This window comes from Pristiophorus japonicus, unplaced genomic scaffold (assembly GCF_044704955.1).
Source record: "Pristiophorus japonicus isolate sPriJap1 unplaced genomic scaffold, sPriJap1.hap1 HAP1_SCAFFOLD_43, whole genome shotgun sequence".
NCBI lineage: Eukaryota > Metazoa > Chordata > Chondrichthyes > Pristiophoridae > Pristiophorus > Pristiophorus japonicus.
In genome coordinates this window covers 3123314-3195402 of record NW_027254201.1, presented here as the reverse complement: position 1 = coordinate 3195402, position 72089 = coordinate 3123314, and positions in this window count along the sequence as shown.

The window sequence follows — 72089 nt, the reverse complement described above, 5'->3', positions numbered from 1 at the left end:
TGATTTGTAGAATGATGTGCAGAATGATGTATCGCATGATCTGTCGAATTATGTGTAGAATGATGTTTATAATGATGCTTGGAATGATGTGTAGAATGATGTATAGAATGATGTGTCGAATGAATGATGTGTAAAATGACGTGTAGAACGATGTGTATAATGATGTGTAGAATGATGGGAATAATAATTGATGAGTAGAATGATGTATAGATTGATGTGTAGAATGATGTGCAGAATGAATGATGTGTAGAATGATGATGTGTAGAAAGATGTGTAGAATGATGTGCAGAATGATGTGTAGAATAATGTGTAGAATTAATGACGTGTAAAACGATGATTAGAATGATGTGTAGAATGATGTGTAGAATGAATGATGTGAAGAATGGTGTGTAGGATAATGTGAAGAATGATGTGTAGAATGATTTGAAGAATGAAAGATGTGTAGAATGATGTGTAGAATGATGTGTACAATGCATGATGTGAAGAATGATATGAAGAATGATGTGTTGGATAAAGTGTAGACGGACGTGTAAAATGATGTGTAAATTGATGTGTCGAATACATGATGTGTAGAATGAAGTATAGAATGATGTGTATAATGATGTGTAGAATTAATGATGTGTGGAATGATTGATGTGTAGAATGATGTGTAGAATGAATGATTTGCAGAATGACATGTAGAATGATGTATCGAATGTTTGGTGTTTAGAATGATGTGTAGAATGAGGTTTTAATTGATGTGTAGAATGAATGATGTGTGGAATGAAGTGTAGAATGATGTGTATAATGATGTGTAGAATGATGGATATAATGAATGATGTGTAGAATGATGATGTGTAAAATTATTTGTAGAATGATGTATCGAATTACGTGTAGAATGATCTGCATTATGATGTGAAATTGATGTGTAGAATGAATGATCTGTATAATGATGTGTAGATCGATGGGTATAATGTATGAAGTGTAGAATGATGACGTGTAGAATGATGTGTAAAATGATGTATCGAATGATGTGTAGAATGAATGATGTGTAGAATGAATGTTGTGTAGAATGATGTGTCGAATGATCTGTTGAATTAAGTGTAGAATGATGTGTAGAATAACGTGTAAATTGATGTGTAGAATGAATGATGTGCAGAATGAAGTGAAGAATGATGTGTATAATGATGTGTAGAATTAATGACGTGTTGAATGATTGATATGTAGAATGATGTGTAGAATGATGTGCAGAATGATGTAACGAAGGATGTGTCGAATATGTGTATAATAATGTGCAGAATGATGTATAGAATGATGTGTAGAATGAATGATGTGCAGAATGACGTGTAGATTGATGTGTAGAATGATGTGTAGAATGAATGATGTGTAGAATGAATGATGTGTAGAATGATGTGCAGAATGTTGTGTCGAATGATGAGTACAAGCAATGATCTGTACAATGATGTGTAGATTGATGTGCAGAATGATGTGTGGAATAATGTGTAGATTGATGTGTAGAATGATGTGCAGAATGATGATGTGTAGAATGATGTGCAGAGTGATTTGTAGAATAATGTATAGAATGAAGTGTAGCATGATTTACAGAATTATGACGTGTAGAATGATGTGTAGAATGATGTGCAGAATGAATGATGTGCAGAATGACGTGAAGAATGATGTGTAGAATGACGTGCAGAAAGATGTGTAGAAGGCAGTGTAGAATGATGCGTCGAATGATCTTTAGAATGTTGTGTAGAATGAGGTGTGGAATCAATGATGTGCAGAATAAGGTGTGGAATGATGAGGAGATTGATGTGTAGAATTAATGATCTGTAGAACGAAGTTTAGAATGATGTGTAGAATGATGTGTAAAATGAATGATATGAATGATTTGTAGAATGATGTGTCGAATGATGTGTAGAATGATGTGTAGAATGAATGATGTGTAGAATGATGTGCTGAATCATGTGCAGAATAATGTGTCAAATGATGTTAAGAACCAATGATGTGTGGAATGAATGACATGCAGAATGACGTGAAGAATGATGTGTAGAATGACGTGCAGAAAGATGTGTAGTAGGCAGTGTAGAAAGATGCGTCGAATGATCTTTCGAATGATGTGTAGAATGAGGTGTGGAATCAATGATGTGCAAAGTGATGTGTAGAATGATGTGTAGAATGATGTGCAGAATGATGTGCAGAATGATGTGCAGAATGATGTGTGGATTGATGTGTCGAAATTATGACGTGTAGAATGTGGTTTAGAATGATGTGCAGAATGATGTGTAGAATGATGTGTGGAATGAATGATGTGTAGAATGCTGTGTAGAATGATGTGTAGAATGATGTGTAGAATGATGTGTAGAATGATGATTTGTAGAATGATGTGTAGAATGATGTGTAGAATGATGTGTAGAATGAATGATGTGTAGAATGCTGTGTGGAATGAATGATGCGCAGAATGAAATGTAGAATGTTGTGTAGAATGAATGATGTGTAGAATGATGTGTAGAATGACGTGACGAATGATTTGTGGAATCAATGATGTGTAGAATGACGTGTAGATTTATATATAGACTGATGTTTTCAATGAGTTGTAGAATGATGTGTGGAATGATGTGTAGAATGATGTGTAGAATGATGTGTTGAATGAATGATGTGTAGATTGATGTGTAGAATGATGTGTAGAATGACGTGTAGAATAATGTGCACAATGATGAGTAGACTGAGGATGTGAAGAATGATGTGTAGAATGATGTATCGAATGACCTGTAGAATGATGTGTAGAATGATGTGTCGAATAAAGTGTAGAATGATGTGCCGAATTATGTGTAGAATGATGTGCAGAATGATGTGCGGAATGATTGATATTTAGAATGTTGTGTAGAATGATGTTTAGAATGATGAGTGGAATGAATGATGTGTAGAATGATGTGAAATTGATGTGTAGAAGGAATAACGTGCAGAATGTTGTGTAAAATGACGTGTAAAATGATGTGTGGAATGATGGGTAGAATGAATTATGTGTAGAATGATGTGTAGAAGGATGTGCAGAATGATGCGTCGAATGATGTGTAGAATGATGTGCAGAATGATGTGCGGAATGATTGATATTTAGAATGTTGTGTAGAATGATGTTTAGAATGATGAGTGGAATGAATGATGTGTAGAATGATGTGTAGAAGGATGAGTAGAATGATGCGTAGAATGATGTGGAGAATGAATGATGTGTTGAATGATGTGCCGAATGATGTGTAGAATGATATGTCGAAAGATGTGCAGAATGAAGGATGTGTAGAATGATGTCTGGAATGATACTTAGAATGATGTGGAGAATGATGTGGAGAATGATGTGTAGAATTATGCGTAGAATGATGTGTAGAATGACGTGCAAATCCATGTGTAGTATGAATGATGTGTGGAATGAAGTACAGAATGATGAGTGGAATGATGTGTAGAATGATTGTGTAGAATCAATGATGTGTAGAATGATGCGTAGAATGATGAGTCGAATGATGTTTAGAATGATGTGGAGAATGATGTGGAGAATGATGTGTAGAATGATGTGTCGAATTAATAATGTGCAGAATGACGTGTAGAATGATGTGTAGCATGATGTGCAGATTGATGTGTAGTATGAATGATCTGTGGAATGAAGTGTTGAATGAAGTGTAAAATGATGATTGGAATGATGTGTCGAATGATGTGTAGAATGATGCGTAGAGTGATGAGTAGAATCAAAGATTTGTAGAATGATGCGTAGAATGATGTGTAGAATGATGAGTCGAATGATGTTTAGAATGATGTGTCGAATGAATGTTGTGCAGAATGATGTGTAGAAAGATGTGTAGAATGATGTGTAGAATGAATGATGTATCGAATGATGTGTAGAATGATGTGTGAAATGAATGATGTGTAGAATGATGTGTGCAAATATGTGCACAATGATGTGTAGAATGTTGTGTAGAATGATGTTTGGAATGAAATGGAGAATGAATTATGCGTAGAACGATCTGTAGAATGACGTGTAGAATGAAAAATGTGTAGAATGATGTGCAGAATGAATGATGTGTCTAATGATGTGTAGAATGATGAGTAGAATGATGTGTCGAATGATGTGAAGAATGATGTGTAGAATGACGTGTAGAATCAATGATGTGTAGAATGATGCGTAGAATGATGTGTAGAATGATGAGTCGAATGATGTTTAGAATGATGTATAGAATGAATGTTGTGCAGAATGATGTGTTGAAAAATGTGTAGAATGATGTGTAGAATGAATGATGTATCGAATGATTTGTGTAGAATTGTTATTGAAATGAATGATGTGCAGAATGATGTGTAGAAAGATGTGCACAATGATGTATAGAATGATGTGTAGAATGATGTTTGGAATGAAACGGAGAATGAATGATGTGTAAAACGATCTGTAGAATGACGTGTAGAATGAAAGATGTGCAGAATGATGTGTAGAATGAATGATGTGTCGAATGATGTGTAGAATGATGTGTAGAATGATGTGTTGAATGATGCGTAGAATGAATGATGTGTAGAATGATGGGTAAAATGATGTGTAGAATAAAGTGGAAAATGATGTTAAGAATCAATGATGTGTCGAATGATATGTAGATTTATGTGTAGAATAATGTGTAGAATGATGTGTAGAATGAATGATGTGTCGAAAGATGTGTAGAATGATGTTTGAAATGAATGAGGTGCAGAATGACGTGTAGAAAGATGTGCACAATGATGTTTAGAAAGATGTGTGAAATGAATGATGTGGAGAATGATGGGTAGAATGATGAGTAGAAAGATGTGCACAATGATGTGTAGAATGATTTGTAGAATGAAGTGTGGAATGGAATGCAGAATGAAAGATGTGTAGAATGATGTGGAGAAGGAATGATGTGTCGAATGATGTGTCGAATGATGTGTAGAATGATGTTGAGAATGATGTGTAGAATGATGTGTAGAATTAATGATATGTAGAATGATGTGTAGAATGATGTGTTGAATGACGTGTCGATTGATGTGTAGAATGATTGATGTGTGGAATGAAGTGCAGAATGAAGTGCAGAATGATGATTGGAATGATGTGTAGAATGATGGGTAGAATGATGTGTAGAATCAATGATGTGTAGAATGATGCGTAGAATGATGAGTCAAATGATGTTTAGAATGATGTGGAGGATGATGTGGCGAATTAACGATGTGTAGAATGACGTGTAGAATGATGTGTAGAATGATGTGCAGATTGATGTGTAGAAGGAATGACGTGCAGAATGACGTGTAGAATGATGTGTAGATTGATGTGTAGAATGAATGATGTGTAGAATGATGTGTTGAATGATGTGCAGAATTACGTGTAGAATGAATGATATTTAGAAAGTTGTATCGATGAAGTTTAGAATGATGAGTGGAATGAATGATATGTCGAATGAAGTGAAGATTGATGTGTAGAAGGAATGACGTGCAGAATGATGTGTGGAATGATGTGTAGAATGATGAGTGCAATGAATGATGTGTAGAATGACGTGTAGAATGATGTGTCGAATGATGTGCAGATTGATGTATCGAATGAATGATATGTGGAATGAAGTGCAGAATGAAGTGTAGAATGATGATTGTAATGATGTGTCGAATGATGTTTAGAATGATGAGTCGAATGATGTTTAGAATGATGCGCAGAATGAATGTTGTGCAGAATGATGTGTTGAAAGATGTGTAGAATGATGTGTGAAATGAATGATGTGTAGAATGATGTTTACAAAGATGTGCACAATGATGTGTAGAATGATGTTTGGAATGAAATGGAGAATGAATGATGTATAGAACGATCTGAAGAATGACGTGTAGAATGAAAGATGTGTGGAATGATGTGTAGAATGAATGATGTGTCGAATGACGTGTCGAATGATGTGTAGAAATATGTGTCGAATGATGTGTAGAATGACGTGTAGAATGAATGATGTGTGGAATGACGTGTAGAATGATGTGTATAATGATGTGAATATTGATGTCTAGAATGAATGATGTGCAGACTTAAGTGCAGAATGAAGTGTAGAATGATGTGTAGAAATGACGTGCCGAATGATTTGTAGAATGAATGATATGTAGAATGATGTGTACAATGGTGTGTAGAATGAGGTGTAGAATGAATGATGTGGAGAATGAGGTGAAGAATGATGTGTAGAATGATGTGTAGAATAATGCATAGAATGATGATGTGCAGATTGATGTGTAGAATGATGTGTAGAATTAATTGGAGAATGATGTGAAGAATGATGTGTCGAATGATGTGCAGGATGAATGAGATGTAGTATGATGTATAGAATGATGTGTAGAATGATGTGCAGAATGATGTGTAGAATGAATGATGTGTAGAATGCTGTGTAGAATGATGTGTATATATGATGTATAGAACGATGATTTCTAGAATGATGTCTAGAATGACGTGTAGAATGACGTGTAGAAAGAATGATGTGTAGAATGATGTGTAGAATGATGTGTAGAATGATGTGTAGAATGAAGTGTAGAATGAATGAAGTGTAGAATGCTGTGTAGAATGAATGACGTGCAGAATGATGTGTAGAATGATGTGTTGAGTGATTTGTAGAAGGATATGTCGGATGATGTGTAGAATGATGTGTAGAATGATGTGTAGAATTATGTGACGAATGATGTGTGGAATCAATGATGTGTAGAATGACGTGTAGATTTATATATAGAATGATGTTTAGAATGAGTTGTAGAATGGTGTGTAGAATGATGTGTAGAATGATGTGTAGAATGATGTGTAGAATGATGTTTTGAATGAATGATGTTTAGATTGACTTGTGAAACGATGTGCAGAATGAAGTGTAGAATGACGTGCAGAATGATGAGTAGACTGAGAAGTGAAGAATGATGTGTAGAATGATGTATTGAATGATGTGTAGAATGATGTGTCGAATGAAGTGTAGAATGATGTGTAGAATGATGTGTAGATTGAATGATGTGCAGAATGACGTGTAAAATGACGTGTAAAATGATGTGGAGAATGAGGAGTCGAATGAATGTTGTGTAGAATGTTGTGTCGAAGGATGTGTAGAATGATGAGTCGAATGATGTGTAGAATGATGTGCAGAATGATGTGCAGAATGATGTGCAGAATGATGTGTCGAATAATGTATCGAAAAACGTGCAGAATGAATGATGTGCAGAATGACGTATGGAATGATGTGTAGAATGATGTGTAGATTCATGTGAAGAATGATGTGTAAAATGATGTGCAAAATGAATGATGTGTAAAATGATGTGTAGAATGATGTGTAGATGAAGTGTAGAATGATGTGTAGATTCATGTGAAGAATGATGTGTAAAATGATGTGCAGAATGAATGATGTGGAGAATAATGTGTTGAATGATGTGAAGAATTATGTGTAGAATGATTGATGTTTATAATGCTGTGTAGAATGATGTTTAGAATGATGAGTGGAATGAATGATGTGTAGAATGATGTGAAGATTGATGTGTAGAAGGAAGAGGTGCAGAATGATGTGTAGAATGATGTGTAGAATGATGAGTGTCATGAATGATGTGTAGAATGATGTGTTGAAAGATGTGTGGAAGGATGAGTAGAATGATGCGTAGAATGAAGTGTAGAATGAATGATGTGTGGAATGCTGTGTAGAATCAATGATGTGCAGAATGAATGATGTGTCGAAGGATGTGTAGAATGATGTGTGAAATGAATGAGGTGTAGAATGACGTATCGAAAGATGTGCACAATGATGTGTAGAAAGACGTGTAGAATGATGTGCAGAATGATGTGCAGTATCAATGATGTGCAGAATGATGTGTAGAATGATGTGTGAAATGAATGATGTGCAGAATGATGGGTAGAATGATGTGTAGAAAGATGTGCACAGTGATGTGTAGAATGACGTGCAGAATGAAGTGTGGAATGAAATGTAGAATGAAAGATGTGTAGAATGATGTGGAGAATGAATGATGTGTCGAATGACGTGTAGGATGATGTGTAGAATGATGTTGAGAATGATGTGTAGAATGATGTGTAGAATTAATGTCGTGTAGAATGATGTGTAGAATGATGTGTAGATTCATGTGAAGAATGATGTGTAAAATGATGTTCAGAATGAATGATGTGTAGAATGATGTGTAGAATGATGTGTAGATGAAGTTTAGAATGATGTGTATATTCATGTGAAGAATGATGTGTAAAATGATGTAAGAATGATGATGTGTAGATTGATGTGTAGAAGGAATGACATGCAGAATGATGTGTAGAATGATGTGAAGAATCATGTGTAGAATGAATGATGTGGAGAATAATGTGTTGAATGATGTGAAGAATTATGTGTAGAATGATTGATGTTTAGAATGTTGTGTAGAATGATGTTTAGAATGATGAGTGGAATGAATGATGTGTAGAATGATGTGAAGATTGATGTGTAGAAGGAAGACTTGCAGAATGATGTGTAGAATGATGTGTAGAATGATGAGTGTCATGAATGATGTGTAGAATGATGTGTTGAAAGATGTGTGGAAGGATGAGTAGAATGATGTGTCGAAGGATGTGTAGAATGATGTGTGAAATGAATGAGGTGTAGAATGAAGTATCGAAAGATGTGCACAATGATGTGTAGAAAAACGTGTAGAATGATGTGCAGAATGATGTGCAGTATCAATGATGTGCACAATGATGTGTAGAATGACGTGTAGAATGAAGTGTGGAATGAAATGTAGAATGAAAGATGTGTAGAATGATGTGGAGAATGAATGATGTGTCGAATGATGTGTAGGATGATGTGTAGAATGATGTTGAGAATGATGTGTAGAATGATGTGTAGAATTAATGATGTGTAGAATGATGTGTAGAATGATGTGTAGAATGATGTGTCGATTGATGCGTGGAATGATTGAAGTGTGGAATGAAGTGCAGAATGAAGTGCAGAATGATGAGTGGAATGATATGTAGAATGATGGGTAGAATGATGTGTAGAATCAATGATGTGTAGAATGATGTGTAGAATGATATTTGGAATGAAATGGAGAATGAATGATGTGTCGAACGATCTGCAGAATGACGTGTAGAATGAAAGATGCGTAGAATGATGTGCAGAATTAATGATGTGTAGAATGATGTTTAGAATGATGTGTAGAATGAATGTTGTGCAGAATGACGTGTAAAAAGATGTGTAGAATGATGTGTAGAATGAATGATGTATCGAATGATGTGCAGAATGATATTTGAAATGAATGATGTGTAGAATGATGTGCAGGAAGATGTGCACAATGATGTGTATAATGATGTTTAGAATGATGTTTGGAATGAAACGCAGAATGAATGATGTGTAGAACGATCTGTAGAATGACGTGTAGAATAAAGATGTGTAGAATGATTTGTCGAATGAAGTGTCGAATGATGTGTAGAATGATGCGTAGAATGAATAATGTGTAGAATGATGTGTAGAATGATGTGTAGATGATGTGTAGAAGGATATGCAGATTGATGTGTAGAAGGAACGACTTGCAGAATGTTGTGTAGAATGATGTGTAGATTGATGTGCAGATTGATGTATCGAATGAATGATGTGTGGAATGAAGTGCAGAATGAAGTGTAGAATGATGATGGGAATAATGTGTCGAATGATGTGTAGAATGATGTGTAGAATGATGTGCAGAATCAAAGATTTGTAGAATGATGCGTAGAATGAATGTTGTGCAGAATGATGTGTAGAAATATGTGTAGAATGATGTGTAGAATCAATGATGTGTGGAATGATGTGCACAATGATGTGTAGAATGAATGATGTGTAGAATGCTGTGTAGAATGATGTGTAGAATGATGTGTAGAATGATGATTTCTAGAATGATGTGTAGAATGACGTGTATAATGATGTGTAGAACGAATGATGTGTGGAATGATGTTTAGAATGATGTGTAGAATGATGTGACGAATGATGTGTGGCATCAATGATGTGTAGAATGACGTGTAAATTTATATATCGAATAATGTGTAGAATGAGTTGTAGAATGATGTGTAGAATGATGTGTAGAATGATGTGTAGAATGATGTGTTGAATGAATGACGTGTATATACATTTGTGAAATGATGTGCAGAATGACGTGTAGAATGATGTGCAGAATGATGAGTAGACTGAGAAGTGAAGATTGATGTGTAGAATGATGTATCGAATGATGTGTAGAATGATGTGTCGAATGATGTGTAGAATGATGTGTAGAATGATGTGTAGATTGAATGATGTGCAGAATGACGTGTAAAATGACTTGTAAAATGATGTGGAGAATGAGGAGTAGAATGAATTATGTGTAGAATGTTGTGTAGAAGGATGTGTAGAATGAATCATGTGTAGAATAATGTGTTGAATGATGTTTAGAATGTTGTGTAGAATGATGTTTAAAATGATGAGTGGAATGAATGATGTGTAGAATGATGTGAAGATTGATGTGTAGAAGGAAGACGTGCAGAATGATGTGTAGAATGATGTGTAGAATGATGAGTGTCATGAATGATGTGTAGAATGAAGTGTAGAAAGATGTGTAGAAGGTTGAGTAGAATGATGCGCAGAATGATGTGTAGAATGAATGATGTGTAGAATGATGTGTACAATAATGTGTAGACTGATGTGTCGAATGAATGATGCGTGGAATGACGTGAACAATGACGAGTTGAATGATGTGTAGAATGATGTTAAGAATCAGTGATGTGTATAATGACGTGTCGAATGATGTTGAGAATGAATGACATGTAAAAAGACGTATAGATTGATGTGTAGAATGATGTGGAGAATGATGTGCAGATTGATTTGCAGAATAATGTGCAGAATGAATGATGTGTAGAATGATGTGCAGAATGATGTGTAGAATGATGTGTCGAAAGATGTGCAGAATGAAGGATGTGTGGAATGATGCGTAGAATGGTGACTCGAATGATGCGTAGAATGATGTGGAGAATGATGTGGAGAATAACGTGTCGCATTATGTGCAGAATGATGTGTAGAATGATGTGCAGATTCATGTGTAGTATGAATTATGTGTGGATTGAAGTGCAGAATGATGAGTGGAATGATGTGTGGAATGATGTGCAGAATGATGTGTAGAATCAATGATGTGTAGAATGATGCGTAGAATGATGCGTCGAATGATGTTTAGAATGATGTGGAGAATGATGTGGAGAATGATGTGTCGAATGATGTGTCGAATTAATGATGTGTAGAATGACGTGCAGAATGATTTGTAGAATGATGTGCAGATTGAAGTGTGGTATGAATGATGTGTGGAATGAAGTGCAGGATGATGCGTAGAATGATGTGTACAATGATGAGTCGAATGATGTTTAGAATGATGTGTAGAATGAATGTTGTGCAGAATGATGTGTAGAAAGATGTGTGGAATGATGTGTAGAATCAATGATGTATCGAATGATGTGTAGAATGATGTGTGAAATGAATGATGTGTAGAATGATGTGTAGCAAGATCTGCACAATGATGTTTAGAATGATGTGTAGAATGAATGTTGTGCAAAATGATGTGTAGAAAGATGTGTAGAATGATGTGTAGAATGAATGATGTATCTAATGATGTGTAGATTGATGTTGTAAATGAATGACGTTTAGAATGATGTGTCGAATGATGTTTGGAATGAAATGGAGAAAGAATGATGTATAGAACGATCAGTAGAATGAGGTGTGGAATGAAAGATGTGTAGAATGATGTGTAGAGTGAATGATGTGTCGAATGATGTGTCGAATGACGTGTAGAAATATGTGTAGAATGATGTGTAGAATGAAGTGTAGAATGAATGATGTGTAGAATGACGTGTAGAAAAATGTGTAGAATGATGTGAAGATTGATGTCTAGAATGAATGATGTGTAGACTTAAGTGCAGAATGAAGTGTAGAATGATGTGTAGAATGGTGTGTAGAATGATGTGTAGAATGAATGATGTGGAGAATGAGGTGTAGAATGATGTGTAGAATAATGTGTAGAATGATGCGTAGAATGATGATGTGCAGATTGATGTGTAGAATGATGTGTAGAATTATGTGGAGAATGATGTGTAGAATGATGTGCAGAATGAATGAGATGTAGAATGATGTAAAGAATGATGTGTAGAATGATGTGCAGAATGATGTGTATAGTGATGTGCAGAATGATGTGTAGAATGATGCGTAGAATGATGTGTGGAATGATTTGTAGAATGATGTGTAGAATGATGATTTGTAGAATGATGTGTAGAATGAAGTGTATAATGATGTGTAGAACGAATTATGTGTCGAATGATGTGTAGAATGATGTGTAGAATTAATGTGTAGAATGAAGTGTAGAATGAATGATGTGTAGAATGATGTGTAGAATGAATGATGTGCGGAATGATGTGTAGAATGATGTGCAGAGTGATTTGTAGAGGATATGTAGAATGATGTGTAGAATGTTGTGTAGAATGATGTGTAGAATGATGTGACGAATGATGTGTGGAATCAATGCTGTGTAGAATGACGTGTAGATTTTTATATAGAATGATGTGTAAAATGATGTCTGGAATGATGTGTAGAGTAACTTGTAGAAGGATATGTAGAATGATGTGTAGAATGATGTGTAGAATGATGTGTAGGATGATGTGTAGAAGGAACGACGTGTCGAATGATGTGTAGAATGATGTGTAGAATGAATGATGTGCAGAATGATGTATAGAATGATGTGCAGAGTTACTTGTAGAAGGATATGTAGAATGATGTGTAGAATGATGTGTAGAATGATGTGTCGAATGATGTGACGAATGATGTGTGGAATCAATGATGTGTAGAAATACGTGTAGATTTATATATAGAATGATGTGTAGAATGAGTTGTAGAAGATGTGTAGAATGATGTGTAGAATGATCTGTAGACTGAGGATGTGAAGAATCATGTGTAGAATGATGTACCGAATGATGTGTAGAATGATGTGTGGAATTATGTGTCGAATGAAGTGCAGAATGATGTGTAGAATGATGTGTAGATTGAATGATGTGCTGAATGACGTGTAAAATGACGTGTAAAATGATGTGTAGAATGAGGAGTAGAAATAATTATGTGCAGAATGATGTGATGAAGGATGTGTAGAATGATGCGTCGAATGATGTGTAGAATGATGTGCAGAATGATGTGCTGAATGATGAATAGAATGATGTGTAGAATGAATGATGTGTAGAATGATATGCAGAATGATGTGTAGAATAATGTGTAGAATGACGTGAAGAATGAAAGATGTGTAGAATGATGTGGAGAATGAATGATGTGTCGAATGATTTGTAGAATGCTGTGTAGAATGATGTTGAGAATGATGTGTTGTATAATGTGTAGAATTAATGATGTGTAGAATGATGTGTCGAATGATTGATGTGTGGAATGAAGTGCAGAATGAAATGCAGAATGATGAGTGGAATGATGTGTAGAATGATGTGTAAAAAGATGTAAGAATCAATAATGTGTGGAATGATGCGTAGAATGATGAGTTAAATGATGGTTAGAATGATGTGGATGATGATGTGGAGAATGATGTGCAGAATGATCTGTCGAATTAATGATGTGTAGAATGAAGTGTATAATGATGTGTAGAATGATGAGCAGATTGATGTGTAGAATTAATGATGTGTGGAATGAAGTGCAGAATGAAGTGTAGAATGAGGAGTAGAATGATGTGTCGAATGATGTGTAGAATGATGCGTAGAATGATGTGTAGAATGATGAGCCGAATGATGTTTAGAATGATGTCCAGAATGAATGTTGTGCAGAAAGATGTGTAGAAAGATGCGCAGAATGATGTGTAGAATGAATGGTGTATCGAATGATGTGTAGAATGATGTGTGAAATGAATGATGTGTAGAATGATGTGGAGAAAGATGTTTGGAATGAAATGGAGAATGTATGATGTATAGAACGATCTCTAGAATGATGTGTTGAATGAAAGATGTGTGGAATGATGTGTAGAATGAATGATGTGTCGAATGATGTGTAGAATGATGTGTAGAAATATGTGTAGAATGTTGTGTAGAATGTCGTGTATAATTAATGATGTGTAGAATGACGAGTGGAATGATGTGTAGAATGATGTGAAGATTGATGTGTAGAATGATTGATGTGTGGAATGGAGCAGAATGAAGTGCAGAATGATGAGTGGAATGATGTGTAGAATTTTGTGTAGAAGGATGTGTCGAATTAATGATGTGTAGAATGACGTGTAGAATGATGTGTAGAATGATGAGTCGAATGATGTTTAGAATGATGTGGTGAATGATGTGTAGAATGATGTGTAGAATGATGTGCAGATTGATGTGTAGAATGAATGATGTGCGGAAAGAAGTGCAGAATGAAGTGTAGAATCAATGATGTGTAGAATGATGCGTAGAATGATGTGGAGAATGAGGAGTCGAAAAATGTTTAGAATGATTTGGTGAATGATGTGTAGAATGATGTATGGAATGATGTGGAGATTGATGTTTCGAATCAATGATGTGTAGAATGATGTGTAGAATGATGTGTCGGATGATGTTTAGAATGATGTGCAATATGATGTGCAGAATGAATCTTGTGTAGAATGATGTGTAGAATGATGTGCAGAATGAATTATGTTTCGAATGATGTGTAGAATGATGTGTGAAATGAGTATTTTTCAGAACGATGTGTATTATGATGTGTAGAAAGATGTGCATAATGATGTGCAGAATGATGTGTAGAATGAAGTGTGGAATGAAATGGAGAATGAATGATGTGTCGAACGATCTGTAGAATGACGTGAAGAATGAAAGATGTGTAGAATGATGTGGAGAATGAAAGATGTGTTGAATGATTTGTAGAATTAAGTGTAGAATGATGTTGAGAATGATGTGTACAATGATGTGTAGAATCAAAGTTGTGTAGAATGATGCATACATAGCATGATGATTCGGATGATGTTTAGAATGATGTGTCGGATGATGTGGAGAATGATGTGTAGAATGATATGTCGAATTAATGACGTGTAGAATGACGTGTAGATTGATGTGCAGATTGAATGATGTGTGGAATGAAGTGTAGAATGATGTGTAGAATCAATGATGTGTAGAATGATGTGTAGAAAGATGGGTAGAATGATGAGTCGAATGATGTTTCGAATGATGTGTTGAATGAATGTTGTGCAGAAAGATGCGTAGAATGATGTGCAGAGTGATGTGTGGAATGCATGATGTAACGAATGATGTGTAGAATGATGTGTGAAATGAATGATGTGTAGAATGATGTGGAGAAAGTTGTGCACAATGATGTGTAGAATGATGTGTAGAATGATGTTTGGAATGAAATGAAGAAGGTATATGTATAGAACGATCTCTAGAATGATGTGTAGAATGAATGATGTGTCGAATGACATGTAGAATGATGTGTAGAAATATGTGTGGAATGATGTGCAGAATGCTGTGGTGCAAAATGATGTGTTGAATCATGTGTGGAATGATTTGTAGAATGATGTGCACAACGAATGAGATGTAGAATGATGTATAGAATGATGTTTAGAATGATGCGTAGAATGATGTGTAGAATGTTGTGTAGAATGATGTGTAGATTGATGTGTAGAATGAAGTGTAGAATGAATGACGTGTAGAATGCTGTGTAGAATGAATGATGCGTAGAATGATGTGTAGAATGATGTGCAGAATGATGTGTAGAATGATGAGAAGAATGAATGATGTATAGAATGATGTGTAGACGGATTTGTAGAAGGCTATGTAGAATGATGTGTAGAATGATGTGTAGAATGATATGACGAATGATGTGTGGAATCAATGATGTGTAGAATGATGTGTAGAATGATGTGTAGAATGATGATGTGTAGAATGGTGTGTAGAATGAAGTGTAAAATGATGTGTTGAATGAATGAGGTGTAGGTTGATGTGTAGAATGATGTGTAGTATGATGTGCAGAATGACGACTAGACTGAGGATGTGAAGAATGATGTGTAGAATGATGTATCGAATGATGTGTAGAATGATGTGTAGAATGATGTGTCGAATGAAGTATAGAATGATGTGAAGAATGATGTGTAGATTGAATGATGTGCAGAATGACGTGTAGAATGATGTGTAAAATGATGTGTAGAATGATGAGTAGAATGAATTATGTGTCGAATGATGCGTAGAATGATGTGTGAAATGAATGATGTGTAGAATGATGTGGAGAAAGATGTGCACAATGATGTGTAGAATAAAGTGTAGAATGATGTTTGGAATGAAATGGAGAAGGTATGATGTATAGAACGATCTCTAGAATGAAGTGTCGAATGAATGATGTGTCGAATGATGTGTAGAATTAGGTGTATCAATATGTTTAGAATGATGTGCAGAATGCTGTGGTGCATAATGATATGTAGAATCATGTGTGGAATGATTTTTAGAATGATGTGCAGAATGAATGAGATGTAGAATGATGTACAGAATGATGTGTAGAATGATGCGTAGAATGATGTGTAGAATGATGTGCAGAATGATGATTTTAGAATGATGTGTAGAATGATGTGTAGAATGATGTGTAGACCGAATGATGTGTCCAATGTTGTGCAGAATGATGTGTAGATTGATGTCTAGTATGAAGTGCAGAATGTATGACGTGTAGAATGCTGTGTAGAATGAATGATGTGTAGAATGAAGTGTAAAATGATGTGCAGAATGATGTATAGAATGAACAGAAGAATGAATGATGTGTAGAATGAGTGTAGAGTGATTTGTAGAAGCATATGTAGAATGATGTGTAGAATGTTGTGACGAATGATGTGTGGAATCAATGATGTGTAGAATGACGTGTGGATTTATATATAAAATGATGTGCAGAATGAGGTGTAGAATGATGTGTAGAATGATGTGTAGAATGATGATGTGTAAAATGACGTGTAGAATGAAGTGTAGAATGATGTGTAGAGTTAATGATGTGTAGGTTGATGTATAGAATGATGTGTAGAATGATGTGTAGTATGATGTACAGAATGATGAGTAGACTGAGGATGTGTAGAATGACGTGTGGATTTATATATAGAATGATGTGTAGAATGCTGTATCGAATGCTGTGTAGAATGATGTGTAGCATGATGTGTCGAATGAAGTGTAGAATGATGTGTAGAATGATGTGTAGATTGAATGATGTGCAGAATGACGTGTAGAATGATGTGTAAAATGATGTGTAGAAAGACGAGTAGAATGATGTGTAGAATGATGTGCAGAATGATGTGTAGAATGATGTGTAGAATGATGTGTAGATTGAATGATGTGTAGAAAGACGAGTAGAATGATGTGTCGAATGAATGATGTGTAGCCTTAAGTGCAGAATGAAGTGTAGAATGATATGTAGAATGATGTGCCGAATGATGTGTAGAATGAATGATATGTAGAATAAGGTGTAGAATGATGTGTAGAAGGATGTGTAGAATGATGTGTAGAATGAATGTGTAAAATGATGTGTGGAATGATGAGTAGAATGAATTACGTGTCGAATGATGTGGAGAAGGATGTGTAGAATGAAATGTGGAATGATGTGTAGAATGATGCGTCGAATGACATGTAGAATGTTGTGCAGAATGATGTGCAGAATGATGTGTAGAATGATGTGTAGAATGTATGATGTGTGGAATGATGTGCAGAATGATGTGTCGAAAAACATGCAGAATGAATGATGTGTAGAATGATGTGTAGAATGATGTGTAGATTGATGTGTAGAATGAATGATGTGTAGAATGATGTGCAGAATGATGTGTCGAAAAACATGCAGAATGAATGATGTGTAGAATGATGTGTAGAATGATGTGTAGAATGATGTATAGATTCATGTGTAGAATGATGTGTAGAATGTTGTGTAAAATGAATGATGTGTAGAATGATGTGTTGAATGACGTGCAGAATTATCTGTAGAATGATTGATATTTAGAATGTTGTGTAGAATGATGTTTAGAATGATGAGTGGAATGAATGATGTGTAGAATGATGTGAATATTGATGTGCAGAAGGAATGACGTGCAGAATGATGTGTAGAATTAAATGTAGAATGATGAGTGCAATGAATGATGTTTGGAATGATGTGTAGAAAGATGTGTAGAAGGATGAGTAGAATGATGCGTAGAATGATGTGTAGAATTAATCATGTGTCGAATGTTGTGTAGAATGATGTGTAGAATAATGTGTAGACTGATGTGTCGAATGAATGATGTGTGGAATGATGTGAACAATGATGAGTTGAATGATGTGTAGAATGATGTTAAGAATCAATGAGTGTAGAATGATGTGTAGAGTGATGTGTATAATGATGTGTAGAATGATGTTGAGAATGCATGACGTGTAAAATGACGTGTAGATTGATGTGTAGAATTATGTGGAGAATGATGTGACGAATGACGTGTAGAATGATGTTTCGAAAGATGTGCAGAATGAAGGATGTGTAGAATGATGTGTCGAATGATTTGTAGAATGATGTGTAGAATGATGTGTATAATGAAAGATGTGTAGAATGATGCGCAGAATTATGTGTGGAATGATGTGTAGAATGATGTGTAGAACGAATGATGTGTAGAAAGATGTGCAGAAGGATGTGCAGAATGATGTGTAGAATGATGTGTAGAATGAATGATGTGTAGAAAGATGTGTAGAATGATTTGTAGAATGATGTGTAGAGTTATGTGTGGAATGAAGCGTAGAGAGATGATGCGTAGAATGATGTGTCGAATGATGTGTAGAATGATGAGTCGATTGATGTTTAGAAAGATGTGTAGAATGAATGTTGCGTGGAATGATGTGTAGAAAGATGTGTAGAATGAGGTGTAGAATGAATTATGTTTCGAATGATGTGTAGCATGATGTGTGAAATGAATGAAGTGTCGAATGGTGTAGAATGATGTGTCGAATGACGTGTAGAATTAAAGATGTGTCGAATGATGTGCAGAATGAATGATGTGTCGAATGGTGTAGAATGATGTGTAGTATGAAGTGTAGAATGATGTGTAGAATGACGTGTAGAATTAATGATGTGCAGAATGACGTGTAGAATGATGTGCAGAATGATATGTAGATTGATATGTAGAATGAATGATGTGTGGAATGAAGTGTAGAATGAAGTGCAGAATGATGTGTAGAATGATGTGTAGAATGATGTGTAGAAAGAATGATATGTAGAACGATGTGTAAAATGTTGTGTAGAATGATGTGTAGAATGAATGATGTGGTGAATGTGGTGTAGAATGATGTGGAGAATGATGTTTAGAATGAGGCGTAGAAGGATGATGTGTAGAATGATGTGTAGAATGATGTGTAGAATGATGCGTAGAATGATGATGTATCGAATGATGTGTCGAATGGTGTGCTGAATGATGTGTAGAATGATGCGTAGAATGATGTGTAGAATGACGTGTCGAATGATGTGTAGAAAGAATGATATGTAGAACGATGTGTAAAATGGTGTGTAGAATGAATGATGTGTTGTATGTGGTGTAGAATGATGTGTAGAATGATGTGTAGAATGAGGCATAGAAGGATGATGTGTAGAATGATGTGTAGAATGATGGGTAGAATGAATGATGTCTGGAATGAAGTGTAGGATGAAGTGCAGAATGATGTGTAGAATGATGTGTAGAATGATGTGTAGAAAGAATGATATGTAGAACGATGTGTAAAATGTTGTGTAGAATGATGTGTAGAATGAATGATGTGGTGAATGTGGTGTAGAATGATGTGTGGAATGATGTGTAGAATGAGGCGTAGAAAGATGATGTGCAGAATGATGTGTAGAATTTTGTGTAGAATGATGTGTAGAATGATGCGTGGAATGATGTGTAGAATGACGTGTCGAATGATGTGTAGAAAGATTGATATGTAGAACGATGTGTAAAATGGTGTGTAGAATGATGTGTAGAATGAATGATGTGGTCAATGTAGTGTAGAATGATGCGTAGCATGAAGATGTGCAGAATGATGTGTAGAATGATGAGTCGAATGATGTTTAGAAAGATGTGTAGAATGAATGTTGTGTGGAATGATGTTTTGAAAGATGTGTAGAATGATGTGTAGAATGAATTATGTATCGAATGATGTGTAGAATGATGTGTGAACTGAATGATGTGTGGAATGATGTGTACAAAGATGTGCACAATGATGTGCAGAATGACGTGCATAATGACGTGTGGAATGACGTGCAGAATGAAAGATGTGTATAATGAAGTGTAGAATGAATGATGTGTCGAATGGTGTGTAGAATGATGTGTAGAATGAAGAGTAGAATTAATGATGTGTAGAATGAAGTACAGAATGATGCGTAGCATGATGATGTGCACAATGATGTGCGGAATGATGTGTAGAATGATGAGTCAAATGATGTTTAGAAAGATGTGTAGAATGAATGTTGTGTGGAATGATGTGTTGAAAGATGTGCAGATTGATGTGTAGAATGAATGATCCATAGAATGAAGTGTAGAATGAAGTGCAGAATGATGTGTAGAATGATGTTTAGAATGATGTGTAGAATGAATGTTGTGCAGAACGACGTGTAGAATGATGTGTAGAATGATGTGTCGAATGATGTGCAGAATGCATGATGTGCAGAATGATGTGTAGAATGAAGTGCAGCATGATGTGGAGAATGATGTGTAGAATGATGTGTCGAATGAATGATGTGTAGAGTGATGTTTCGAAAGAAGTGGAGGATGATGTGTTGAATCAATGATGTGTCGAATGATGTGTAGAATGATGTGTAGAATGATATGTAGAATGATGTGTAGAATGATGAGTGGAATGAAATGGTGAAATAATGATGTGTGGATGATGTGTAGAATGATGTGTAGAAAGACCTGTAGAATTAATGATGTGTAGAATGACGTGTAGATTTAATGATGTGTAGAATGACCTGTAGAATGATGTGTAGAATGATGTGTAGATTGATGTGCAGAATGAATGATGTGTGGAATGAAGTGTAGAATGATGTATAGAATGATGTGAAGAATGAATGATATGCAGAATGATGTGTAGAATAGTGTGTAGATTGATGTGTAGAACGAATGATGGGGAGAATGATGTGTAGAATGATGTGTAGAATGATGTGTCGAATTATGCTTAGAATGATGATGTGCAGAATGATGCGCAGAATGATGATGTGTCGAATGATGTGCAGAATGATGTGTAGAATGATGTGTAGAATGAATGATGTGTGGAATGATGTGTTGAATGATGTGTAGAATGATGTGTAGAATGATGCGTAGAATGATGATGTGTAGAATGATGTGTCGAATGGTGTGTTGAATGATGTGTAGAATGATGTGTCGAATGATGTGTAGAATAACGTGAAGAATGATGCATAGAATGATGATGTGTAGAATGATTTGTAGAATGATGTGTAGAATGATGCGTAGAATGATGATGTGTAGAATGATGTGTCGAATGGTGTGTTGAATGATGTGTAGAATGATGCATAGAATGATGATGTCTAGAATGATGTGTAGAATGATGTGTAGAATGATGCGTAGAATGATGATGTATAGAATGATGTGTCGAATGGTGTGTTGAATGATATGTAGAATGATGTGTCGAATGATGTGTAGAATAACGTGTAGAATAAATGATGTGTAGAATGATGCATAAATGATGTGTAGATTGATGTGGAGAGTGATGAAAAGAATGATGTGCAGAATTAATGATGTGCAGAATGACGTGTAGAATGATGTGTAGAATGATGTGTCGAATGATGTATAGAATGATGTGTAGAATGAATGATATGTAGAATGATGTGCAGAATAGTGTGTTGAATGATGTGTGGAATGAATGATGTGGTGAATGATGTGTAGAATGAATGATGTGGTGAATGATGAGTCGAATGATGTTTCGAAAGATGTGTAGAAGGAATGTTGTGTGGAATGATGTGCAGTAAGATGTGTAGAATGATGTGTAGAATGAATGATGTATCGAATGATGTGTAGAATGATGTGTGAAATGAATGATGTGTAGAATGATGTGTAGTAAGATGTGCACAATGATGTGCAGAATAATGTGTGGAATAATGTGTGGAATGACGTGTAGAATGAAAGTTGTGTCGAATGATGTGTTGAAAGAATGATGTGTCGAATGGTGTGTAGAATGATGTGTGGGATGATGTGTAGAATGATGTGTAGAATGATGTGTAGAATGACGTGTGGATTTAATGATGTGTAGAATGACGTGTAGCATGATGTGTAGAATGATGTGCAGATTGATGTGTAGAATGAATGATGTGTGGAACGAAGTGTAGAATGATGTGCAGAATGATGTGTAGAATGATGTGTCGAATGATGTGCAGAAAAAATGATATGTAGAATGATGTGTAGAATGTTGTGTAGAATGATAAGTAGAATGAATGATGTGGTGAATGATGGGTAGAACGACGTGAAGAATGATATTTAGAATGATGTGTAGAAAGATGTGCAGAATGCATGATGTGCAGACTGATGTGTCGAATGATGTGTCGCATGAAGTGCAGAATAATGCGTGGAATGATGTGTCGAATGAATGATGTGTAGAATGATGTGTAGAATGATGGAGAGAATGATGTGAAGAATGATGTGTCGAATGAATGATGTGTAGAATGATGTGTAGAATGATGTATAGAATGATGTGCAGAATTAATGATGGCTAGAATGATGTGTAGCATGATTTGTTGAATGATGTGTAGAATGATGTTTAGAATGATGTGGAGGATGATGAGTCGAGTCAATGATGTGTGGAATGATGTGTAGAATGATGTGTAGAATGATGTGTAGAATGATGTGTAGAATGATGTGTAGAATGAAGAGTGGAATTAATGATGTGTAGAATGAAGTACAGAATGATGCGTAGCATGATGATGTGCAGAATGATGTGTGGAATGATGTGTAGAATGATGAGTCAAATGATGTTTAGAAAGATGTGTAGAATGAATGTTGTGTGGAATGATGTGTTGAAAGATGTGCAGATTGATGTGTAGAATGAATGATCGATAGAATGAAGTGTAGAATGAAGTGCAGAATGATGTGTAGAATGATGTTTAAAATGATGTGTAGAATGAATGTTGTGCAGAACGACGTGTAGAATGATGTGTAGAATGATGTGCAGAATGCATGATGTGCAGAATGATGTGTAGAATGAAGTGCAGCATGATGTGTAGAATGATGTGTCGAATGAATGATGTGTAGAGTGATGTTTCGAAAGAAGTGGAGGATGATGTGTTGAATCAATGATGTGTCGAATGATGTGTAGAATGATGTGTAGAATGATATGTAGAATGATTTGTAGAATGATGAGTGGAATGAAATGGTGAAAGAATGATGTGTGGATGATGTGTAGAATGATGTGTAGAAAGACGTGTAGAATTAATGATGTGTAGAATGACGTGTAGAGTTAATGATGTGTAGAATGACCTGTAGAATGATGTGTAGAATGATGTGTAGATTGATGTGCAGAATGAATGATGTGTGGAATGAAGTGTAGAATGATGTATAGAATGATGTGAAGAATTAATGATATGCAGAATGATGTGTAGAATAGTGTGTAGAATGATGTGTAGAACGAATGATGGGGAGAATGATGTGTAGAATGATGTGTAGAATGATGTGTCGAATTATGCGTAGAATGATGATGTTCAGAATGATGCGCAGAATGATGATGTGTCGAATGATGTGTAGAATGATGTGTAGAATGATGGGTAGAATGAATGATGTGTGGAATGATGCGTAGAATGATGATGTGTTGAATGATGTGTCGAATGGTGTGTTGAATGATGTGTAGAATGATGTGTCGAATGATGTGTAGAATAACGTGAAGAATGATGCATAGAATGATGATGTGTAGAATGATTTGTAGAATGATGTGTAGAATGATGCGTAGAATGATGATGTGTAGAATGATGTGTCGAATGGTGTGTTGAATGATTTGTAGAATGATGCATAGAATGATGATGTGTAGAATGATGTGTCGAATGGTGTGTTGAATGATGTGTAGAATGATGTGTCGAATGATGTGTAGAATAACGTGTAGAATAAATGATGTGCAGAATGATGTGTAGAATGATGCATAAATGATGTGTAGATTGATGTGGAGAATGATGTATAGAATGATGTGCAGAATTAATGATGTGCAGAATGACGTGTAGAATGATGTGTAGAATGATGTGTCGAATGATGTATAGAATGATGTGTAGAATGAATGATATGTAGAATGATGTGCAGAATAGTGTGTTGAATGATGTGTGGAATGAATGATGTGGTGAATGATGTGTAGAATGATGTGCAGAGTGATTAGTCGAATGATGTTTCGAAAGATGTGTAGAAGGAATGTTGTGTGGAATGATGTGCAGAAAGATGTGTAGAATGATGTGTAGAATGAATGATGTATCGAATGATGTGTAGAATGATGTGTGAAATGAATGATGTGCAGAATGATGTGTAGTAAGATGTGCACAATGATGTGCAGAATAATGTGTGGAATAACGTGTGGAATGACGTGTAGAATGAAATATGTGTCGAATGATGTGTTGAAAGAATGATGTGTCGAATGGTGTGTAGAATGATGTGTGGGATGATGTGTAGAATGATGTGTAGAATGATGTGTAGAATGATGTGCAGATTGATGTGTAGAATGAATGATGTGCAGATTGATGTGTAGAATGAATGATGTGTGGAACGAAGTGTAGAATGATGTGCAGAATGATGTGTAGAATGATGTGTCGAATGATGTGCAGAAAAGATTATATGTAGAATGATGTGTAGAATGTTGTGTAAAATGATATGTAGAATGAATGATGTGGTGAATGATGGGTAGAACGACGTGAAGAATGATATTTAGAATGATGTGTAGAAAGATGTGCAGAATGCATGATGTGCAGACTGATGTGTCGAATGATGTGTCGCATGTAGTGCAGAATAATGCGTGGAATGATGTGTCGAATGAATGATGTGTAGAATGATGTGTAGAATGATGGAGAGAATGATGTGAAGAATGATGTGTCGAATGAATGATGTGTAGAATGATGTATAGAATGATGTGCAGAATGAATGATGGCTAGAATGATGTGTAGCATGATTTGTTGAATGATGTGTAGAATGATGTTTAGAATGATGTGGAGGATGATGAGTCGAGTCAATGATGTGTGGAATGATGTGTAGAATGATGTGTAGAATGATGTGTAGAATGATGTGTAGAATGATGAGTGGAATGAAGTGTAGAATGCCGTGTAGAATTAATGATGTGTAGAATGACGTGTAGAATTAATGATGTGTAGAATGACGTGTAGAATGAAGGGCAGAATGATGTGTAGATTGATGTGCAGAATAAATGATGTGTGGAATGAAGTGTAGAATGAAATGTAGAATGATGTGTAGAATGATGTATAGAATGATGTGTAGAATGAATGACATGCAGAATGATGTGTGGAATAGTTTGTCGAATGATGTGTAGAATTAATTATGTGGAGAATGATGTGTAGAATGATGTGTAGAATGATGTGTAGAATGATGCGTCGAATGATGATGAGCAGAATGATGTGTAGAATGATGTGTCGAATTATGTGCAGAACGATGAGTAGAATGATGTGCAGAATAATGTGTAGAAGATGCGTAGAATGATGATGTGTAGAATGATGTTTAGAATTATGTGGAGGATGATGAGTCGAATCAATGATGTGTGGAATGATGTGTAGAATGATATGTAGAATGATGTGTAGAATGATGTGTAGAATGATGAGTGGAATGAAGTGTAGAATGACGTGTAGAATAAATGATGTGTAGAATGACGTGTAGAATTAATGATGTGCAGAATAATGAGTGGAATGAATGATGTGTAGAATGACGTGTAGAATGATGTGTAGAAGGATATGTATAATGATGTGAAGACTGATGTGTCGAAGGATGTGTAGAATGATGTTTAGAAGGATTGATGCGTAGAATGATGTGTAGAATAATGTGCAGAATGATGTGCAGAAAGTTGTGTGCAATTATGTGTAGAATGAATGATGTTTGGAATGATGTGTAGAATGATGTGTCGAATGATATGTAGATTGAATGATGTGTAGAATGACGTGTAGAATGATGTGCAGAATGATGTGCAGGATTATGGCTAGATTGATTGATGTTTAGAATGTTGTGTAGAATGATGTTTAAAATGATGTGTAGAATGATGTGTAGAATGATGAGTGGAATGAATGATGTGTAGAATGATATGTAGAATAATGTGCAGAAGGATGTGTAGAATGATGTGAAGACTGATGTGTAGAATAATATGTAGAATGATTTGCAGAAAGATGTGTAGAATGAATGATGTGGAGAATGAGTTGTAGAATAATGTGTGGAATGATGTGTAGAATGAGGTGTAGAATGATGTTAAGAATCAATGATGTGCAGAATGATTTGTAGAAAGATGTGTGGAATGATGCGGATAATGATGTGTAGAATGATGTTTAGAATGATGTGTAGAATGATGGGTAGAATAATGTGCAGAATGAAGTGTAGAATAAATGATGTGTAGAATGATGTGTAGAATGATGTGCAGAATGAATGATGTGTAGAATTATGTGCAGAATGATGTGTAGAAGCATGTTTCGAAAGATGTGTGGAATGAATGATTTGTAGAATGAAGTGTAGAATGATGTATAGAATGATGTGTACAAACATGTGTAGAATGATGTGTAGAATAATGTGCAAAACGAATGATGTGTAGAATGATGTGCAGAATTATGTCTTGAATGATTGTTGTTTAGCATGTTGTGCAGAATGATGTTTAGAATGATGTGTACAATGATGTGTAGAATGATGAGTAGAATGAATGATATGCAGAATGATGTGCAGAAAGATGTGTAGAAGGATGTGTGGAATGAATGATTTGTCGAAAGATATGTAGAATGTGTTGATTGATGTACAGATTGAATTATGTGTAGAATGAAGTTTAGAATAATGTGTAGAATGACTTGAAGATTGATGTGTCGATTGATGTGTAGAATGATGTGTGGAATAATGTGTTGAATGAATGCTGTGTAGAATGATGCATAGAATGATGTGTAGAATAATGTGCAGAGTGATATGCACAACGTTGTATGGAATGATGTGTAGAATGAATGATGTGTGGAATGATGTGTAGAATGATGTGTCGAATGATATGTAGATTGAATGATGTGTAGAATGACGTGTAGAATGATGTGCACAATGATGTGCAGATTTATGGGTAGATTGATTGATGTTTGGAATGTTGTGTAGAATGATGTTTAAAATGATGTGTACAACCATGTGTAGAATGATGTGTAAAATGATGTGCAGAATGAATGAGGTGTAGAATGATGCGCAGAATTATGTATTGAATGATTGTTGTTTAGCATGTTGTGCAGAATGATGTTTAGAATGATGTGTAGAATGATGTGTAGAATGATGAGTAGAATGAATGATATGTAGAATGATGTGCAGAAAGATGTGTAGAAGGATGTGTGGAATGAATGATTTGTCGAATGATACGTAGAATGTGTAGATTGATGTGCAGATTGAATTATGTGTAGAATTAAGCTTAGAATGATGTGTAGAATGACGTGTAGATTGATGTGACGAATGATGTGCAGAATGATGTTTAGAATGATGTGCAGAATGATGTGTAGAATGATGTGCAGAAGGACGTGTATAATGGTGTGAAGACTGATGTGTAGAATGATGTGTTGAGTGATGTGTAGAATGATGTGTAGAATGAATGATGTGAAGAAAGGTGTGTGGAATGACGTGTAGATTGATGTGTCGAATGATGTGCAGAATGCTGTTTAGAATGATGTGTAGAATGATGTACAGAATGATGAGTAGAATGAATGATGTGTTGAATGACGTGTAGAATGATGTGTCGAATGATGTTTATAATGATGAGTAGAATGATGTGAAGAATGAAGTGTAGAATGATGTGCAGAATGATGTGTAGAATGATGTGTAGAATGATGTGTAAAATGATGTGTGGAATGTTATGCAGAAAGATTTGTAGAATGATATGTAGAATGATGTGTAGAATGACGTGCAGAATGATGTGTAGAATCATATGTGGAATGATCTGAAGAATGATGTGTAGAATGATGTATAGAATGATGTGTAGAATGATGAGTGGAATCAATGATGTGTAGAATGATGTGAAGAATGATGTGCAGAATGATGTGTAGAATGATGTGTAGAATGATAAGTGGAATCAATTATGTGTAGAATGATGTGAAGAATGATGTGTAGAATGATGAGTAGAATGATGTGTATCATGATGTATAGAGTTATGTGTGTTATGATTGATGTTTAGAATTTTGTGTAGAATGATGTTTAGAATGAAGTGTAGAATGATGTGTAGAATGATGAGTAGAATGAATGTTGTGTAGAATGTTGTGTAGAATGATGTGTAGAAGGATGTGTAGAATTATGTGTAGAATGATGTGTAGTATGATGTGAAGAATGATGTGTAGAATGTAAGATGTGTAGAATGATGTGTTGAATGATGTGTCGAATTATGTGTAGATTGATGTTTCAAATGATGTGTAGAATTAGGTGTAGATTGATTGATGTTTAGAATGTTGTGTAGAATTATGTTTAGAATGATGTGTAGAATGATGTGCAGAATTATGAGTAGAATGAATGATGCGTTGAATGACGTGTAGAATGATGTGTAAAATGATGTTTATAATGATGAGTAGAATGATGTGAAGAATGACGTGTAGAATGATGTGCAGAATGATGTGTAGAATGATATTTAAAATGATGTGTGGAATGTTATGCAGAAATATTTGTAGAATGATATGTAGAATGATGTGTAGAATGATGTGCAGAATGATGTGTAGAATAATATGTGGAATGATCTGAAGAATGATGTGTAGAATGATGTATAGAATAATGTGTAGAATGATGAGTGGAATCAATGATGTGTAGAATGATGTGCAGAATGATGTGTAGAATGATGTGTAGAATGATGAGTGAAATCAATGATGTGTAGAATGATGTGAAGAATGATGTGTAGAATGATGAGTACAATGATGTGTATCATGATGTATAGAGTTATGTGTGTTATGATTGATGTTTAGAATTTTGTGTAGAATGATGTTTGGAATGATGTGTAGAATGATGTGTAGAATGATGAGTAGAATGAATGTTGTGTAGAATGATGTGTAGAATGATGTGTAGAAGGATGTGTAGAATTATGTGTAGAATGATGTGTAGTATGTTGTGAAGAATGATGTGTAGAATGTAAGATGTGTAGAATGATGTGTTGAATGATGTGTAGAATTATGTGAAGAATGATGTGTAGAGTGATGCGTAGAATGATGAGCAGAATGTATGATGTGTAGAATGGTGTGTAGAATGATGTGTCGAAGGATGTGTAGAATGATGTGTCGAATGATGTGTAGAATTATGTGTAGATTGATTGATGTTTAGAATGTTGTGTAGAATTATGTTTAAAATGATGTGTAGAATGATGTGTAGAATGATGAGTGGAATGAATGATGTGTAGAATGAGATGTAGAATAACGTGTAGAAGGATGTGTAGAATGATGTGAAGACTGATGTGTAGAATAATATGTAGAATGATGTGCAGAATGATGTGTAGAATGAATGATGTGGTGAATGATGTGTAGCATACTGTGTGGAATGATGTGTAGAATGATGTGTAGAATTATGTGTAGAATGATTGATGTTTAGAATGATGTTTAGAATCATGTGTATAATGATGTGTGGAATGAATGATTTGTCGAATGATGAGTAGAATAATGTGCAGAATGATGTGTAGAATGTTGTGCAGAATGCAAGATGTGTTGAATGATGTGTAGAATGATAATTAGAAAGATATGTAGAAGGATGTGTAGAATGATGCATAGAATGATGTGTGGAATGATGTGTAGAATGTTGTGTAGAATGATGTGTAGATTGATCTGTAGAATGAATGATGTGTAGAATGAAGATTAGAATGATGTGTAGAATGATGTGTAGAATGAATGATGTGCAGAATGATGTAGAGAATGATATGTAAAATGATGTGAATAATGATGTGTAGAATGATGTGTAGAAGAAATGATGTGTAGAATGATGAGTAGGAAAATGTGTAGAATGATGCGTAAAATGATGTGCAGAATGAATGATGTGTTGAATGATGTGCAGAATGAATGATGTGTAGAATGATGTACAGAATTATGTGTAGAATGATTGATATTTAGAATGTTGTGTAGAATGATGATTAGAATGATGTGTAGAATGATGTGCAGAATGATGAGTGGAATTAATGATGTGTAGAATGACGTGTAGAATGATGTGTAGAAGGATGTGCATAATGATGTGAAGACTGCTGTGTAGAAGGATGTGTAGAATGATGTTTAGAAGGAATGATGTGTAGAATGATGTGTAGAATGATGTGTGTAATGATGTGTAGAATAATGTGTGCAATGAATGCTGTGTAGAATGATGTGTAGAATGATGTGTAGAATAATGTGCAGAATGATGTGCAGAAAGTTGTGTGGAATGATGTGTAAAATGAATGATGTGTGGAATGATGTGTAGAATGATGTGTCGAATGATACGTAGATTGAATGATGTGTAGAATGATGTGAAGAATGATATGTAGAATGATGTAAAGACTGATGTGTAGAATAATATGTAGAATGATGTGCAGAATGATGTGTAGAATGAATGATGTGGAGAATGATGTGTAGAATAATGTGTGGAATGATGTGCAGTATGAGGTGTAGAATGATGTTAAGAATCAATGATGTGCAGAATGATGTGTAGAATGATGTGTAGAAAGATGAGTTGAATGAATAATGTTTGGAATGACTTGCAGATTGATGTGTAGAATGATGCGGAGAATGATGTGTCGAATGACGTTTAGAATGATGTGTAGAATGATGGATAGAATGATGTGTAGAATGAAGTGTAGAATGAATGATGTGTAGAATGACGTGTAGAATGATGTGTAGAATGATGTGTAGATTGAAGTGCAGAATGAATGATGTCGAGAATTATGTGCAGCATGATGTGTAGAAGCATGTGTCGAAAGATGTGTCGAATGAATGACTTGTAGAATGATGTGTAGAATGATATATAGAATGATGTGTACAACCATGTGTAGAATGAAGTGCAGAATAATGTGCAGAACGAATGATGTGTAGAATGATGTGCAGCATTATGTCTTGAATGATAGTAGTTTAGCATGTTGTGCAGAATGATGTGTAGAATGATGTGTAGAATGATGAGTAGAATGAATGATATGTAGAATAATGTGCAGAAAGATGTGTAGAAGGATGCGTGGAATGATGTATACAATGATGTGTAGAATGAAGTGTAGAATGTTGTGTAGAATGATGTGTAGAATGATGTGTGGAATGAATGATGTGTAGAATGATAGGTAGAATGTGTAGATTGATGTGTAGATTGAATGATGTGTAGAATGAAGTTTTGAATGATGTGTAGAATGATGTGCATAATGATGAGTAGAATGAATGATGTGTCGACAGAATGATGTGAAGAAAGATGTGTCGAATTATGTGTAGAATGAGGTGTACAATGATGTGTACAATCATGTTAAGAATCAATGATGTGTATAATGATGAGTAGAATGAATGATGTGTAGAATGACGTGTGGATTGATGTGTCGAATGATGCGGAGAATGATGTGCGGAATGAATGATGTGTAGAATGACGTGTAGATTGATGTGTAGAATGATGTGGAGAATGATGTGCAGAATAATATCTAGAATGATATGTAGAATTACGTGTAGAATGATGTGTGGATTGATGTGTGGAATGATGTGTAGAATTACGTGTAGAATGATGTGTAGAATGATGAGTAGAACGAATGATGTATGGAATGATGTGTAGAATGACATGTAGAAGGAGGTGTAGAGTGATGTGTAGAATGATGTGTTGAATGACATGTAGAATGATGTGTAGAATGATGGTTATAATGATGAGTAGAATGATGTGTAGAATGACGTGTACAATGATGTGTAGAAAGATGTGTAGTTGACGTGTAGAATGATGTGTCGAATGATGTGTAGAATGACGTGTAGAATGATGTGTAAAATGATGTGTGGAATGATATGCAGAAAGATTTGTAGAATATGATATGTGGAATGATGTGACGAATAATGTGTAGAATCATATGTAGAATGATGTGAAGAATGATGTGTAGAATGATGTGTAGAATGATGTGTAGAATGATGTGTAAAATTATGTGTAGAATGATGTGTAGAATGATGTGTAGAATGATGTATAGATTGGTGTGCAGACTGACGTGCAGAATGATGTGTAGAATGCAGTGCAGAATGATATGTAGAATTAATGATGTGTCGAATGATGTGTAGAATGAATGATGTGTAGAATGCTGTGTCGAAATATGTGTAGAATGTTGTGTAGAATGATGAGTGGAATGAATGATGTGTAGAATGATGTATAGAAGGATGAGTAGAATGATGTGTAGCATGATGTATAGAGTTATGTGTAGTACGATTGATGTTCAGAATGTTGTGTAGAATGATGTTTAGAATGATGTGTAGAATTATGTGTAGAATGATGAGTGGAATGAATGATGTGTAGAATGATGTGTAGAAAGATGTGTAGAAGGATGTGTAGAATTATGTGCAAAATGATGTGTAGAATTATGAGTAGAATGATTGATGTTTAGAATGATGCTTAGATTGATGTGTAGAATGATGTGTAGAATGATGACTAGAATGAATGATGTGTAGAATGATGTTTAGAATGATGTGTTGAATTATGTGTAGAATGATGAGTAGAATGAATGATGTGTCGAATGTTGTGTAGAAAGATGTGCAGATTGATCTGTAGAATGAATGATGTGTAGAATGAAGTTTAGAATGATATGTAGAATGATGTGTAGAATGAATGATGTGCAGAATGAAGTGGCGAATGATGTGTATAATGATGTGTAGAATGATGTGTAGAATGATGTGCAGAATGAATGATGTGTAGAATGATGTGTAGAATAATGTGTAGAATGATGTGTAGAATGATGTGCAGAATGAATGATGTGTAGAATGATGTTGCGAATGGTGTGTAGATTGATGTGTAGAATGAATGATGTTGGAATGATGTTTAGAACGTTGTGTAGAATGATGTTTTGAATGATGTGTAGAATGATGTGCAGAATGATGAGTGGAATGAATGATGCGTGGAATGATGTGTAGAATGCTGTGTAGAAGGATGTATATAATGATGTGAAGACTGATGTGTGGAATGATGTGTAGAATAATGTGTAGAATAATGTGTAGAATGATGTGCAGAATGATGTGCAGAATGAAGGATGAGTCGAATGATGTGCAGAAAGTTGTGTGGAATAATGTGTAGAATGAATGATGTGTGGAATGATGTGTAGAATGATGTGTAGAATGAATGATGTGTAGATTGATGTGTAGAATGATGTGTAGAATGATGAGTAGAATGAATGATATGTAGAATGATGTGCAGAAAGATGTATAGAAGGATGCGTAGAATGATGTATACAATGATGTGTAGAATGATGTGTAGAATGTTGTGTAGAATGATGTGTAGAATGATGTGTGGAATGAATGATGTGCAGTATGATAGGTAGAATGCATAGATTGATGTGTAGATTGAATGATGTGTAGAATGAAGTTTTGAATGATGTGTAGAATGATGTGCATAATGATGAGTAGAATGAATGATGTGTAGAAAGAATGATGTGAAGAAAGATGTGTAGAATTATGTGTAGAATGATGAGTGGAATGAATGATGTGTAGAATGATGTGTAGAAAGATGTGTAGAAGGATGTGTAGAATTATGTGTAGAATGATGTATAGAATTATGAGTAGAATGATTGATGTTTAGAATGATGCTTAGAATGAAATGTGTAGAATGATGTGTGGAATGATGACTAGAATGAATGATGTGTAGAATGATGTTTAGAATGATGTGTTGAATTATGTGTAGAATGATGAGTAGAATGAATGATGTGTAGAATGGTGTGTAGAATTATGTGCAGATTGATCTGTAGAATGAATGATGTGTAGAATGTCGTTTAGAATGATGTGTAGAATGATGTGTAGAATGAATGATGTGCAGAATGAAGTGGCGAATGATGTGTATAATGATGTGTATAATGATTGGCAGAATGATGTGTAGAATGAAGATGTGTAGAATGATGTGTAGAATAATGTGTAGAATGATGTGTAGAATGATGTGCAGAACGAATGATGTGTAGAATGATGTTGCGAATGGTGTGTAGATTGATGTGTAGAATGAATGATGTTGGAATGATGATTAGAATGTTGTTTAGAATGATGTTTAGAAAGATGTGTAGAATGATGAGCAGAATGATGAGTGGAATGAATGATGCGTGGAATGATGTGTAGAATGCTGTGTAGAAAGATGTATATAATGATGTGAAGACTGATGTGTAGAATGATGTTTGAATGAATGATGTGTAGAATGATAGGTGGAATGTGTAGATTCATGTGTAGATTGAATGATGTGTAGAATGTAGTTTTGAATGATGTGTAAAATGATGTGCAGAATGATGAGTAGTAATAATGATGTGTAGAATGTTGTGTAGGATGATGTGCAGAATGATGAGTGGAATGAATGATGTGTAGAATGATGTGCAGAAAGATGTGTAGAAGGATGTGTAGAATTATGTGTAGAATGATGTGTAGAATTATGAGTAGAATGATTGATGTTTAGAATGATGCTTAGAATGAAATGTGTAGAATGATGTGTAGAATGATGACTAGAATGAATGATGTGTAGAATGATGTTGATAATGATGTGTTGAATTATGTGAAGAATGATGAGTAGAATGAATGATGTGTAGAATGTTGTGCAGAATGATGTGCAGATTGATCTGTAGAATGAATGATGTGTAGAATGAAGTTTAGAATGATGTGTAGAATGATGTATAGAATGAATGATGTGCAGAATGAAGTGGCGAATGATGTGTATAATGATGTGTAGAATGATGTGTAGAATGATGTGCAGAATGAATGATGTCTAGAATGATGTTGCGAATGGTGTGTAGATTGATGTGTAGAATGAATGATGTTGGAATGATGATTAGAATGTTGTGTAGAATGATGTGCAGAATGATGAGTGGAATGAATGATGCGTGGAATGATGTGTAGAATGCTGTGTAGAAAGATGTATATAATGATGTGAAGACTGATGTGTGGAATGATGTGTAGAATAATGTGTAGAATGATGTGCAGAATGATGTGCAGAATGATGTGCAGAATGAAGGATGAGTCGAATGATGTGCAGAAAGTTGTGTGGAATAATGTGTAGAATGAATGATGTGTGGAATGATGTGTAGAATGATGTGTAGAATGAATGATGTGTAGATTGATGTGTAGAATGATGTGTAGAATGATGAGTAGAATGAATGATATGTAGAATGATGTGCAGAAAGATGTGTAGAAGGATGTGTAGAATGATGTATACAATGATGTGTAGAATGATGTGTAGAATGTTGTGTAGACTGATATGTAGAATGATGTGTGTATGAATGATGTGTAGATTGAAGTTTTGAATTATGTGTAAAATGATGTGCAGAATGATGAGTAGTAATAATGATGTGTAGAAAGAATGATGTGAAGAAAGATGTGTAGAATTATGTGTAGAATGAGGTGTACAATGATGTGTACAATCATGTTAAGAATCAATGATGTGTATAATGATGAGTAGAATGAATGATGTAAAGAATGACGTGTGGATTGATGTGTCGAATGATGCGGAGAATGATGTGCAGAATGAATGATGTGTAGAATGACGTGCAGATCGATGTGTAGAATGATGTGGAGAATGATGTGCAGAATAATATCTGGAATGATATGTAGAATTATGTGTACAATGATGAGTAGAATAAATGACGTGTAGAATGATGTGTGGATTGATGTGTAGAATGATGTGTAGAATTACGTGTAGAATGATGTGCAGAATGATGAGTAGAATGAATTATGTGTAGAATGACGTGTAGAATGACATGTTGAAGGAGGTGTAGAGTGATGTGTAGAATGATGTGTTGAATGACGTGTAGAATGATGTGTAGAATGATGCTTATAATGATGAGTAGAATGATGTGTAGAATGACATTTACAATGATGTGTAGAAAGATGTGTAGTTGACGTGTAGAATGATGTGTAGAATGATGTGTAGAATGGTGTGTACAATGATGTATACAATGATGTGCAGAAATATGTGTAGTTGACGTGTAGAATGAGGTGTCGAATGATGTGTAGAATGATGTGTAGAATGATGTGTAAAATGATGTGTGGAATGGTATGCAGAAAGATTTGTAGAAATATATTTGGAATGATGTGTCGAATAATGTGAGAATCATTTGTAGAATGATGTGAAGAATGATGTGTAGAATGATGTTTAGAATGATGTGTAGAATGATGTGTAAAATTACGTGTAGAATGATGTGTATAATGATGTGTAGAATGATGTGTACATTGATGTATAGATTGGTGTGCAGACTGATGTGCAGAATGATGTGTAGAATGAAGTGTAGAATGATATGTAGAATGAATGATGTGTCGAATGATGTGTAGAATGAATGACGTGTAGAATGCTGTGTGGAATGATGTGTAGAACGTTGTGTAGAATGATGAGTGGAATGAATGATGTGTAGAATGATGTATAGAAGGATGAGTAGAATGATGTGTAGCATGATGAATACAGTTATGTGTATTATGATTCATGTTTAGAATGTTGTGTAGAATGACGTTTAGAATGATGTGTATTATTATGTGTAGAATGATGAGTGGAATGAATGATGTGTAGAATGATGTGTAGAATAATGTGCAGAAGGATGTGTAGAATTATGTGTAGAATGATGTGTGGAATTATGAGTAGAATGATTGATGTTTAGAATGATGTTTAGAATGATGTGTAGAATTATATGTAGAATGATGAGTGGAATGAAAGATGTGTAGAATGTTGCGCAGATTGATCTGTAGAATGAATGATGTGTAGAATGATGTGTAGAATAATGTGTAGAAGGATGTGTAGAATGATATGAAGAATGATGTGTAGAATAATATGTAGAATGATGTGCAGAATGATGTGTAGAATGAATGATGTGGACAATGAAGTGTAGAATAATGTGTGGAACGATGTGTAGAATGACGTGTAGAATGATGTTAAGAATCAATGATGTGCAGAATGATGTGTAGAATGATGTTTAGAATGATGACTAGAATGAATGATGTGTATAATGATAATTAGAAAGATGTGTAGAAGGATGTGTAGAATGATGCATAGAATGATGTGTGGAATGATCTGTGAAATGTTGTGTACAATAATGTGTAGATTGATCTGTAGAATGAATGGTGTGTAGAATGAAGTTTAGAATGATGTGTAGAATGATGAGTAGGATGAATGATGTGTAGAATGACGTGTAGATTGATGTGTGGAATGATGTGGAGAATAATGTGTAGAATAATGTCTTGAATGATATGTAGAAATATGTGTACAATGATGTATAGAATAAATGATGTGTAGAATGATGTGTCGATTGGTGAGTAGAATGATGTGTAGAATTACGTGTAGAATGATGTGCAGAATGATGAGTAGAATTATGTGTAGAATGATGCATAGAATTACATGTAGAATGATGTGTAGAATGGTATGTAGAAGGATGTGTAGAATGATGTGTAGAATGATGTGTAAAATGATGTGCAGATTGATGTTTAGAATGATGTGTTGAATGATGTGCAGAATGATGAGTAGAATGAATGATGCGTAAAATGATGTGTAGAATGATGTGTAGCATGATGTTTAGAATGATGTGTAGAAGGATGTGTAGAATGATGTGTAGAATGATGTTTAGAAGGAACGATGAGCAGAATGATGTGTAGAATGATGTGTAGAATGATGTCTATAATGATGTGTAGAATGATGTGTAGAATGAATGCTGTGTAGAATGATGTGTAGAATGATGTGCAGAATAATGTGTAGAAGGATGTGTAGAATTATATGAAGAAAGATGTGTAGAAAAATATATAGAATGATGTGCAGAATGATGTGTAGAATGAATGATGTGGACAATGATGTGTAGAATAATGTGTGGAACGATGTGTAGAATGAAGTGTAGAATGATGTTAAGAATCAATGATGTGCAGAATGATGTGTAGAATGATGTTTAGAATGATGACTAGAATGAATGATGTGTATAATGATAATTAGAAAGATGTGTAGAAGGATGTGTGGAATGATCTGTAGAATGTTGTGTACAATAATGTGTAGATTGATCTGTAGAATGAATGGTGTGTAGAATGAAGTTTAGAATGATGTGTGGAATAAGGTGTAGGATGAATGATGTGTAGAATGACGTGTAGATTGATGTGTCGAATGAGGTATAGAATGATATTTAGAAAGATGTGTAGAATGATGTGCAGAATGATGAGTTGAATGAATGATGTGTAGAATGACGTGTAGAATGATGTGTGGAAGGATGTGTATAATGATGTGAAGACTGATGTGTAGAATGATGTGTACAATGAATGATGTGAAGAAAGATGTGAAGAATTATGTGTAGAATGGTGTGTACAATGATGTGGCAAATGATGTTAAGAATCAATGATGTGTGGAATGGTGTGTGGAATGATGTTTTGGAATGATGTGTGGAATGAGGTATGGATTGAGATATGGACTGATGTGTGGAATGATGTGTGGAATGATGTGTGGATTGATGTGTGGAATGATGTGTGGAATGTTGTGGAATGAAGTGTGGAATGAAGTGTGGAATGAGGAGTGGAATGATGTGTGGTATGAGATGTTAAATGAGATGTGGAATGATATTTGGAATGCTGTTTGGAATGTTTTGTGGTATGATGTGTTGAATGAGGTGTGGATTTATGTGTGGAATGATGTATGCAATGATGCGTTGCAAGCTGTGTGCAATGATGCGTGGAATGATGTGAGGAATGATTTGTGGATTTATATTTTGAATGATGTATTGAATGATGTGTGGAATGATGTGTGGAATGAGGTGAGGAATGATGTGTGGAATGATGTGTGGGATGATGTGTGGAATCATATGAGGAATGATGTGTGGATTGATGTTTGGAATGATGTGTGAATGAGTTGTGGAATGAGGTGTGGAATGATGTTTGGAATGATGTGTAGAATGATGTGTGGAATGATATGTTGAATGATGTTTGGAATGTTGTGTGGAATGAGTTGTTGAATGAGGTGCGGAATGTGGTGCAGAATGATGTGTGGAATGAAGAGTGGAATGATGTGTGCAATGATTTGTGGAATGGTGTGTGGAATGATATTTGGAATGAGGTGTGGAATGAGATGTGGAATGAGGTGTGGAATGATGTGTGGAATGATGTGTGGAATGGTGTGTGGAAAAAAGTGTGGAATGATGTGTGGATTGATGTGTGGAATGAAGTATGGAATGACGCGTGGAATGAAATGTGGAATGGTGTATGTAATGCTGTGTGGAATGATGTGTGGAATGAAGTGTGGGAAGATATATGGAATGATGCGTGGAATGATGTGTGGAATGATGGCTGGAATGTTGTGTGGAAAGATGTGTGGAATGATGTGTGGAATGATATGTGGAATGATGTACAGAATGAAGTGTGGAATGATGTGTGGAATGAGGTGAGGAATGATGTGTGTAATGAAGTGTGGAATGATGTGTGGAATTATATGTGGAATGATGTATTGAATGATGTGTGGAATGATGTGTGGAATGTGGTGAGGAATGATGTGTGGAATAAAGTGTGGAATGATGTGTGGAATGATGTGTGGAATGTTATGTGGTATGAGGTGTGGAATGATGTTTGGAATGATGTGTGGAATGATATGTGGAATGATGTGTGGAATGAAGTGTGGAATGAGGTGTCGATTGAGGTATGGACTGACGTGTGGAATGAAGTGTGGAATGTTGTGGAATGATGTGTGGAATGATGTGTGGAATGATGTGTTGAATGATATCTGGAATGATGTTTGGAATGATGTATGGAATGATCTGACGAATGATATCTGGAATGATGTTTGGAATGATGTGTGGAGTGATGTGTGGAATGTTATGTGGAATGAGGTGTGGAATGATATGTGGAATGATGTGTGGAATGAGATGTGGAATGATGCGTGGAATTATATGTGGAATGAGGAATGGATGATATTTGGAATGTTGTGTGGAATGATATGTGGAATGATGTATTGAATGCTGTGTGGAATGATGAGTGGAATGAGGTGAAGAATGATGTGTGGATTGATGTGTGGAATGGTGTGTGGAATGTTGTGGAATGATGTTTGGAATGAGGTGTGGAATGATGTGTGGAATGAGGTGTGGGATGATGTGTGGAATGATGTGCGGTAATGATGTGTGGAATGTTGTGTTGAATGATGAGTGGTATGATGTGTTGAATGTTTTGGAATGATGTGTGGAATGAGGTGTCGAATGGTGTGTGGTATGAGATGTGGAATGAGGTGTGGAATGATATTTGGAATGCTGTGTGGAATGATGAGTGGTATGATATGTTGAATGAGGTGTGGAATGATGTATGCAATGATGTGTTGCATGCTGTTTGGAATGATGCGTGGAATGATGTGTGGAATGAGGAGTGGAATGGTGTGTGGTATGAGATGAGGAATGAGGTTTGGAATGATATTTGGAATACTGTGTGGAATGATGAATGGTATGATATGTTGAATGAGGTGTGGAATGATGTATGCAATGATGTGTTGCATGCTGTTTGGAATGATGCGTGGAATGATTTGTGGAATGATTTGTGGATTTATATTTGGAATGATGTATTGAATGATGTGTGGAATGATGTGTGGAATGATGTGTGGGATGATGTGTGGAATCATATGAGGAATAATGTGTGGATTGACGTGTGGAAAGATGTGTTAATGATTTGTGGAATGAGGTTTGGAAGAATGTGTGGAATGATGTGTGGAATGAGGTGTGGAATGAAGTTTGGAATGATGTGTAGAATGAAGTGTGGAATGATGTGTGGAATGATGTGTGGAATGATGTGTGGAATGAGGTGTGGGATGATGTGTGGAATGATGTGCGGTAATGATGTGTGGAATGTTGTGTTGAATGATGAGTGGTATGATGTGTTGAATGTTTTGGAATGATGTGTGGAATGAGGTGTCGAATGGTGTGTGGTATGAGATGTGGAATGAGGTGTGGAATGATATTTGGAATGCTGTGTGGAATGATGAGTGGTATGATATTTTGAATGAGGTGTGGAATGATGTATGCAATGATGTGTTGCATGCTGTTTGGAATGATGCGTGGAATGATGTGTGGAATGAGGAGTGGAATGGTGTGTGGTATGAGATGAGGAATGAGGTTTGGAATGATATTTGGAATACTGTGTGGAATGATGAATGGTATGATATGTTGAATGAGGTGTGGAATGATGTATGCAATGATGTGTTGCATGCTGTTTGGAATGATGCGTGGAATGATTTGTGGAATGATTTGTGGATTTATATTTGGAATGATGTATTGAATGATGTGTGGAATGATGTGTGGAATGATGTGTGGGATGATGTGTGGAATCATATGAGGAATAATGTGTGGATTGACGTGTGGAAAGATGTGTTAATGATTTGTGGAATGAGGTTTGGAAGAATGTGTGGAATGATGTGTGGAATGAGGTGGAATGAAGTTTGGAATGATGTGTAGAATGAAGTGTGGAATGATGTGTGGAATGATGTGTGGAATGAAATGTGGAATGATGTATTGAATGATGTGTGGAATGATGTGTGGAATGAGGTGACCAATGATGTGTGGAATGAAGTATGAAGTGATGTGTGGAATGCTGTGTGGAATGATGTGTGGAATGATGTGTCGAATGATGCGTGGAATGATATGTGGAATGATGTATTGAATGATGTGTGGAATGATGTGTGGAATGAGGCGAGGAATGATGTGTGGAATGAAGTGTGGAATGATGTGTGGAATGATATGTGGAATGATGTGTGGAATGTTATGTGGAATGAGGTGTGGAATGATATGTGGAATGATGTATTGAATGATGTGTGGATTGATGTGTGGAATGAGGCGAGGAATGATGTGTGGAATGAAGTGTGGAATGATGTGTGGAATGATATGTGGAATGATGTATTGAATGATGTGTGGAATGATGTGTGGAATGAGGTGACCAATGATGTGTGGAATGAAGTATGGAGTGATGTGTGGAATGCTGTGTGGAATGATGTGTGGAATGATGTGTCGAATGATGCGTGGAATGATATGTGGAATGATGTATTGAATGATGTGTGGAATGATGTTTGGAATGAGGCGAGGAATGATGTGTGGAATGAAGTGTGGAATGATGTGTGGAATGATATGTGGAATGATGTGTGGAATGTTATGTGGAATGAGGTGTGGAATGATATTTGGAATGATGTGTGGAATGATGTGTGGAATGATGTGTGGAATGATGTGTGGAATGAGGTGTGGAATGAGGTATGGACTGATGTGTGGAATGAAGTGTGGATTGATGTGTGGAATGGTGTGTGGAATGTTGTGGAATGATGTGTGTAATGAGGTGTGGAATGACGTGTAGAATGATGTGTGGAATGACGTGTGCAATGATGTGTGCAATGATGTGTGGAATGATGTGTGGAATGATATGTGTGGAATTAGGTGTGGAATGAGATGTGGAATGATGCGTGGAATGATGCGTGGAATGATGTGTGGAATGAGGTGTGGAATGATGTGTGGAATGAGGTGTGGGATGATGTGTGGAATGATGTGCGGTCATGATGTGTGGAATGTTGTGTTGAATGATGTATGTAATGATGCTTGGAATGATGTGTGGAATGATGCGTGAAATTTTATGAGGAATGAGGAGTGGAATGAGGTATGGACTGATGAGTGGAATGATGTGTGGAATGATATGTGGATTGATGTGTGGAATGATGTGTGGAATGTTTTGGAATGATGTGTGGAATGAGGTGTCGAATGTTATGTGGAATGATGTGTGGAATGATGTGAGGAATGAGGTGTGGAATGAGGAGTGGATTGGTGTGTGGTATGAGATGTGGAATGAGGTGTGGAATGATATTTGGAATGCTGTGTGGAATGATGAGTGGTATGATGTGTAGAATGAGGTGTGGAATGATGTATGCAATGATGTGTTGCATGCTATTTGGAATGATGCGTGGAATGATGTGTGGAATGAGGAGTGGAATGGTGTGTGGCATGAGATGTGGAATGAGGTGTGGAATGATATTTGGAATGCTGTGTGGAATGATGAGTGGTATGATATGTTGAATGAGGTGTGGAATGATGTATGCAATGATGTGTTGCATGCTGTTTGGAATGATGCGTGGAATGATTTGTGGAATGATTTGTGGATTTATATTTGGAATGATGTATTGAATGATGTGTGGAATGATGTGTGGAATGAGGTGAGGAATGATGTGTGGAATGATGTGTGGGATGATGTGTGGAATCATATGAGGAATAATGTGTGGATTGACGTGTGGAATGATGTGTGAATGATTTGTGGAATAAGGTGTGGGATAATGTGTGGAATGATGTGTGGAATGAGGTGTGGAATGAAGTTTGGAATGATGTGTGGAATGAAATGTGGAATGATGTATTGAATGATGTGTGGAATGATGTGTGGAATGAGGTGAGGAATGATGTGTGGAATGAAGTATGGAATGATGTGTGGAATGCTGTGTGGAATGATGTGTGGAATGATGTGTGGAATGATGTGTGGAATGATGTGTGGAATGATGTGTGGAATGAGGTGTGGAATGAGATATGGAATGATGTGTGGAATGAGGCGAGGAATGATGTGTGGAATGAAGTGTGGAATGATGTGTGGAATGATATGTGGAATGATGTGTGGAATGTTATGTGGAATGAGGTGTGGAATGATATTTGGAATGATGTGTGGAATGATGTGTGAAATGATGTGTGGAATGATGTGTGGAATGAGGTGTGGAATGAGATATGGACTGATGTGTGGAATGAAGTGTGGAATGATGTGTGGAATGTTGTGGAATGATATGTGGAATGATGTGTGGAATGATGTGTGGAATGATGTGTCGAATGATATCTGGAACGATGTGTGAAATGATTTGTGGAATGATGCGTGGAATGCTATGTGGAATAAGGTGTGGAATGATGTTTGGAATGATGTGTGGAATGATGTGTGGAATGATGTGTGGAATGGTGTGTGGAATGAGGTGTGGAATGAGGTATGATCTGATGTGTGGAATGATGTGTGGAATGATGTGTGGAATGTTGTGGAATGATGTGTGGAATGAAGCGTGGAATGAGGTGTGGAATTAAGTATAGAATGATGATTGGAATGATGTGTGGAATGATGTGTGGAATGATATATGAAAAAATGTACGTAATGATGTTTCGAATTATGTGTGGAGTGATTTGTGGAATATGATATGGAATGATGTGTGGAATGTTGTTTGGAATGTTGTTTGGAATGATGTGTGGAAAGATGTGTGGAATGAGTTGTGGAATCATGTGTGGAATGATGTGTAGAATGACGTGTGGAATGATGTGTGGAAGGAGTTTTGGAATGATGTTTGAAGTGGGTTTGGAATGAGATGTGGAATGATGTGTGCAATGATGTGTGAATTGATGTGTGGAATTACGTGTGGAATGATGTGTGGAATGAGGTGTGGAATGATGTGTGGAATGATGTGTGGAATGACGTGTGGAATAAGGTGTGGAACGAGGTGTGGAATGATGTGTGTAATGCTGTTTGGAATGAAATGTGGAATGATGCGTGGAATGATATGTGGAATGAGGAGTGGATGTTATTTGGAATGTTGTGTGGAATGATGTGTGGAATGATGTGTGGAATGAGGTGTGGATTGAGGTGTGGAATGATGTGTGCAATGATGTGTGGAATGATGTGTGGAATGATATCTTGAATGATGTGTGGAATGATGTGCGGAATTATGTTTGTGATGATGTGTGGAATGCTGTGTGGAATGATGTGTGGAATGATGTGTGGAATGAGGTGTGGAATGAGGTGTGGAATGAGGTATGGACTGGTGTGTGGAATGAGGTATGGAATGAGGTATGGACTGATGTATGGAATGATGTGTGGATTGATGTGTGGAATGATGTGTGGAATGTTGTTGAATGATGTGTGGAATGAGGTGTGGAATGATGTGCGGAATGCTATGTGGAATGATGTGTGGAATGATGTGTGGAATGAGGTGTTGAATGCTGTGTGGTATGAGATATGGAATGAGGTGTGGAATGATATTTGGAATGCTTTGTGGAATGATGTGTGGTATGATGTGTTGAATGAGGTGTTGATTGATGTGTGGAAATATGTATGCAATGATGTGTTGCATGCTGTGTGGAATGATGCGTGGAATGCTGTGTGGAATGAGTTGTGGATTTATATTTGGAATGCTGCATTGAATGAAGTGTGGAATAAGGTGAGTAATGATGTATGGAATGATGTGTGGGATGATGTGTGGAATCATATGAGGAATGATGTGTGGATTGATGTGTGGAATGATGTGTGGAATGAGTGGTGGAATGATGCGTTCAATGATGTGTGGAATGATATGAGGAATGAAGTCTTCAATGATGTGTGGAATGACGTGTGGAATGAGGTTAGGAATGATGTGTGGAATGAAGTGTGGTACGATGTGTGGAAAGATGTGTGGAATGATGTGTGGAATGATATGTGGAATGAGGTGTGGAAGGCGATGTGGAATGAGGTGTGGAATGCTGTGTGGAATGATGTGTGGAATGATGTGTGGAATGAGGTGTGGAATGAGGTGTGGAATGAGGTATGGACTGGTGTGTGGAATGAGGTATGGAATGAGGTATGGACTGATGTATGGAATGATGTGTGGATTGATGTGTGGAATGATGTGTGGAATGTTGTTGAATGATGTGTGGAATGAGGTGTGGAATGATGTGCGGAATGCTATGTGGAATGATGTGTGGAATGATGTGTGGAATGAGGTGTTGAATGCTGTGTGGTATGAGATATGGAATGAGGTGTGGAATGATATTTGGAATGCTTTGTGGAATGATGTGTGGTATGATGTGTTGAATGAGGTGTTGATTGATGTGTGGAATTATGTATGCAATGATGTGTTGCATGCTGTGTGGAATGATGCGTGGAATGCTGTGTGGAATGAGTTGTGGATTTATATTTGGAATGCTGCATTGAATGAAGTGTGGAATAAGGTGAGTAATGATGTATGGAATGATGTGTGGGATGATGTGTGGAATCATATGAGGAATGATGTGTGGATTGATGTGTGGAATGATGTGTGGAATGAGTGGTGGAATAATGCGTTCAATGATGTGTGGAATGATATGAGGAATGAAGTCTTCAATGATGTGTGGAATGACGTATGGAATGAGGTTAGGAATGATGTGTGGAATGAAGTGTGGTACGATGTGTGGAAAGATGTGTGGAATGATGTGTGGAATGATATGTGGAATGAGGTGTGGAAGGCGATGTGGAATGAGGTGTGGAATGAAGTGTGGAAAGATGTGTGGAATGATGGCTGGAATGTTGTATGGAAAGATGTGTGGAATGATGTGTGGAACGAGGTGTGGAATGAGGTGTGGAATGATATGTGGAATGATGTGTGGAATGAGTGGTGGAATGATGCGTTCAATGATGTGTGGAATGATATGAGGAATTAAGTCTTCAATGATGTGTGGAATGACGTGTGGAATGAGGTGAGGAATGATGTGTGGAATGAAGTGTGGTAAGATGTGTGGAAAGATGTGTGGAATGATGTGTGGAATGATATGTGGAATGAGGAGTGGATGATATTTGGAATGTTGTTTGGAATGATGTGTGGATTGATGTGTGTAATGATGTGTAGAATGAGGTGAGGGAACGATGTGCGGAATGAAGTGTGGAATGATGTGTGGAATGATGAGTGGAATGATGTGTGAAATGATGTGTGGAATGATATGTGGAATGATGTATTGAATGATGTGTGGAATGATGTGTGGAATGAGGTGAGGAACGATGTGTGGAATGAAGTGTGGAATGATGTGTGGAATGCTGTGTGAAATGATGTGTGGAATGATGTGTGGAATGATGTGTGGAATGATATGTGGAATGATGTATTGAATGATGTGTGGAATGATGTGTGGAATGAGGTGAGGAATGATGTGTGGAATGATGTGTGGAATGATGTGTGGAATGCTGTGTGAAATGATGTGTGGAATGATGTGTGGAATGATGTGTGGAATGATATGTGGAATGATGTATTGAATGATGTGTGGAATGATGTGTGGAATGACGTGAGGAATGATGTGTGGAATGATGTGTGGAATGTTATGTGGAATGTGATGTGGAATGATGTTTGGAATGATGTGTGGAATGATGTGTCGAATGATATCTGTAATGGTTTGTGGAATGATGTGTTGACTGATATCTGGAAAGATGTTTGGAATGATGTGTGGAATGACGTGTGGAATGATGTGTGGAATGATGTGTGGAATGAGTTGTGGAATCATGTGTGGAATGATGTGTGAATTGATGTGTGGAATGATGTGTGGAATGATGTGTGGAATGAGGTGTGGATTGAGGTGTGGAATGATGTGTGCAATGATGTGTGGAATGCTGTGTGGAATCATATCTTGAATGATGTGTGGAATGATGTGCGTAATTATGTGTGTGATGATGTGTGGAATGCTGTGTGGAATGATGTGTGGAATGATGTTTGGAATGAGGTGTGGAATGAGGTGTGGAATGAGGTCTGGAATGCTATGTGGAATGATGTGTGGAATGATGTGTGGAATGAGGTGTGGAATGAGGTATGGACTGATGTCTGGAATGAGGTATGGAATGAGGTATGGACTGATGTATGGAATGATGTGTGGATTGATGTGTGGAATGATGTGTGGAATGTTGTTGAATGATGTGTGGAATGAGGTGCGGAATGATGTGTGGAATGCTATGTGGAATGATGTGTGGAATGATGTGTGGAATGAGGTGTTGAATGATGTGTGGTATGAGATATGGAATGAGGTGTGGAATGATATTTGGAATGCTTAGTGGAATGATGTGTCGTATGATGTGTTGAATGAGCTGTCGATTGATGTGTGGAATGATGTATTAAATGATGTGTTGCATGCTGTGTGGAATGATGCGTGGAATGATGTGTGGAATGAGTTGTGGATTTTTATTTGGAATGATGCATTGAATGATGTTTGGAATGAGGTGAGTAATGATGTATGGAATGATGTGTGGGATGATGTGTGGAATCATATGAGGAATGATGTGTGGATTGACGTGTGGAATGATGTGTGAATGAGTTGTGGAATGAGGTGTGGAATGATGTGTGGAATGATGTGCGGAATGATGTGTAGAATTAAGTGTGGAATGATGTGTTGAATGATGTTTGGAATGTTGTGTGTAATTAGTTGTGGAATGAGGTGCGTAATGTGGTGTCGAATGATGTGTGGAATGATGTGTGGAATGATGTTTGCAATGATTTGTGGAATGATGTGTGTAATGATATGTGGAATGAGGTGTGGAAGGCGATGTGGAATGAGGTGTGGAATGAAGTGTGGAAAGATGTGTGGAATGATGGCTGGAATGTTGTATGGAAAGATGTGTGGAATGATGTGTGGAACGAGGTGTGGAATGAGGTGTGGAATGATATGTGGAATGATGTGTGGAATGAGTGGTGGAATGATGCGTGGAATGATGTGTGGAATGAAATGAGGAATGATGTCTTCAATGATGTGTGGAATGATGCGTGGAATGAGGTGAGGAATGATTTGTGGAATGATGCCTGGAATGCTATGTGGAATGAGGTGTGGAATAATGTTTGGAATGAGTTGTGGAATGAGGTGTGGAATGATGTGTGGAATGATGTTTGGAATGAGGTGTGGAATGATGTTTGGAATGATGTGTGGAATGATGTGTGGAATGATGTGCGGAATGAGGTGTGAAATGATGTGTGGAATGATGCGTGGAATGTTATGTGGAATGAGGTGTGGAATAATGTTTGGAATGATGTGTGGAATGATGTGTGGAATGATGTGTGGATTGATGTGTGGAATGATGTGTTAATGAGTTGTGGAATGAGGTGTGTAATGATGTGTGGAATGATGTTTGGAATGAGGTGTGGAATGATGTTTGGAATGATGTGTTGAATGATGTGTGGAATGTTTTGTGGAATGATGTGTGCAATGAGTTGTGGAATGAGGTGTGGAAAGTTATGTGGAATGAGGTGTGGAATGATCTTTGGAATGATAGTGGAATGATGTGTGGAATGATGCGTGGAACCATATGTGGATTGAGGTGTGGAATGAGATGTGGAATGAGATTTGGAATGATGTGCAGAATGAAGTGTGGAATGCTGTGTGGAATGCTGTGTGGAATGATGTGTGCAATGATGTGTGGAATGATGTATAGAATGACGCGGTAAATGAAATGTGGAATGGTGTGTGGAATGATGTGTCGAATGATGCGTGGAATGATGTGTGGTATGATATGTGGAATGTTGTATTGAATGATGTGTGGAATGATGTGTGGAATGAAGTGTGGAAAGATGTGTGGAATGATATGTGGAACGAGGTGTGGAATGAGATGTGGAATGATGCGTGGAATGATATGTGGAATGAGGTGTGAATGATATTTGGAATACTGTTTGGAATGATGTGTGGATTGATGTGTGTAATGACCTGTAGAATATTATGGCATGTTGTGTGGAATGAGGAGTGGAATGATCTGTCAATGATGTGTGGAAAGATGTGTGGACTGATATGTGTTTAATGTGTGGAATGAGGTATGGAATGATGTTTGGAATGATTGTGTGGAATGATGTGTGGAATGATGTGTGGATTGATGTGTGTAATGATGCGTGAATGAGTTGTGGAATGAGGTGTGGAATGATGTGTGTAATGTTGTTTGGAATGAGGTGGGGAATGATGTTTAGAATGATGTGTAGAATGAAGTGTGGAATGATGTGTTGAAATATGAGTGGAATGTTGTGAGGAATGAGTTGTGGAATGAGGTTTGGAATGATGTGTGGAATGAGGTGTGGAATGATGTGTGGAATGATGTGTGGAATGATGAATGTAATGATGTTTTGAATTATGTATGGAATGAGGTGCTGAATGTGGTGTGGAATGGTGTGTGGAAAGATGTGTGCAATGATGTGTGGAATCTTTTGTGGAATAATGTGTGGAATGATCTTTGGAATGAGGTTTGCAATGATTTGTGGAATGATGTGTGTCATGATCTGTAGAATGTTATGGAATGTTGTGTGGAATGAGGTGTGGAACGTTGATTGGAATGATGTGTATCATGATGTGTGGATTGACGTGTGTAATGATGTGTGGAATGTTATGGCATGATGTGTGGAATGAGGTGTATAATGATGTGTGGCATGATGTGTGGAATGATATGTGGAAAGTTGTATTGAATGATGTGTGGAATGATGTGACGAATGATGTTTGCAATGATGTGTGGAATGATGTGTGGAATGATGTGTATCATGATGTGTGGATTGGCGTGTGTCATGATGTGTGGAATGTTATGGCATGATGTGTGGAATGAGGTGTGGAATGATGTGTGGCATGATGTGTGGAATGATATGTGGAATGATGCATTGAATGATGTGTGGAATGATGTGAGGAATGATGTTTGCAATGATGTGTGGAATGATGTGCGGAATGATGTATTGAATGATGTGTGGAATGATGTGTCGAATGATATCTGGAATGATGTGTGGAATGATGTGTGGAATGATGTTTGGAATGATGTGTGGAAATTATGTTTTGAATGATGTGTGGATTGATGTGTGTAATGATGTGTGGAATGTTATGGAATGATGTGTGGAATGAGGTATGGAATGATCTGTCAATGATGTGTGGAAAGATGTGTGGAATGATATGTGTTTAATGTGTGGAATGATGTATGGAATGATGTTTGGAATGATGTGTGGAATGATGTGTGGAATGATGTGTGGATCGATGTGTGTAATGATGCGTGAATGAGTTGTGGAATGAGGTGTGGAATGATGTGTGGAATGATGTTTGGAATGAGGTGGGGAATGATGTTTTAGAATGATGTGCAGAATGAAGTGTGGAATGATGTGTTGAAATATGAGTGGAATGTTGTGAGGAATGAGTTGTGGAATGAGGTTTGGAATGATGTGTGGAATGAGGTGTGGAATGATGTGTGGAATGATGTGTGGAATGATGAATGTAATGATGTTTTGAATTATGTATGGAATGAGGTGCTGAATGTGGTGTGGAATGGTGTGTGGAAAGATGTGTGCAATGATGTGTGGAATCTTTTGTGGAATGATGTGTGGAATGGTCTTTGGAATGAGGTTTGGAATGATTTGTGGAATGATGTGTGTCATGATCTGTAGAATGTTATGGAATGTTGTGTGGAATGAGGTGTGGGACGTTGATTGGAATGATGTGTGGAATGATGTGTATCATGATGTGTGGATTGACGTGTGTAATGACGTGTGGAATGTTATGGCATGATGTGTGGAATGAGGTGTATAATGATGTGTGGCATGATGTGTGGAATGATATGTGGAAAGTTGTATTGAATGATGTGTGGAATGATGTGAGGAATGATGTTTGCAATGATGTGTGGAATGATGTGTGGAATGATGTATTGAATGGTGTGTGGAATGATGTGTCGAATGATATCTGGAATGATGTGTGGAATGATGTGTCGAATGATGTTTGGAATGATGTGTGGAATGATGTGTGGAATGATGTGTGGATTGTAGTGTGTAATGATGTGCGGAATGTTATGTAATGATGTGTGGAATGAGGTATGGAATGATCTGTCAATGATATGTGGAATGATGTGTGGAATGATGTGTGGAATGATGTGTGGATAGATGTGTGTAATGATGTGTGAATGAGTTGTGAAATGAGGTGTGGAATGATGTGTGGAATGTTGTTTGGAATGAGGTGGGGAATGATGTTTGGAATGATGTGTTGAAAGATGAGTTGAATGTTGTGAGGAATGAGTTGTGGAATGAGGTTTGGAATGATGTGTGGAATGAGGTGTGGAATGATGTGTGGAATGATGTGTGGAATGATGTATGCAATGATGTTTTGAATTATGTATGGAATGAGGTGCTGAATGTGGTGTGGAATGATGTGTGCAAAGATGTGCGCAATGAGGTGTGGAATGTTTTGTGGAATGATGTGTGGAATGATCTTTGGAATGAGGTTTGGTATGATTTGTGGAATGATGTGTGGAATGATGCGTGGAATCATATGTGGAATGCGGTGTGGAATGAGATGTGGAATGAGGTTTGGAATGATGTGTGGAATGATGTGTGGAATGCTGTGTGAAATGATGTGTGGAATGATGTGAGGAATGATGTGTGGAATAATGTATGGAATAACACGGTAAATGAAATGTGGAATGGTGTGTTGAATGATGTGTGGAATGATGTGTGGAATGATGAGTGGAATGATGTGTGGAATGTTGTGTTGAAAGATGTGTTTAATGATGTGTGGAACGAGGTGTGAAATGAGGTGTGGAATTATGTGTGAAATAATGTATGGAATGAGATGTGGAATGATGCGTGGAATGAGGTCTGGAATGATATGTGGAATGATGTGCTGAATGATGTGTGCAATAATATGTGGAATGAGGTGAGGAATGATGTGTGGAAAGATGTGTGCAATGATGTGTGGAATGTTTTGTGGATTGATGTCTGCAATGATCTGTGGAATGTTATGGAATGTTGTGTGGAATGAGGTGTGGAATGATGTTTGGAATGATGTGTGGAATGATGTGTGGCATGATGAGTGGATTGACGTGTGTAATGATGTGTGGAATGTTATGGCATGACGTGTGGAATGAGGTGTGGAATGATGTGTGGCATGATGTGTGGAATGATATGTGGAATGATGTATTCAATGATGTGTGGAATGATGTGAGGAATGATGTTTGGAATGATGTGTGGAATGATGTGTGGAATGATGTATTGAATGATGTGTGGAATGATGTGTCGAATGATATCTGGAATGATGTGTGGAATGATGTGTGGAACGATGTTTGGAATGATGTGTGGAATGATTTATGGAATGATGTGTGGATCGATGTGAGTAATGATGTGTGGAATGTTATGGAATTATGTGTGGAATGAGGTATGGAATGATCTGACAATGATGTGTGGAAAGATGTGTGGAATGATGTGTGTGATAATGTGTGGAATGATGTATGGAATGATGTTTGGAATGATGTGTGCAATGATGTGTGGAATGATGTGTGGATTGATGTGTGTAATCATGCGTGAATGAGTTGTGGAATGAGGTGTGGAATGATGTGTGGAATGATGTTTGGATTGAGGTGTGGAATGATGTTTGGAATGATGTGTAGAATGAAGTGTGGAATGATGTGTTGAAAGATGAGTGGAATGTTGTGTGGAATGTGTTGTGGAATGAGGTTTGGAATGATGTGTGGAATGAGGTGTGGAATGATGTGTGGAATGATGTGTCGAATGATGTGTGGAATGATGTATGTAATGATGTTTTGAATTATGTGTGGAATGAGATGCTGAATGTGGTGTGCAATGATGTGTGGAATGTTTTGTGGAATGATGTTTGGAATGATCTTTGGAATGAGGTTTGGAATGCTTTGTGGAATGATGTGTGGAATTATGCGTGGAATCATATGTGGAATGAGGTGTGGAATGAGATGTGGAATGATGATGGAATGATGTGTGGAATGAGATGTGCTATGCTGTTTGGAATGATGCGTGGAATGATGTGAGGAATGATGTGTGGAATAATGTATGGAATGACACGGTAAATGAAATGTGGAATGGTGTGTGGAATGATGTGTGGAATGATGTGTGGAATGAAGTGTGGAAAGATGTGTGGAATGATGTGTGGAATGATATGTGGAATGATGTGTGGAATGTTGTGTTGAAAGATGTGTTTAATGATGTGTGGAACAAGTTGTGAAATGAGGTGTGGTATTATGTGTGAAATGATGTGTGGAATGAGATGTGGAATGATGCTTGGAATGATGTGTGGAATGATGTGTGGAATGTGGTGAGGAATGATGTGTGGAGAGATGTGTGCAATGATGTGTGGAAAGTTTTGTGGATTGATTTCGGCAATGATCTGTGGAATGTTATGGAATGATGTGTGGAATGATGTGTGGCATGATGTGTCGATTGACGTGTGTAATGATGTGTGGAATGTTATGGCATGATTCGTCGAATGAGATGTGGAATTATGTGTGGCATGATGTGTGGAATGATATGTGGAATGATATATTGAATGGTTTGTGGAATGATGTGAGGAATGATGTTTGGAATGATGTGTGGAATGATGTGTGGAATGATATTTGGAATGATGTGTGGAATGATTTTTGGAATGATGTGTGGATTGATGTGAGTAATGATGTGTGGAATGTAATGGAATTATGTGTGGAATAAGGTATGAAATGATCTGTCAATGATGTGTGGAAAGATGTGTGGAATGATGTGTGTAATAATGTGTGGAATGATGTATGGAATGATGTTTGGAATGATGTGTGGAATGATGTGTGGAATGATGTGTGGATTGATGTGTGTAATGATGCGTGAATGAGTTGAGGAATGAGGTGTGGAATGATGTGTGGAATGATGTTTGGAATGAGGTGTGGAATGATGTTTGGAATTATGTGTAGAATGATATGTGGAATGATGTGTTGAATGATGTGTGATATAATGAGTGGAATGAGGTGAGGAATGATGTGTGGAAAGATGTTTGCAATGATGTGTGGAATGTTTTCTGGAATGATGTGTGCAATGAGTTGTGGAATGAGGTGTGGAATGTTATGTGGAATGAGGTGTGGAATGATCTTTGGAATGAGGTTTGGAATGATGTGTGGAATGATGTGTGGAATGATGCGTGCAATGATGTGTAGAATGATGTGTGGAATGATGAATGGAATGACGCAGTAAATGAAATGTGGAATGGTGTGTGGAATGATGTGTGGAATGATGTGTGGAATGATGTGTGGAATGATGTGTGGAATGAAGTGTGGAATGAAGTGTGGAAAAATGTGTGGAATGATGTGTGGAATGATGTGTTGAATGATGTGTGGAATGTTGTGTGGAATGATGCGTTTAATGATGTGTGGAACGAGGTGTCAAATGAGCTGTGGAATGCTGTGTGGAATGATGTGTGGAATGAGATGTCGAATGATGTGTGGAATGATGTGTGGAATGATGTATGGAATGAGATGTGCCATGAGGTATGGACTGATGTGTGGAATGAGATGTGGAATGATATTTTGAAAGATGAGTGGAATGATGTGTGGAATGAGTTGGGAATGAGGTTTGGAATGATGTGTGGAATGAGGTGTGGAATGATGTGTGGAATGATATGTGGAATGATGTTTGCAATAATGTATGTAATGCTGTTTGGAATTATGTGTGGAATGAGGTACTGAATGTGGTTTGGAATGATGTGTGCAACGATGTGTGCAATGATGTGTGGAATGTTTTGTGGAATGATGTGTGCAATGAGTTGTGGAATGAGGTGTGGAATGTAATGTGGAATGAGGTGTGGAATGATCTTTGGAATGAGGTTTGGAATGATAGTGGAATGATGTAAGGAATGCTGCGTGGAATCATATGTGGAAGGAGGTGTGGAATGAAATGTGAAATGAGCTTTGGAATGATGTGTGGAATGACGTGTGGAATGCTGTGTGGAATGCTGTGTGGAATGATGTGTGGAATGATGTGTGGAATGATGTGTGGAATGTTGTGTGGAAAGATGTGTTTAATGATGTGTGGAACGAGGTGTGAAATGAGTTGTGGAATGATGTGTGGAATGATGTGTGAAATGAGATGTGGAATGATGCGTGGAATGAGGTGAGGAATGATGTGTGGAATGCAGTGTGGAAAGATGTGTGGAATGATACGTGGAACGAAGTGTGGAATGAGATGTGGAATGATGCGTGGAATGATATGTGGAATGAGGAGTGGATAATATTTGGAATGTTGTTTGGAATGATGTGTAGATTGATGTGTGTAATGATATGTGGAATGTTAAGGAATGATGTGTGGAATGAGGTGTGGAATGATGTTTGGAATGATGTGTGTAATGATGTGTGGAATGTTATGGCATGATGTGTGGAATGAGGTATGGAATGATGTGTGGCATGATGTGTGGAACGATATGTGGAATGATGTATTGAATGATGTGTGGAATGATGTGAGGAATGATGTGTGGAATGATGTGTGGAATGAGGTGAGGAATGATGTGTGGAATGCAGTGTGGAAAGATGTGTGGAATGATACGTGGAACGAAGTGTGGAATGAGATGTGGAATGATGCGTGGAATGATATGTGGAATGAGGAGTTGATAATATTTGGAATGTTGTTTGGAATGATGTGAAGATTGATGTGTGTAATGATATGTGGAATGTTATGGAATGATGTGTGGAATGAGGTGTGGAATGATGTTTGGAATGATGTGTGTAATGATGTGTGGAATGTTATGGCATGATGTGTGGAATGAGGTATGGAATGATGTGTGGCATGATGTGTGGAACGATATGTGGAATGATGTATTGAATGATGTGTGGAATGATGTGAGGAATGATATGTGGAATGATGTATGTAATGATGTTTTGAATTATGTGTGGAATGAGATGCTGAATTTGGTGTGCAATGATGTGTGGAATGTTTTGTGGAATGATGTTTGGAATGATCTTTGGAATGAGGTTTGGAATGATTTGTGGAATGATGTGTGGAATTATGCGTGGAATCATATGTGGAATGAGGTGTGGAATGAGATGTGGAATGATGTTTGGAATGATGTGTGGAAGAGATGTGGAATGCTGTGTGAAATGATGTGTGGAATGATGTGAGGAATGATGTGTGGAATAATGTATGGAATGACACGGTAAATGAAATGTGGAATGGTGTGTGGAATGATGTGTGGAATGATGTGTGGAATGAAGTGTGGAAAGATGTGTGGAATGATGTGTGGAATGATGTGTGGAATGATGTGTGGTATGTTGTGTTGAAAGATGTGTTTAATGATGTGTGGAACCAGGTGTGAAATGAGGTGTGGTATTATGTGTGAAATGATGTGTGGAATGAGATGTGGAATTATGCGTGTAATGATGTGTGGAATGACGTTTGGAATGAGGTGAGGAATGATGTGTGGAAAGATGTGTGCAATGATGTGTGGAATGTTTTGTGGATTGATTTCTGCAATGATCTGTGGAATGTTATGGAATGATGTGTGGAATCATGTGTGGCATGATGTGTGGATTGACGTGTGTAATGATGTGTGGAATGTTATGGCATGATGTGTGGAATGAGATGTGGAATGATGTGTGGCATGATGTGTGGAATGATATCTGGAATGATGTGTGGTATGATGTGTGGAATGAGTTGTGGAATGATGTGTGGCATGATGTGTGGAATGATATCTGGAATGATGTGTGGAATGATGTGTGGCATGATGTGTGGATTGACGTGTGTAATGATGTTTGGAATGTTATGGCATGATGTGTGGAATGAGATGTGGAATCATGGTGTGGCATGATGTGTGGAATGATATGTGGAATGAAATATTGAAAGATTTGTGGAATGATGTGAGGAATGATGTTTGGAATGATGTGTGGAATGATGTGTGGAATGATGTATTGAATGATGTGTGGAATGATGTGTGGAATGATTATCTGGAATGATGTGTGGAATGATGTGTGGAATGATATTTGGAATGATGTGTGGAATGATTTTTGGAATGATGTGTGGATTGATGTAAGTAATGATGTCTGCAATGTAATGGAATTATGTGTGGAATAAGGTATGGAATGATCTGTCAATGATGTGTGGAAAGATGTGTGGAATGATGTGCGTAATAATGTGTGGAATGATGTATGGAATGATGTTTGGAATGATGTGTGGAATGATGTGTGGAATGATGTGTGGATTGATGTGTGTAATGATGCGTGAATTAGTTGTGGAATGAGGTGTGGAATGATGTGTGAAATGATGTTTGGAATGAGGTGTGGAATGATGTTTGGAATTATGTGTAGAATGATATGTGGAATGATGTGTTGAATGATGTGTGGAATAATGTGTGGAATGAGGTGAGGAATGATGTGTGGAAAGATGTTTGCAATGATGTGTGGAATGTTTTGTGGAATGTTGTGTGCAATGAGTTGTGGAATGAAGTGTGGAATGTTATGTGGAATGAGGTGTGGAATGATCTTTGGAATGAGGTTTGGAATGATGTGTGGAATGATGTGTGGAATGATGAATGGAATGACGCAGTAAATGAAATGTGGAATGGTGTGTGGAATGATGTGTGGAATGATGTGTGGAATGAAGTGTGGAATGAAGTGTGGAAAAATGTGTGGAATGATGTGTGGAATGATGTGTTGAATGATGTGTGGAATGTTGTGTGGAATGATGCGTTTAATGATGTGTGGAACGAGGTGTGAAATGAGCTGTGGAATGCTGTGTGGAATGATGTGTGGAATGAGATGTGTAATGATGTGTGGAATGGTGTGTGGAATGATATGTGGAATGAGATGTGCAATGAGGTATGGACTGATGTGTGGAATGAGATGTGGAATGATATTTTGAAAGATGAGTGGAATGATGATTGGAATGAGTTGGGAATGAGGTTTGGAATGATGTGTGGAATGAGGTGTGGAATGATGTGTGGAATGATATGTGGAATGATGTTTGCAATAATGTATGTAATGCTGTTTGGAATTATGTGTGGAATGAGGTACTGAATGTGGTTTGGAATGATGTGTGCAAAGATGTGTGCAATGATGTGTGGAATGTTTTGTGGAATGATGTGTGCAATGAGTTGTGGAATGAGGTGTGGAATGTTATGTGGAATGAGGTGTGGAATGATCTTTGGAATGAGGTTTGGAATGATAGTGGAATGATGTGTGGAATGCTGCGTGGAATCATATGTGGAAGGAGGTGTGGAATGAGATGTGGAATGAGCTTTGGAATGATGTGTGGAATGATGTGTGGAATGCTGTGTGGAATGCTGTTTGGAATGATGTGTGGAATGATGTGTGGATGATGTGTGGAATGATGTGTGGAATGTTGTGTGGAAAGAAGTGTTTAATGATGTGTGGAACGAGGTGTGAAATGAGTTGTGGAATGATGTGTGGAATGATGTGTGGAGTGAGATGTGGAATAATGCGTGGAATGATGTGTGAAATTATATGTGGAATGCTGTATTGAATGATGTGTGGAATAATGTGTGGAATGAGGTGAGGAATGATGTGTGGAATGAAGTGTGGAAAGATGTGTGGAATGATACGTGGAACGAAGTGTGGAATGAGATGTGGATTGATGCGTGGAATGATATGTGGAATGAGGAGTGGATAATATTTGGAATGTTGTTTGGAATGATGTGTGGATTGATGTGTGCAATGATATGTGGAATGTTATGGAATGATGTGTGGAAGGAGATGTGGAATGATGTTTGGAATGATGTGTGGAATGATGTGTGGCATGATGTGTGGATTGACGTGTGCAATGATGTGTGGAATGTTATGGCATGATGTGTTGAATGAGGTATGGAATGATGTGTGGCATGATGTGCGGAACGATATGTGGAATGATGTATTGAATGATGTGTGGAATGATGTGAGGAATGATGTTTGGAATGATGTGCGGAATGATGTGTAGAATGATGTATTGAATGATGTGTGGAATGATGTACCGAATGATATCTGGAATGATGTGTGGAATGATGTGTGGAATGATGTTTGGAATGATATGTGGAATGATGTGTGGAATGATGTGTGGAATGATGTACCGAATGATATCTGGAATGATGTGTGGAATGATGTGTGGAATGATGTGTGGAATGATATGTGGAATGATGTGTGGAATGATGTATGGAATGACACGGTAAAAGAAATGTGGAAAGATGTGTGGAATGATGTGTGGAATGGTGTGTGGAATGAAGTGTGGAAAGATCTGTGAAATGTGGTGTGGAATGATGTGTGAAATCATGTGTGGAATGAGATGTGCAATGATGCGTGGAATGATGTGTGGAATGATATGTGGAATGATGTGTTGAATGATGTGTGGAATAATGTGTGGAATGAGGTGAGGAATGAAGTATGGAAAGATGTGTTCAATGATATGTTGGAATGTTTTGTGGAATGATGTGTGCAATGAGTTGTGGAATGAGGTGTGGAATGTTATGTGGAATGAGGTGTGGAATGAGCTTTGGAATGAGGTTTGGAATGATGTGTGGAATGATGTGTGTAATGATGCGTGGAATGATGTGTGGAATGATGTGTGGAATGATGAATGGAATGGTGCGGTAAATGAAATGTGGAATGGTGCGTTGAATGATGTGTGGAATGATGTGTGGAATCAAGTTTGGAATGAAGTGTGGAAAGATGTGTGGAATGATGTGTGGAATGATGTGTGGAATGATGTGTGGAATGTTGTGTGGAAAGATGTGTTCAATGATGTGTGGAACGAGGTGTGATATGAGGTGTGGAATGCTGTGTGAAATGATGTGTTTAATGAGATGTGGAATGTTGCGTGGATTGATGTGTGGAATGATATGTGAAATGATGTATTGAATGATGTCTTCTGGAATGATGTTTGGAGTGAAGTGAGGAATGATGTGTGTTATGATGTGTGGAAAGATGTGTGGAATGATGTGTGGAACGAGGTTTGGAATGAGTTGTGGAATGATGCGTGGAATGATGTGTCGAATGAGGAGTGGATGATATTTGGAAAGCTTTTTGGAATGATGTGTGGATTGTTGTGTGTAAGGACCAGTGGAATGTTATGGAATGATGTTTGGAATGAGGTGTGGAATGATGTTTGGAATGATGTGTGGAATGATGTGTGGCATGATGTGTGGATTGACGTGTGTAATGATGTGTGGAATGTTATGGAATGATGTGTGGAATGAGGTGTGCAATGATGTGTGGCATGATGTGTGGAATGATATGTGGAATGATGTATTGAATGACGTGTGGAATGATTTGTGGAATGATGTGTGGATTGATGTGTGTAATGATGTGTGGAATGTTATGGATTGTTATGTGGAAATTAGATATGGAATGATGTGTCAATGATGTGTGGTAAGATGTGTGGAATGATGTGTCTAATAATGTGTGTAATGATGTGTGGAATGATGTTTGGAATGATGTGTGGAATGATTTGTGGAATGATGTGTGGAATGTTATGGATTGTTATGTGGAATGAGATATGGAATGATGTGTCAATGATGTGTGGTAAGATGTGTGGAATGATGTGTCCAATAATGTGTGTAATGACGTGTGGAATGATGTTTGGAATGATGTGTGGAATGATTTGTGGAATGATGTGTGAAATGTTTTGGAATGATATGTGGAATGAGGTGTGGAATGATGTGAGGAATGATGTATGGAATGATGTTTGGAATGATGTGTGGAATGATGTGTGGAATGATGTGTGGATTGATGTGTGTAATGATGCGTGAATGAGTTGTGGAATGAGGTGTGGAATGATGTGTGGAAAGATGTTTCGAATGAGCTGTGGAATGATGTTTGGAATGATGTGTAGAATGAAGTGTGGAATGATGTGTGGAATGATGTATGGAATGATCTTTGGAATGAGGTTTGGAATGATTTGTGGAATGATGTGTGGAATGATGTGTGGAATGATGTATGGAATGACACGGTAAATGAAATGTGGAACGATGTGTGGAATGATGTGTGGAATGATGTGTGGAATGATGTGTGGAATGATGTGTGGAATGATGTATGTAATGATGTTTTGAATTATGTGTGGATTGTGGTGCTGATTGTGGTGCGGAATGATGTGTGCAAAGAAGTGTGCAATGATGTGGTGGAATGTTTTGTGGAATGATGTATGGAATGATCTTTGGAATGAGGTGTGGAATGATTTGTGGAATGATGAGTGGAATGACGCATGGAATCATATGTGGAATGAGGTGTGGAATGAGATGTGGAATGAGGTTTGGAATAATGCGTGGAATGATGTGTGAAATGCTGTACGGAATCATGTGTGGAATGACGTGTGGAATGATGTGTGGAATGATGTATGGAATGACACGGTAAATGAAATGTGGAAAGGTGTGTGGAATGATGTGTGGAATGATGTGTGGAATGAAGTGTGGAAAGATGGGTGAAATGTGGTGTGGAATGATGTGTGAAATGATGTGTGGAATGAGATATGGAATGATGCGTGGAATGATGTGTGGAATGATATGTGGAATGATGTGTGGAATGATGTGTGGAATAATGTGTGGAATGAGGTGAGGAATGAAGTGTGGAAAGATGTGTTCATTGATGTGTAGGAATGTTTTGTGGAATGATGCGTGGAATGATGCGTGGAATGTTGTGTGGAATGATGAATGGAATGATGCGGTAAATGAAATGTGGAATGGTGCGTGCAATGATGTGTGGATAGATGTGTGGAATGAAGTGTGGAATGAAGTGTGCAATGAAGTGTGGAATGAAGTGTGGAATGCGGTGTGGAATGATGTTTGGAATGATGTGTGGAATGATGTGTGGCATGATATGTGGATTGACATGTGTAATGATGTGTGGAATGTTATGGAATGATGTGTGGAATGAGGTGTGCAATGATGTGTGGCATGATGTGTGGAATGATATGTGTAATGATGTATTGAATGATGTGTGGAATGATGTGTGGAATGATGTTTGGAATGATGTGAGGATGATGTGTGGAATGATGTATTGAATGATATGCGGAATGATGTGTCGAATGGTATCTGGAATGATGTGTGAAATGAAGTATGGAATGATGTATGGAATGATGTGTGGAATGATTTGTGGATTGATGTGTGTAATGATGTGTGGAGTGTTATGGAATGTTATGTGGAATGAGATATGGAATGATGTGTGGAATGAGGTGTGGAATTCAATTTGGAATGCTGTGTGGAATGATGTGTTGAATGATGTGTGGAATGAGGTGTGGATTGATGTGTGGAATGATGTGTGCAATGATGTGTGGAATGCTTTGTGGAATGATGTGTGGAATGATCTTTGGAATGAGGTCTGGAATGATTTGTGGAATGATGAGTGGAATGATGCGTGGAATCATATGTGGAATGAGGTGTGGAATGAGATGTGGAATGAGGTTTGGAATGATGTGTGGAATGATGTGTGGAATGATGTGTGGAATGATGTATGGAATGACACGGTAAATGAAATGTGGAATGATGTGTGGAATGATGTGTGGAATGATGTGTGGAATTATGTATGTAATGATGTTTTGAATTATGTGTGGAATGAGGTGCTGATTGTGGTGTGGAATGATGTGTGCAAAGATGTGTGCAATGATGTGTGGAATGCTTTGTGGAATGATGTGTGGAATGATCTTTGGAATGAGGTGTGGAATGATTTGTGGAATGATGAGTGGAATGAGATGTGGAATGAGGTTTGGAATAATGTGTGGAATGATGTGTGAAATGCTGTGTGGAATGATGTATGGAATGACACGGAAAAAGGAAATGTGGAAAGGTGTGGGGAATGATGTGTGGAATGATGTGTGGAATGAAGTGTGGAAAGATGTGTGAAATGTTGTGTGGAATGATGTGTGAAATGATGTGTGGAATGAGATGTGGAATGATGCGTGGAATGATGTGTGGAATGAGATGTGGAATGATGCGTGGAATGATGTGTGGAATGATGTGTGGAATGATGAATTGAATGATGCGGTAAATGAAATGTGGAATGGTGCGTGCAAAGATGTGAGGAATGATGTGTGGAATGATGTGTGGAATGATGTGTGGAATGTTGTGTGGAAAGATGTGTAATGATGTGTGGAACAAGGTGTGAAATGAGGTGTGGAATGCTGTGTGGAATGATGTGTGGAATGAGATGTGGAATGATGCGTGGAATGATGTGTAGAATGATATGTGGAATGATGTCTTGAATGATGTGTGGAATGATGTTTGGAATGAAGTGAGGAATGATGTCTGGTTTGAAGTGTGGAAAGATGTGTGGAATGATGTGTGGTACGAGGTGTGGAATGAAATGTGGAATGATGCGTGGAATGATATGGCGAAAGAGGAGTGGATGATATTTGGAAAGTTTTTTGGAATGATGTGTGGATTGATGAGTGTAATGACCTGTGGAATGTTATGGAATGATGTTTGGAATGAGGTGTGGAATGATGTTTGGAATGATGTGAGGATGATGTGCGAATGATGTATTGAATGATGTGCGGAATGATGTGTCGAATGGTATCTGGAATGATGTGTGGAATGAAATATGGAATGATGTATGGAATGATGTGTGTAATGATTTGTGGAATGATGTTTGGAATGATGTGTGGAATGATTTGTGGAATGATGTGTGGATTGATGTGTGTAATGATGTGTGGAATGTTATGGAATGTTATGTGGAATGAGATATGGAATGATGTCTCCATGATGTGTGGTAAGATGTGTGGAATGATGTGTGTAATAATGTGTGTAATGATGTGTGGAATGATGTGTAGAATAAGGTGTGGAATGATGTGTGGAATGATGTGTAGAATGATCTGTGGAATGATGTGTTGAATGATTTGTGGAAATATGTGTGGAATGATGTGTTGAATGAGATGTGGAATGATGTATGGAATGAGGTGTGGATGATGTTTGGCATGTTGTGTGCAAAGATGTGTAGAATGCTGTGTGGAATTATGTGTGGAATGAGGTTTGGAATGATGTTTGGAATGATATGTGGAATGAGGTGTGGAATTATATTTAGAATGCTGTGTGGAATGATGTGTTGAATGATGTGTGGAATGAAGTGTGGATTGATGTGTGGAATGATGTGTGCAATGATGTATGGAATGTTTTGTGGAATGATGTGTGGAATGATCTTTGGAATAAGGTGTGGAATGATTTGTGGAATGATGAGTGGAATGATGCGTGGAATCATATGTGGAATGAGTTGTGGAATGAGATGTGGAATGAGGTTTGGAATAATGTGTGGAATGTTGCGTGGAATGATGTGTGGAATGATGTATGGAATGACACGGTAAATGAAATGTGGAAAGGTGTGTGGAATGATGTGTGGAATGATTTGTGGCATGAAGTGTGGAAAGATGTGTGAAATGTGGTGTGGAATGATGTGTGAAATGAGTTGTGGAATGAGGTGTGGAATGTTATGTGGAATGAGGTGTGGAATGAGCTTTGGAATGAGGTTTGGAATGATGTGTGGAATGATGTGTGGAATAATGCGTGGAAGGATGTGTGGAATGATGTGTGGAATGATGAATGGAATGATGCGGAAAATGAAATGTGGAATGGTGCGTGCAATGATGTGTGGAATGATGTGTGGAATGATGTGTGGAATGATGTGTGGAATGTTGTGTGGAAAGATGTGTTTAATGATGTGTGGAACGAGGTGTGAAATGAGGTGTGGAATGCTGTGCGGAATGATGTGTGGAATGAGATGTGGAATGATGCGTGTAATGATGTGTGGAATGATATGTGGAATGATGTCTTGAATGATGTGTGGAATGATGTTTGGAATGAAGTGAGGTGTGATGTGTGGTATGAAGTGTGGAATGATGTGTGGAATTATGTGTGGAACGAGGTGTGGAATGAGATGTGGAATGATGCGTGGAATGATGTGTGGAATGATATGTGGAATGATGTGTTGAATGATGTGTGGAATGATGTGTGGAATGATGTGAGGAATGAAGTGTGGAAAGATGTGTTCATTGATGTGTAGGAATGTTTTGTGGAATGATGTGTGCAATGAGTTGTGGAATGAGGTGTGGAATGTTATGTGGAATGAGGTGTGGAATGAGCTTTGGAATGAGGTTTGGAATGATGTGTGGAATGATGTGTGGAATGATGCGTGGAAAGTTGTGTGGAATGATGTGTGGAATGATGAATGGAATGATGCGGTAAATGAAATGTGGAATGGTGCGTGCAATGATGTGTGGAATGATGTGTGGAATGAAGTTTGGAATGAAGTGTGGAACGATGCGTGGAATGATGTGTGGAATGATGTGTGGAATGATGTGTGGAATGTTTTGTGGAAAGATGTGTTTAATGATGTGTGGAACGAGGTGTGAAATGAGGTGTGGAATGCTGTGCGGAATGATGTATGGAATGAGATGTGGAATGATGCGTGGAATGATTTGTGGAATGATATGTGGAATGATGTCTTGAATGATGTGTGGAATGATGTTTGGAATGAAGTGAGGAATGATGTGTGGTATGAAGTGTGGAAAGATGTGTAGAATGATGTGTGGAACGAGGTGTGGAATGAGATGTGGAATGATGCGTGGAATGATATGTCGAATGATGTATTGAATGAGGTGTGGAATTATGTGTGGAATGATGTTTGGAATGATGTGAGGATGATGTGTGGAATGATGTATTGAATGATGTGCGGAATGATGTGTCGAATGGTATCTTCAATGATGTGTGGAATGAAGTATGGAATGATGTATGGAATAATGTGTCGAATGATTTGTGGAATGATGTTTGGAATGATATGTGGAATGATTTGTGGAATGATGTCTGGATTGATGTGTTTAATGATGTGTGGAATATTATGGAATGTTATGTGGAATGAGATATGGAATGATGTGTCCATGATGTCTGGCAAGATGTGTGGAATGATGTGTTTAATAATGTGTGTAATGATGTGTGGAATGACGTGTAGAATGAGGTGTGGAATGATGTGTGGAATGATGTGTAGAATGATCTGTGGAATGATGTGTTGAATGATTTGTGGAAATATGTGTGGAATGATGTGTGGAATGAGATGTGGAATGATGTGTGGAATGAGGTGTGGAATGATGTGTGGAATGTTGTGTGCAAAGATGTGTGGAATGCTGTGTGGAATTATGTGTGGTATGAGGGTGGAATGATGTTTGGAATGATGTGTGGAATGAGGTGTGGAATGATGTATTGAATGAAGTGCGGAATGAGGTGAGGAATGATGTGGGAATGAAGTTTGGAAGAATGTATGCAATGATGTTTCGACTGATATCTGGAATGATGTGTGGAATAATGTATGGAATGATGTTTGGAATGATGTGTGGAATGATGCGTGGAATGTTCTGTGGAATGAGTTATGGATTGATGTTTGGAATGATGTGTGGAATGATGTGTGGAATGATGTGTGGAATGAGGGATGGAATGAGGTTTGTACTGATGTGTGGAATGATGTGTGGATTGATGTGTGGAATGATGTGATGAATTTTTTGGAATGATGTGTTGAATGAGGTGTGGAATGATGTTTGGAATGCTGTGTGGAATGATGTGTGGAATTATGTGTGGAATGAGGTATGGAATGAGGAGTGGAATGATGTTGTGGAATGATGTTTGGAATGACGTGTGGGATTTTGTGTGTAATCATATGAGGAATGATGTGTGGATTGATGTGTGGAATGATGCGTGAAGGAGTTGTGGAATGAGGTGTGGAATGATGTATGGAATGATGTTTGGAATGAGGTGTGGAATGATGTTTGGAATGATGTGTAGCATGAAATGTGGAATGATGTGCTGAAAATGAGTGGAATGATGTGTGGAATGAGTTGTGGAATGATGTGTGGATTGATGTGTGGAATGAGGTGTGGAATGATGTGTGGAATGATGTGCGGCATGATGTGTGGATTGACGTGCGTAATGATGTTTGGAATGTTATGGAATGATGTGAGGAATGAGGTGTGGAATGATGTGTGGCATGATGTGTGGAATGATATGTGGAATGATGTATTGAATGATGTGTGAAATGTTGTGTGGAATGATGTTTGGAATTATGTGTGGAATGATGTGTGGAATGATGTTTGGAATGATGTTTGGAATGATGTGTAGAATAAAGTGTGGAATGATGTGTTGAAATCTGAGTGGAATGATGTGTGGAATGAGTTTTGGAATGAGGTTTGGAATGATGTGTGGAATGAGGTGTGGAATGAGGTGTGGAATGATGTGTGGAATGATGTGTGGAATGATGTTTGGAATGATGTGTGGAATGATGTGTGGAATGATGTGTGGAATGATGTATGTAATGATGTTTTGAATTATGTGTGGAATGAGGTGCTGATTGTGGCGTGGAATGATGTGTGCAAAGATGTGTCCAATGATGTGTGGAATGTTTTGTGGAATGATGTGTGGAATGATCTTTGGAATGAGGTGTGGAATGATTTGTGGAATGATGAGTGGAATGATGCGTGGAATCATATGTGGTATGAGGTGTGGAATGATGTGTGGAATGAGGTTTGGAATGATTTGTGGAATGATGTGTGGAATGATGCGTGGAATCTTATGTGTAATGAGGTGTGGAATGAGATGTGGAATGAGGTTTGTAATGATGCGTGGAATGATGTGTATAATGCTGTGTGGAATGATGTGTGGAATGATGTGTGGAATGATGTATGAAATGACGCGGTAAATGAAAAGTGGAATGGTGTGTGGAATGATGTGTGGAATGATACGTGGAATGAAGTGTGGAATGAAGTGTGGAATGATATGTCGAATGATGTATTGAATGATGAGTGGAATGATGTCTGGAATGAGGTGAGGAATGATGTGTGGAATGAAGTGTGGAAAGCTGTGTGGAATGATGTGTGGAATGAGGTGTGGAATGAGATGTGGAATGACGTGTGGAATGAAGTGTGGAATGATGTGTGGAATGATGTCTGGAATGAGGTGAGGAATGATGTGTGGAATGAAGTGTGGAAAGATGTGTGGAATGATGTGTGGAACGAGGTGTGGAATAATGCGTGGAAGGATGTGTGGAATGATGTGTGGAATGATGAATGGAATGATGCGGTAAATGAAATGTGGAATGGTGCGTGCAATGATGTGTGGAATGATGTGTGGAATGAAGTGTGGTATGAAGTGTGGAAAGATGCGTGGAATGATGTGTGGAATGATGTGTGGAATGATGTGTGGAATGTTGTGTGGAAAGATGTGTTTAATGATGTGTGGAACGAGGTGTGAAATGAGGTGTGGAATGCTGTGCGGAATGATGTGTGGAATGAGATGTGGAATGATGCGTGTAATGATGTGTGGAATGATATGTGGAATGATGTCTTGAATGATGTGTGGAATGATGTTTGGAATGAAGTGAGGTGTGATGTGTGGTATGAAGTGTGGAAAGATGTGTGGAATTATGTGTGGAACGAGGTGTGGAATGAGATGTGGAATGATGCGTGGAATGATGTGTGGAATGATATGTGGAATGATGTGTTGAATGATGTGTGGAATGATGTGTGGAATGATGTGAGGAATGAAGTATGGAAAGATGTGTTCATTGATGTGTAGGAATGTTTTGTGGAATGATGTGTGCAATGAGTTGTGGAATGAGGTGTGGAATGTTATGTGGAATGAGGTGTGGAATGAGCTTTGGAATGAGGTTTGGAATGATGTGTGGAATGATGTGTGGAATGATGCGTGGAAAGTTGTGTGGAATGATGTGTGGAATGATGAATGGAATGATGCGGTAAATGAAATGTGGAATGGTGCGTGCAATGATGTGTGGAATGATGTGTGGAATGAAGTGTGGAATGAAGTGTGGAACGATGCGTGGAATGATGTGTGGAATGATGTGTGGAATGATGTGTGGAATGTTTTGTGGAAAGATGTATTTAATGATGTGTGGAACGAGGTGTGAAATGAGGTGTGGAATGCTGTGCGGAATGATGTATGGAATGAGATGTGGAATGATGCGTGGAATGATTTGTGGAATGATATGTGGAATGATGTCTTGAATGATGTGTGGAATGATGTTTGGAATGAAGTGAGGAATGATGTGTGGTATGAAGTGTGGAAAGATGTGTAGAATGATGTGTGGAACGAGGTGTGGAATGAGATGTGGAATGATGCGTGGAATGATATGTCGAATGATGTATTGAATGAGGTGTGGAATTATGTGTGGAATGATGTTTGGAATGATGTGAGGATGATGTGTGGAATGATGTATTGAATGATGTGCGGAATGATGTGTCGAATGGTATCTGGAATGATGTGTGGAATGAAGTATGGAATGATGTATGGAATAATGTGTCGAATGATTTGTGGAATGATGTTTGGAATGATATGTGGAATGATTTGTGGAATGATGTCTGGATTGATGTGTTTAATGATGTGTGGAATATTATGGAATGTTATGTGGAATGAGATATGGAATGATGTGTCCATGATGTCTGGCAAGATGTGTGGAATGATGTGTTTAATAATGTGTGTAATGATGTGTGGAATGACGTGTAGAATGAGGTGTGGAATGATGTGTGGAATGATGTGTAGAATGATCTGTGGAATGATGTGTTGAATGATTTGTGGAAATATGTGTGGAATGATGTGTGGAATGAGATGTGGAATGATGTGTGGAATGAGGTGTGGAATGATGTGTGGAATGTTGTGTGCAAAGATGTGTGGAATGCTGTGTGGAATTATGTGTGGTATGAGGTTTGGAATGATGTTTGGAATGATGTGTGGAATGAGGTGTGGAATGATGTATTGAATGAAGTGCGGAATGAGGTGAGGAATGATGTGGGAATGAAGTTTGGAAGAATGTATGCAATGATGTTTCGACTGATATCTGGAATGATGTGTGGAATAATGTATGGAATGATGTTTGGAATGATGTGTGGAATGATGCGTGGAATGTTCTGTGGAATGAGTTATGGCTTGATGTTTGGAATGATGTGTGGAATGATGTGTGGAATGATGTGTGGAATGAGGGATGGAATGAGGTTTGTACTGATGTGTGGAATGATGTGTGGATCGATGTGTGGAATGATGTGATGAATTTTTTTGGAATGATGTGTTGAATGAGGTGTGGAATGATGTTTGGAATGCTGTGTGGAATGATGTGTGGAATTATGTGTGGAATGAGGTATGGAATGAGGAGTGGAATGATGTTGTGGAATGATGTTTGGAATGACGTGTGGGATTTTGTGTGTAATCATATGAGGAATGATGTGTGGATTGATGTGTGGAATGATGCGTGAAGGAGTTGTGGAATGAGGTGTGGAATGATGTATGGAATGATGTTTGGAATGAGGTGTGGAATGATGTTAGGAATGATGTGTAGCATGAAATGTGGAATGATGTGCTGAAAATGAGTGGAATGATGTGTGGAATGAGTTGTGGAATGATGTGTGGATTGATGTGTGGAATGAGGTGTGGAATGATGTGTGGAATGATGTGCGGCATGATGTGTGGATTGACGTGCGTAATGATGTTTGGAATGTTATGGAATGATGTGAGGAATGAGGTGTGGAATGATGTGTGGCATGATGTGTGGAATGATATGTGGAATGATGTATTGAATGATGTGTGAAATGTTGTGTGGAATGATGTTTGGAATTATGTGTGGAATGATGTGTGGAATGATGTTTGGAATGATGTTTGGAATGATGTGTAGAATAAAGTGTGGAATGATGTGTTGAAATCTGAGTGGAATGATGTGTGGAATGAGTTTTGGAATGAGGTTTGGAATGATGTGTGGAATGAGGTGTGGAATGAGGTGTGGAATGATGTGTGGAATGATGTGTGGAATGATGTTTGGAATGATGTGTGGAATGATGTGAGGAATGATGTGTGGAATGATGTATGTAATGATGTTTTGAATTATGTGTGGAATGAGGTGCTGATTGTGGCGTGGAATGATGTGTGCAAAGATGTGTGCAATGATGTGTGGAATGTTTTGTGGAATGATGTGTGGAATGATCTTTGGAATGAGGTGTGGAATGATTTGTGGAATGATGAGTGGAATGATGCGTGGAATCATATGTGGAATGAGGTGTGGAATGATGTGTGGAATGATGTGTGGAATGATGTTTGGAATGAGGTTTGGAATGATTTGTGGAATGATGTGTGGAATGATGCGTGGAATCTTATGTGTAATGAGGTGTGGAATGAGATGTGGAATGAGGTTTGTAATGATGTGTGGAATGATGTGTATAATGCTGTGTGGAATGATGTGTGGAATGATGTGTGGAATGATGTATGAAATGACGCGGTAAATGAAAAGTGGAATGGTGTGTGGAATGATGTGTGGAATGATACGTGGAATGAAGTGTGGAATGAAGTGTGGAATGATATGTCGAATGATGTATTGAATGATGAGTGGAATGATGTCTGGAATGAGGTGAGGAATGATGTGTGGAATGAA